This window comes from Nyctibius grandis, chromosome W (assembly GCF_013368605.1).
Source record: "Nyctibius grandis isolate bNycGra1 chromosome W, bNycGra1.pri, whole genome shotgun sequence".
Classification (NCBI taxonomy): domain Eukaryota; kingdom Metazoa; phylum Chordata; class Aves; order Nyctibiiformes; family Nyctibiidae; genus Nyctibius; species Nyctibius grandis.
In genome coordinates, this window is record NC_090694.1 from 7,867,801 (window position 1) to 7,939,889 (window position 72,089).

The 72,089-nt window shown below is 43.6% G+C and overlaps 1 protein-coding gene across 1 annotated transcript; it reads right to left on the reverse strand.

The window, feature by feature from the left end:
* Positions 1–16,498: 16,498 nt before the first annotated feature.
* Positions 16,499–43,159, reverse strand: LOC137675744 (disabled homolog 2-like). The gene is made up of 15 exons (XM_068421943.1): positions 43,050–43,159; positions 28,791–28,910; positions 27,503–27,642; positions 26,664–26,762; positions 26,228–26,359; positions 24,167–24,250; positions 23,898–23,921; positions 23,184–23,231; positions 22,940–23,002; positions 21,217–21,852; positions 20,235–20,388; positions 19,106–19,636; positions 18,467–18,558; positions 17,774–17,820; positions 16,499–17,048 (listed from the first exon to the last, which is right to left on the reverse strand). The coding sequence occupies exons 2-14, from the start codon at positions 28,882–28,884 to the stop codon at positions 17,779–17,781; spliced, it is 2,139 nt and encodes a 712-aa protein (XP_068278044.1). The 5' UTR covers positions 28,885–28,910; positions 43,050–43,159; the 3' UTR covers positions 16,499–17,048; positions 17,774–17,778.
* Between the last annotated feature and the right edge of the window lie 28,930 nt (positions 43,160–72,089).

Genomic DNA, 72,089 nt, shown 5'->3' on the forward strand with positions numbered 1-72,089 from the left:
ATGTTAAAAATGTGCTCTACACCGCAGCTGGGGACAATGGTCCTACCTGGAGCCTCTGGCAGAAAGTACCAGGGGAGACTCGAGGTCGACCCCTAGGATTTTGGAGTCGAGGATACAAGGGTTCCGAGGCCAATTACACCCCAACTGAAAAAGAGATACTGGCAGCATATGAAGGAGTTAGAGCTGCTTCAGAGGTAATTGGTACTGAAGCACAACTTCTCCTGGCACCTCGATTACCAGTACTAGGCTGGATGTTCAAGGGTAAGGTTCCTACTACTCATCATGCAGCTGATGCTACATGGAGTAAATGGATTGCATTAATTACACAGAGGGCTCGAATAGGAAACCCTAATCGCCCAGGAATCTTAGAAGTGATCATGGACTGGCCACAAGGCAAAGACTTTGGAATGCCACCAGAAAAGGAGGTGACACGTGCTGAAGAAGCCCCACCATATAATGAACTACCAGAGGATGAAAAGCAGTATGCCCTGTTCACCGATGGATCCTGCCGTCTTGTAGGAAAGCATCGGAAGTGGAAAGCTGCTGTATGGAGTCCCATACGACGAGTCACAGAAGCCACAGAAGGACAAGGTGAATCGAGTCAATTCGCAGAGGTAAAAGCCATCCAGCTGGCTCTAGACATTGCTGAACGAGAAAAGTGGCCAAGGCTGTATCTTTATACTGACTCATGGATGGTGGCAAATGCCTTGTGGGGGTGGTTAAAGCAGTGGAAGCGAAGCAACTGGCAGCGTAAAGGTTAAACCTATTTGGGCTGCTGAACTGTGGCAAGATATTGCTGCTCGGCTAGAGAAACTAGTCGTGAAGGTACGTCATGTAGATGCTCACGTACCTAAAAGTCGGGCAACTGAGGAACATCGAAACAACCAACAAGCAGATCAGGCTGCTAAAGTGTTCCAAATAGATTTGGACTGGGAACATAAAGGTGAACTATTTTTAGCTCGGTGGGCTCATGACACTTCAGGTCATCAAGGGAGAGATGCAACATACAGATGGGCTCGTGACCGAGGGGTGGACTTAACCATGGACTCTATTGCACAGGTTATCCATGATTGTGAAACATGCGCCGCAATTAAGCAAGCCAAACGGTTAAAACCTTTGTGGTATGGGGGGCGGTGGTTGAAATATAAATATGGGGAGGCCTGGCAAATTGACTATATCACACTCCCTCAAACCCGCCAGGGTAAATGCTATGTGCTTACCATGGTGGAGGCGACCACCGGATGGCTGGAAACATACTCTGTGCCCCATGCCACTGCCCGGAACACTATTCTGGGCCTTGAAAAGCAAATCTTGTGGCGACATGGCACACCAGAGAGAATTGAGTCAGACAATGGGACTCATTTCAAAAATAGTCTCATAGACAACTGGGCCAAAGAGCATGGCATCGAATGGGTATATCACATCCCCTATCATGCACCAGCATCTGGGAAAATTGAACGGTATAATGGGCTGTTAAAAACTACCCTAAAAGCAATGGGGGGTGGAACCTTTAAAAACTGGGATAAGCATTTGGCATAAGCTACCTGGCTAGTTAACACCAGGGGATCTATCAACCGAGCTGGCCCTGCTCAGTCAGATCTTTTACATACAGTAGAAGGGGATAAAGTCCCTGTGGTGCATGAAAGGAATCTGATGGGAAAAACTGTCTGGGTTCTTCCTGCTACGGGCAAAGGTAAACCCGTTCATGGGATTGCTTTTGCTCAAGGACCTGGATGTACTTGGTGGGTGATGCTGCAGGATGGTGGAGTCCGATGTGTCCCTGAAGGTGATCTGATCTTGGGTGAGAATACTTAATTCTGAACTGCATGATGTTAATTGCTGCATAATACTAACAGTGTTCATAAGTGTCTTTCAGGTTGAAGCAGTGGTGATGGGAATAGAGCTAGCTGCAAGTGGTGTCCAGTAACCTCCTCGAGACTGACATCTTTAACCTGCAACCCGTGGGCATGAACTGTGACAAAACTCATACCATGTCTCCTGCCCTGAGAGACTCCTAGCCAGATGGAAACCCACAATCCTGAACTAAATGAACTTGATGAACTTTTTTTTTCTGTATAGAGATGAATCATAAACTAATGTTATCTGTATATATTTGAAAATGAAAAGGTAGTGGTGATCTGAGTATGACGTGAATGGTATGGAATAAGGGGTGGAATGTCTTGGTTTGGCCTAAACCAGGCCGATTTTCCTTTCAGTGATTTTTACTTTCAGCTAGGTCTCCTCTAAGTAACTGCACTTTCTGAAACTAACTACATGTTTTGCAGACAGTGTCTGCTTCCAGGACTGATAACGCTCGAAGTTTGTAGTTATCACTGAGGCACCAGTAGGGATGTTGTGCAGTAAGGCTCTTGCTGTACTTTTTTCTTAGAGAAACCAAGGTCACCGCTGAATTCCTCACTGCTTACAAGTGAAAAGCCAAAGGGGGGTCGCAGCTGCAGGGGGGAGCAGACAGGGCAGGTGACCCAAAATTGACCAACGAGGGTATTCCATCCCATACACGTCATTCTCAGTATAAAGCAGGGGGATCACGAGGGTCTCGCTCTTGCTCGCCTCTTGCTCCTCTTGCTCTTTTCTGCTATGGCCGGTGTCCAAGGAGGACTCCGTCTGTTTTCCTGCTGCCCCCGATCCCGATCTGTGCATCCCTGAATCCAGCTCTCGACCGTCGCTAGGCCCAGCCTGGGCCTTCCCGGAGCCTGCCCTGCAGTGCCGGTGGTGACGTTGCCGACATCGGGGGAGCTCGATCTTGGTTTTGTATATATATTTGTATATATTTGATTATTCCAATATTATTATTATACTCTTTTTCGTTATTATAGGTTTATTAAAACTGTTTTAACTTTCCAACCTGTAAGTCTCTCTCCCTTTTCCTTTTCCCTTTCCCTTCGGGTGGGGGGGGGGAGGGTTAACAGAGAGCGTCTGCTGCAGGTTTAATCGCCAGCCCAGCTTTAAACCGTGACACTATGGTGCACAGTGTATGCTGGTGCCATCAGGGTATAGGGGCACAGAACCCATCTGGATCTCTGGAGTGACAGGGGGATGCCAAGTATTGTCTGTATTGGAGGCTGAGGTGAGCTTAACAGGGGACAAGTGGCAAAAGCAACCCATTGTGACTGACCCAGAGGCCCCTTGTATCCTTGGCATAGACTACCTCAGGAGAGGGTACTTCAAGGACACAAAGGGGTACAGATGGGCTTTTGGTGTAGCCAGTGTGAACACAGAGAAGATCAAACAGCTATCTACCCTACCTGGCCTCTCACAAGATCTCTTCATTGTGGGATTGCTGTGAGTTGAAGAACAGCAGGTGCCAATTGCTACCAGGATGGTGCACTGTCAGCAATTTTGCACAAACTGAGACTCCCTGGCTCCCATCTGTGAGCTGATGCATTGATTGGAGAGCCAAGGAGTGATCATCAAGACTCAGTCACCTTTTAATAGTCCCATAGGGCCAGTGCAAAAGTCTGACAGAGGGTGGAGGTTAACAGTAGACTATTGTGGCCTGAACAAAGTCATGCCACTGCTGAATGCTGCTGTACCGGACATGCTAGAGCTCCAATATGAACTGGAGTCAAAGACATCCAATTGGTATGCTACAATTGACATTGCCAATGTGTTGTTTTCATTGCCTTTGGCAGCAGAATGCAGGCCACAGTTTAGCAGGATGCAGGTTAGCAAATGTGACGCCTATCTACAAGAAGGGCAGGAAGGAGGAGCCAGGGAGCTACAGGCCTGTCAGTCTGACCTCAGTGCTGGGGAAGGTTATGGAGCAAATCACGCGGGACGTACAGGACAACCAGGTGATCAGTCCCAGTCAGCAGGGGTTTACGAAACGCAGGTCCTGCTTGACGAACCTGATCTCCTTCTATGACAAGATGACCCACTTACTGGATGAGGGAAAGACTGTGGATGTTGTCTACCTGGACTTTAGTAAAGCCTTTGATGCCATTTCCCACAGCATTCTCCTGGAGAAACTGACTGCTCATGGCTTGGACAGGCATACCCTTCACTGGGTAAAAAAACTGGCTGGAGGGCCGGGCCCAAAGAGTTGTCATGAATGAAAATAAATCCAGTTGGCATCTGGTCACAAGTGGTGTTCCCCAGTGTTGGGGCCAGTTCTCTTTAATATCTTTATCAATGATCTGGATGAAGGGGATCGAGTGCAGCCTCAGGAAGTCCAAAGACGACACCAAGTTGGGTGGGAGTGTTGATCTGCTTGAGGGTAGGAAGGCTCTGGAGAGGGATCGGGACAGGCTGGATCGATGGGCTGAGGCCAACTGTATGAGGTTCAACAAGGCTAAGTGTTGGGTCCTGCACTTGGGTCACAACAACCCCATGCCACACTACAGGCTCAGGGAAGAGTGGCTAGAAAGCTGCCCAATGGAAAAGGACCTGGGGGTGTTGATCAACAGGCAACTGAATATGAGCCCAGGTGGCCAAGAAGGCCAACAGCATCCTGGCTTGTATCAGAAAGAGTGTGGCCAGCAGGGCAAGGAAAGTGATTGTCCCCCTGTAGTTGGCACTGGTGAGGCCGCACCTCCAATACTGTGTTCTGTTTTGGGCCCCTCACTACAAGAAAGACATTGAGATGCTGGAGTGAGTCTAAAGAAGGGCAACGAAGCTGGTGAAGGGTCTGGAGAACAAGTCTTATGAGGAGTGGCTGAGGGAACTGGGGTTGTTTAGTCTGGAGAAAAGGAGGCTGAGGGGAGACCTTATCATTCTCTACAACTACCTGAAAGGAGGTTGTAGCGAGGCAGGTGTTAGTCTCTTCTCCCAAGTAACAAGTGATAGAACGAGAGGAAATGGCCTTAAGGTGCACCATGGGAGGTTTAGATTGGATATCAGGAAGAATTTCTTCACCAACAGGGTCATGAAGCATTGGAACAGGCTGCCCAGGGAAGTGGTTGAGTCACCATCCCTGGAGGTATTTAAAAGACGAGTAGACGTGGTGCTTAGGGACATGGTTTAGTGGTGGACTTGGCAGTACTAGGTTAATGGTTGGACTTGATGATCATAAAGGTCCTGTCCAACCAAAACTATTCTATGAATACTTTGCCAGTTAGGCCTCTCTTTTCTCGAGTTACTCTTCATTTTGGTGTCAAGTTTTAAATACCATGAAACTCCTGGCTCTCAGAAAGTGAAAGGCTATCACAATAGCCTTTTGATAGATCAACTTTTTGTAAGCACCCACTGTTAGACATTAAAAACATGCACTGTACGATGACTTGTTAATTTTTAAAACCAAGGCAAATAGTTTACTGTTGACCTTATCTTCACAGGTGACAGTGCTGCAAAGTAGAGGAACGGAGGAGCATTGAAGTCTAACTTGCCTGGTTTGCTCTCTCTAATTTATTCTGATTTGGCCTTACATGCTGAGTATGCATTCAGTGTGAGGTAATTGTCTCTCGTCCACCTCTCCAGGTTAATGCTGCTGCCTCTGCTCTACAAATGGGACCTTCTTTGCTGAGCCCAGCCAGTTGGCAGATCTGCAGCTCCCGCAGCATAATGTATGGGCTTTTGATGCAGGCAGGGTCTTGCCCTCAACTCTTTGACCCCCTTCCCTTGTACGAATACGCCAGGAGACCAAATGAATGTAACCCAATTCCACAAAACTGAGAAATCTGCAGTTTGGACAAGGAAGGCATACTACTCAGTTCAGCTTTCTGGTGCCATTTATTGTATATTTACGTTACACACATAGTAAGTTGTTATTGAGACACTAGATCAACCTATGTCTCTTTCCAGCTATTGAATCTTAAACAGCTTGGGGATCACAGGGTTGTTGTGCAACTCTTTATACACTCAGCTGACCCTGACTGGCTCTGATACCTCAGACTTTCCACTGTCACACACACCAACAGTAAACACACCACAGCTGCTGCTGGAACTATCATCTGTATCATGCACTCCCACTGTCTTGCCTGCTGCTCCTGAATAACTCTCTTTCCAGAAGTCTCCTGACCTCAAGCTAGGGCCTGCAGTAAATGGATCCTTGGCTGAGGATGTTGCTTTTAACAGGTGAGATTCTAAAAAAAGGAAACAGCAAAAAGCACAAATATGCCTGATGTCTATGGGCAGTAGAAATGAGATAATTAAGAATTCTCTCCATACAGTGGGGACCTCTGAAACTCTTAGCTGATAGGGAAGTGTGAAGCTTTGCTATGTGCCTGGCACCAGGAATTGGGGTACCCAGTACAGGATGCAGATCCAACCTTGTGAAAATTCCATTTTACACAGAATTCTCTTTCACCAATTTTGTGCTGGACTCTCAGCATCTAAATCAATTACTCACTAGTTGTTGGCTGCTGAAAGGGCTGGGAATTTGGGAGATGGCATTGAATACCTGCCTGGTTTTTACACTTCTCCCTGAGCAGCCTCTAATGGTCACTATCAGGAATAGGCTAATGGATCAGCTGTCTCTTTGCTCTGACCAAGAAAGACTGTGGTTAGATTCATCATGGTATTCTTAATCTGAGCCCTTTCTTCTACTTTCATACACCCACTTAGTGGCTAGCTTTCTTCCTCCAGTGCTGTTGAGGTTTACAGATCCCACAATACTCTGCAAGGTGTGTGAATTTTAAATATTGACTAAGCATGCATGCTTACATACATCAGAATGACACTTCAGCCTAGGGAACCAATACAGATTTTTGAAATTATAATTCCACCTGAAGTTGTGCTTCAGTCACACTTATCCTGTGTTATATTAAGATTTATAACTCAAAAATAAGAAAAGATAGAAAAAGGAAGTAGTATACCACATCTCTTAGAAACTTCTACAGAAAAGTAATTATATAGAAGATGGAGGCAACATGCAGAAGTTGCTTCAGGGGAACTGCCATCTGAATATTTAAAAAAAAAAATCTTCACCATGAGAACAATTAAACATTGGAATAGGTTACCCAGGGAAACAGTAGTGTCCCTCATTGGAAAAATTCAAGACTGCTTGACAGGACCTCTGATTAACCTAATCTAAGGCTCTGATTTCAACAGACCATTGTACCAGATCTCCAGCAGTCCCTTCCAACCTAGACTCACTCATGATTCTACAGTTCTATGAAATTCTGGAAAGTTGCAATATATTTGAGGTTGGATGTAGCCCAGCTGCCCTCCAGCCTCTCCAAAAACAATTCCTTCACCTGTAATTAGATCATCTTAGAAATACTTCAGCAATACAATTTACTGTAACTTCACAATAAGCAGACAACACTTTGAGAAGTTGCTGTACAGTATTCTATTAAATAGTTTTTCCACAACTCAGCATGACAGTAACATCAACAGAGGCAAATGGATGAGAATCAGCTTCTTCCCTCCTGTATCTGCATATACAATGACTGCATATATGACTTTTCTATCTCCTTACTGATGTAGGACTAAGCCTCTGAGTAACAACATCTCTTCTGGCATCTTGGGTTGAAGACTGACAGGTTGTCCTTAAAGATAGTGGGAACTCTCAGACCCTAGACCTTAAAGATACATCAAGACACATAATAGGATTTCTAAAGCCAGATGGATATCTTATTCCTAGCAATTATCAGGTATATTAGATACTGTAGAAGTTTACATTGAAATGCATGTCTGAATTTTTAAATTATTACCTTAAAAATGCAGCCAAAACCCCTTGCAGACTGTAAGAATGGACAATGAAGAGCAGTGTCTATGAGGAGAGCCTGAAGGAGGAATCAGACTCAAGCTAATACAGATCCTAAAGATTCTCCCAAAGGTTCCTATAAGCCATTGAGTCTAAAATAAAAATCCCAGGCAGGAAAAGCCAAGTTGAACTTTTCAATGCAAATGGAAGTCTTGGCAACAACTGTCTGCAAACCAGAGGTGATGGTAGTCTTTGAGCTGACTTTCAGACTGCCTCAGCATAGGTCCCCCGCAGGGTCACAAGTCCTGCCAGTAAACCTGCTTCAGCATGGGCTCCTCTTTCCACAGGGCCACATGTCCTGCCAGGAGCCTGGCTCCAGCACAGGCTCTCCATGGGGTCATAGCCTTCTTCAGGCACATCCACCTGCTCCAGCATGGGGTCTTCCATGGGTGGCACATGGATATCTGCTCCACCGTTAACCTCCATGAGCTGCAGGGGGACAGCCTGCCTCACCATGGTCTTCACCACAGGCTGCAGGGGAATCTCTGCTCTGGTGCCTGGAGCACTTCCTCACTCCCCTTCTTCACTGATCTGCATAGTTGTTTCTCTCACATATTCTCACTCCTCTCTCCCAGCTGCTGTTGCATAGCAGGTTTTTTTTCCCCCTTCTTAAATATGTTATCACAGAGGCACTACCACTGTCACTGATTGGCTCAGCCTTGGCCAGTGGCAGATCCGTCTTGGAGCCAGCTGACATTGGCTCTATTGGACATGGGGGAAGCTTCTGGCATCTTCTCACAGAAGCCACCCCTGTAGCCCCCCTGCTACTAAAACCTTGCTATGCAAACAGAATCACAGAACCCCTGGTTCCCCTCCAGGTTGGGGCACAAGGTTCACATGATTTGCTGCAGATCCAGCTTTAAGGTTTTGTATTTAGCTTTAGGTTAGAGGAGAAAAAAAAAAATAAAATGATAAAAAGCTCATTGCAAATATGTCTCAAACTCTAAACCACCAACACTGCATCCACTATCCAGACTCATCTAGAAATTCAAAGGGACACACAACACTAGAAAAAACAAAGATATTAGGAATATTGACAGGCTTGTCACCTCCACATTAAACCCAGGGAGAAAGGGTTACTGAAAAATCATGCTGAAACAGGAAATGTTAAGTCACACAATTTAAATAGGAGAGGAGGTGAAAGCAGTTCAGCTACTGAAGAATGTCACTGAAGGTGGCAATTGGTAGCAAGAACTTCAGAGACAAGTGTAGAAATCGAAATACCTTCTCTGCTATCCATTATTGGGGAGGTTTGAGAGATGGAAGAGTGCTCCTTGGAAAGGAAAAGCCGTTTCACAATCAGTACACAGAATTGCTTGCACTTTGTCTTGAATTGCACAATACACTCCGAACACCTTCAGGCCACTCTGCTTCAGTGATTCGTTGTTGATCCATACTTCAAAATACAGAGCTGTTCAGTCCATCAGTTATAAAACTGATGACTCAAAAAAAAGGCTTGGTTTGACAATTAGCACTGACAAAGAGAGAAGTCATAGCTCTCTTGCATTTGGAGATATGATAGCATCACATGAGGGCATAATTTTGCCAACTGTAGTTGCTAGCACCATCATGCAGCTGCATAGTCTTTAGTATGATGTAAAGTCAAGCAGCTGGCCCACGTTGCCTAATATGGACTCTCTGTAATAATCATATATTCAGTTAGCAGTAATCCAGACAGAAGATATCAAACCTGTGCTGTAGTTGGATCTGAACACCAAAATAATAATAATAACAATAATAATAATAATCATTAAAATAGAGAGAGAGAAGCAGTAATCCTCATAGTTTTGAAGGCTCTTCAAAGTCTGTTCAGGTATTTCAAGCAGTAATAGCAGCAGCCACCCTCAGGCCTAGACACATGTGCAAGAGGCAACACTGGGTTGTTCAGACAGTATTCACATGTCTTCACAAAATGCTTTGCATACTGTCACATGTGAATTAAGAGAAGTCATCGTTGTGGGGTTAACTAAAAGGGGTTTATTAATGATTAAAAGATGATCAAATGATAATTGATTATTGAATGATAAATGGTAATCAAATGGTGATTAAGCAATAGTTGAATGGTAATTAAACAGCGATTTGACAATGATTTAAATGATCATTTAAATGATAATTTAGACTATGATTAGACAGCAGTCAAACACTCCACTAACTACACTTCTAATAATTAAGCTATAGCTGGAGATTTTTATATTTTATATATATATGTCCCTAGCATACAATATACCTTTAGGCCTAATGTAAAATGTCACTTTCCTTGTTATAGATATCAGCTGCCGGGTAAGGGGGGGTCTCAACCTCAAGGAGTAACCTTGAGAGGCATCCCTGATCAAGGGGGAGATCACCACTGTGCAGCCTGCTGCCATACAGGAGAGCTCAAGGGGGGGGGGGCTACAGGTATTTATAGCATAAAGTGATTGACTCGTAGTCAAACCCCCCCTTTGGTGTATGTGCAGCTGTAGCAGTTTTAGTTTTGTCTAGTCCCAGCTCAGGCTGGTACTTTTAGCTCCTGATAAGACATGGTCTAGACTCTTTGGCTCCCGAGAAGATATAGCCTAGCACAATTCTGAAGGTTTGCACAGCAAGGCTGATTTCAGTCAGGCCTACTTGTCAGTGATGTCTGAACCAAAGTACTGTTCACTCAGAGTGGGTGCATCCATCACACATACTGCAATTTAAGTCTTAAAGCAGATGGATCCCAATTTATTCTTAGTGTACATATATCTATTATGATACTCACATTCTTACACCACTTAGTACTGACTGAGCTCCACCTTCCTGCAAGAACATGGCTTCAACTGCTATCACTCACCTTTATTGTGCCACATACGTGCAAAGTCAATGAAGTAGATAAACCATTTCTATTTAACTCCTTGAAATACAGCAAGAAGTAGTTTCCTTTTTCATTGGATATCTGAGCAAGCTATCATTGGAATTGTCTGCATTGGAGGTTTATGTTCTGTGTTGGAAAAACAAAACAGTATAGACATCTGCAGAATACCAAGGATACGTACCTTCTGCTTTCCCCCAAAAGTGAGGCAGACACCTCTAAACTGCATAGTATGGATATAAGCTTCAGGATAACATGCATGCTTCTCATTTTGTAGCTGAATAGAGAAGAATTACCATAACTGAATTTGTAATTTCTTTTTGTTCCTTTTTTTATTTATTACCAAGAGAACAACCAAAAAGCAGTACTTACTGAAGAATACTAATTACTGGCCAAAACCGACTTATGGTAAGCACTCTCAAGTCCACTTTTCAGAAAATTCTACTTTTTCCTGCACGGAGACTGGAAAATAGTGTAAAATAGTTTCAAGACTGAAAACAAACCATTTTTGTTTACTAGCACCTTTTAAACATGGGAAAGACATTTTCTATTTAATTAGAGAGCAGTTAACTGCCTAGTAAAAGCTGTCATAGCAGTGACTTATGTAAGGAACAAATAGTTCCTAAAGCAGAGCTGTTTACAAGAGCAAATTCAGCATCTAACATCTTCGGAATCCTCATTTAGAATATTGGAGGAATAAAGACCCAATATTCCTTTTTCTTCCTCTCTTCTCCCTACCAATATAAGAACACCACATTTTTTTGCAGTTTTGAAGGAGCCTAAAACTCCTCTAGCTTTCACTCTGTCACTAAAACCCAAGCCACAAGCTAGCTCTTTAGAAGTGCATTCTTATTCAGCAGTTTGCTGTAATCCAGATTTAAGGCATCATGTGTTGGACACAGTCACAAGACAGAAGTAGCTCATAAATAGCCTACTGTTTAGCAGTTAAGAATTTAAGTATCTGGACTCAAGCTTAAAATAATCATCTAGTATAAGGATATTCTACGTTACCATGGGCAAATAAAGAAACTGACTTTTAATTTTTTTCTGTTCCCCCCCTTTTTGTATGTGTGTGTGGGAAAATGTGGAATATGGCAGGCAATTTTCCCCATTCAATCCTTAATTTGGGATAACTTCACTTAGAGGAATTTAAATCTGATGCAGACTCAATCCAGCTTGATGAGTCCAGTTGCACTACTCATTTGTTGAGCAAGAATGCAAGACAGATGCTTGTAATATTGTACTGTTTCATCATACCTACTTCAATTGATGCTATATACACCACTACAGTTCATGGTTCTTTAAGACAGAGACTAAATCAGGGTAAACAGCTGTCCTGGTTTCCTGGGGATAAAATTATAGAATCAATTTTCTGTTACATTTTGTTTCAGTTTGTGGCCAGCCATGGTATGGTGATCAAGGCTATTAGCAGTAAGCCAGGGCAGCTGACCCAGGCTGGCCCACAAGTGTATTCTAAAACATTAACATCAGCTTCATTATAAATTGGAAAGCTTGGGGGGGAGAGGGGGCTTTTTGCTCTGTTCTTCTCTTCTTCTTTCTCCTCAACAGTTACTCTCCCTGGAGGGACTTGCTACCACTCTATGGGCTAAGTATAATTTTGTGTCTTTTGTGTTAGTATTGATATTGGTTTCCTTATTTTATTAAATCTGTTTCAATTTCAACCCATGAGTCTCCCTCCTTTTCCCAATTCCCTCTCTTGGTTGGGGAGGGGACATTGGGTGATAGAACAACTGGTTATTGTTTAGCCCTGGGTGTGGGCTAAACAGAGACAACAGCTATTCTAACTAAGCTAGCAGACCAGCAAGCATCTTTGACCAGCCTGTAAGAGGTCCTACTAACCAGCTCTTAGCGATCATCCTGACACCTATTGCAAAACTCCAACACAGTAGGACTGTTAATTTTAGCTTGACCAGCAAATGGTCATTTAGATACTTAGCTCAAATGCTGGTAAACATATCCCTTCTCTCAAGCACTGAAATGTTTTGTTGTGGTTTTTTTTGTTGTTTTTGTTTTTTTTTTTTGTTTTTTTTTGTTTTTTTTTTAGTTTTAGATTAGATGGTATCTTGGAGTACTAAATTACATGTTGCCATGCAGCCAAAAAAAATTTAAATCAGTGATTCTCTGAAGCACTGTAAAACCTATATTTCAAGCTAGATATCAACTCCCTTTCAAAGAGAGTTATTTTCCCTCCCTTAACCATCCCAATCAAATGGTACTGGAAAAAAGTAAGCAAGCATCCATTCTATTTATTCAGTGATATATCAGGCTAATAGTTACAGGTCTGTCTTCAGTACTAAAGGCTAGTCTAAAAAAAAAAAAAAAAAATTAAACTTTCCAATCAATTTATTCTTGTTAGCCATCTACGTTAATAGAATTGTAAAATTTGTTTTGAGCATGAGTTAAATGTTTTCCCCATTCTAATTTAATTTTCCCAGCATCAGTTTAGACCTTTTGCAGAGTTGGAATAGGTAAGATGAACGAAACTTCTGAATGCGATGCAATTTAGGCACCCAACTTCCATGGTCCTGCAGAAGGAAGCAAGAAAGCATCTCTAGCAGTAGCGAACTCAGGCTGAGCAGCTAACGGAATGAGCCTCTAGTAAGATTTTACTAAGGCAGCTGGAAATTTTATATTTTGCTGTGGGGTAGCTCATGTTGAACAGCCCTGATGCAAGAAGCTACAGAAAGACTTAAGACCATGCTATCAGACAGCTATGGTAAGAACCTGTGAGACACAATTTTTAGCAGGCTCTGAACTTCTCATGTCAGCTAGACCATGAGATTGAGTTATGGAGGACAGAATCAACAGCCACACCGATGTTAGCTTGCTATGAAGAGTTGCTTCTTTTTAATGTCATTAAGAGGGTCGGTGGCAGTCTTGGGAATAGCGACCACGAAATGTTAGAGTTTTCGATAGTGGGGGAAGTAAGGAGGGGCAAGAGCAGAACTTCTGCTTTAGATTTCCGGCAGGCTGACTTTAGCCTGTTTAGGAGGTTGGTGGACCGAGTCCCTTGGGAGTCGGTCCTGAAGAGCAAAAGGAGTCCAGGAAGGCTGGACATGCTTTAAAAAGGAATTGCTAAATATTCAGGAGCAGGCTGTCCCAGTCTGTAGGAAGACAAGCCGTCGGGGAAGAAGACCAGCCTGGTTAAACAGAGAACTTAGGCTAGAACTTAAGGAAAAAAAGAGAGCCTATTTGCTCTGGAAGAAGGGTCGGGTAACTTGGGAGGTCTATAGGGACGTGGCCAGGTCGTGTAGGGAGAAGATTAGAAGGGCCAAAGCTCAATTAGAGCTTGATTTGGCTGCTATGGTTAAAGATAATAAAAAAAGTTTCTACAAATACATTAACAGCAAAAGGAGGGTCAAGGAGAGCCTCCACCACTTGCTGAATGAGGAGGGTAGTGTAGTGTCAGGGGATGAGGAAAAGGCAGAGGTGCTCAATGCCTTCTTTGCCTCTGTCTTTAATGTCAGGACCAGTTGCCCTCAGGAGACTCGGCCCCTAGAGCCTGAAGTTAGGGATGGGGGGCTGTGTGAACCTCCCGTAATCCAGGAGGAGACGGTTAGTGACCTGCTGTGCCAGTTGGACACCCACAAGGCTATGGGCCCGGATGGGATTCACCCCAGAGTAATGAAGGAACTGGCAGATGAACTTGCCAAACCGCTGTCTATTATCTACCGGCAGTCCTGGTTAACTGGAGAAGTTCCAGCTGACTGGAAATTAGCAAATGTAATGCTCATCTACAAGAAGGGCCGGAAGGATGATCCAGGGAACTATAGGCCTGTCAGCCTGACCTCGGTGCCAGGCAAGGTGATGGAACAGATCATCCAGAGTGCCATTACACAGCACATGCAGGACAATTGGGGCATCGGGGCCAGCCAACATGGATTCATGAAAGGCAGGTCCTGCTTGACCAACCTGGTCTCCTTCTATGACCAAGTGACCCGCTTAGTAGATGAGGGCAGGGCTGTGGATGTAGTCTATCTAGACTTCAGTAAGGCATTCGACACTGTCTCCCACAGCATCTTCCTAGACAAACTGGCTGCCCAGGGCTTGGATGGGTGGACTCTTCGATGGGTTAAAAACTGGCTGGATGGCCGAGCCCAGAGAGTGGTGGTGAATGGGGCAAAGTCCAACTGGCGGCCGGTCACTAGTAGTGTTCCCCAGGGCTCAGTTCTGGGGCCGGTGCTGTTCAATATCTTTATAGATGATCTAGACGTAGGGATTGAGTGCACCCTCAGCAAATTTGCAGATGACACCAAGCTGGGTGGGAGTGTCGATCTGCTGGAGGGTAGGAAGGCCCTACAGAGGGATCTGGACAGGTTAGATAGATGGGCCAAGACCAACGGCATGAGGTTCAACAAGAACAAGTGCTGGGTCTTACACTTCTGCCACAACAACCCCATGCAGGGCTACAGGCTGGGGGAAGAGTGGTTAGAAAGCGGCCCGGCAGAAAGAGACCTGGGGGTGCTGATTGACAGCCGGCTAAACATGAGCCAGCAGTGTGCCCAGGTGGCCAAGAAGGCCAATGGCATCCTGGCCTCTATTAGGAATAGTGTAGCCAGCCGGTCTAGGGAAGTGATTGTCCCTCTGTACTCAGCACTGGTGAGGCAACACCTTGAATCCTGTGTCCAGTTCTGGGCCCCGTACTTCAAGAAAGATGTTGAGGTGTTGGAGCGAGTCCAGAGGAGGGCGACCAAGCTGGGGAAGGGTCTGGAGGGTATGACCTATAATGAGGAACAGCTGAGGGAGCTGGGGTTGTTTAGCCTGGAGAAGAGGAGGCTCAGAGGTGACCTTATTGCAGTCTACAACTACCTGAAGGGAGGTTGTAGTGAAGTGGGAGTCAGCCTCTTCTCCCAGGCAACTAGCGATAGGACAAGAGGACATAGCCTCAACCTTTGCCAGGGGAGGTTCAGGTTGGACATTAGGAAGCCTTTCTTCTTAGAAAGGGTCATTAGACATTGGAACAGGCTGCCCAGGGAGGTGGTGGAGTCACCATCTCTGGATGTGTTTAAGAAAAGACTGGACATGGCACTTAGTGCCATAGTCTAGTTGACATGGTAGTGTCAGGGCAATGGTTGGACTCAATGATCCCGGAGGTCTCTTCCAACCTGATCGATTCTGTGATTAGGTAACATCACTTGAGATACTACAGTTTTATAAAACAGTCTAACATCCATAAGTTTCTACTTTTCCAGTTTGAGACAAATACTTAAATTCATAGCTTTTTTTTGTATTATAGGAAGTGCAAGAGAAGTTTATATACAAGACTAATTGCATGGCTGGCTGAATTTGGTACTAAGGCTGTCTTGAAGTTGACTTTTTAGCTCTCCAGTTCAGCAACTGCTTAGGTATTTGATTTAACGATACTATTTCAAGTTTATAGTTAGCATTTACAGAAAAACCTCTGACACATCAGCCATCACCACTAGCCAAGAATGTAGCTGTTACATTCAGTTATAACCAACTGATTTGGAGATCTGTTAGTAAAGAGGTTCTTTAGAAAATGCACTGTTTTCAAGAGATTGAGGACTACCTCACATTAATGGCACAGAGGTGGTACATCTGTTCACAAGGAATCTAGGCGTGGAGTAAAGCCATGATTGTCTTTCCGCTAACATACTGGAAATGTGCCATATTACACCATGTGACAACTCAAACTGAGCAACATCAGGGACATTCACTGATATACACATGCAAGAAGCCTATCTACTTGTTCCATTTGTCTGCCAAGCCACCTTAATAAAAAAAGCAATCCTAGTAGATTTCCCTCCCTGAAAAGGGCCAGATTAGCACCAAGACAACAGTTAGTGTCCATGACTACCTCAACATTCTGCAAGAAGTGTTTCAGCTTATCTGACCCTACAGTATAGGCCTCTAGTACTCAGGACCCCAGCAGTTCTGCTACAGACCCCACGGTTAGTCCCTTTATTACACATTTATGGCAGAGTGCTACTTTTACCATTAGTTAAACAGACAAGTATTGGATTCCCACACACCACCACCATACAGTTTACATCTTTGTGGCTCAGAGACCAAGTCATATGTCCAGTCACCAATTAGGAGTAGTGTCCACTTAACTTTACAACTGGCTGCTGTTGTGATAATATGCAACTGACCTAGTTGTTTAAGGCGTGGAGTTTTTGCTACTAATTCAATTCCCTTACGTGAAGGCAGCATTTCTTCCCCAGGTACATTCAGTTCCTATATTTTAGGACAGTAAGTGACCGTATTTACAAGACACAACTTTTAGTGTTGCTAAGCTCTTCCATGGAAGATTGCAAAGAACTAGATTAAAGTTAACATCCACCAATTTTGGGGTCTTCAGCATGAGTCCCAACTTTCCATTTGCTTTGCCCTGAATTATCATCTTCACAGCATGTTCTTTGAGGGCTCATGTTGCAATCCACCTGGACATGTTTTAGATTACAGACATCATGGAACAGCAGCAAGAGAGGCAGACAGCAAAATGAAACAAGTAGAAAAGTCATGTTGAGAAGAGGTCCAGTTATTCCATCTGTCCTTTTCTAATTATGCCTAGCATGATGAAAAGGACTTAAGGTTAGGATGGCTATAAGTTATAGTTTTATTGCTTAAACTAGCTTAGAGCCACTAAGAGAACAAAAACCTAAAGCAATAAATAGCAACACTTGTCTTCTGTTAGAAGCTAGACAGTATTTCAGGAGAAGACTTAGAGGTGTGGCAGAAGGATAGATTTGCTAGTTTGACAGTTCATGTTCTCTAGTCAATGGTAAAAAAGTTTGAGTTACATTTGTTTCTAGTGACAAAAGCTCTAATAGCCCTTATCCTGTTTTTACTGTAATTCACCCAGAGTACAAACCCACAATATTTAGAGGATTAAACTTCAGAAAGCTGTATAGGGCACTGTGTGCTAACACTCTCCTTAAGAGATATCAGAAATATTTTAGTCAGCCCCTCTGAGTTTTTCAGCATGTTTACTCATTAACTTTCCTCAAGGAAGGGAAATCTAGATCTGTTGTGGCCTTGAGATTTAAGTCCATAGAATAGTAAAATCTTTATTTCTAAGAAAGTGAAGCCAGTTAAGGCTTAGCCAGAATGCAGCTATATACAATTCTGAATAGAGGTACTCTAGCAGAAGTGTTCTTTTAGGGACTGTTTGCCATAGTTCAGAGGAGCATTAAAGTTAAGCCAGTGTGGTTTTTTTAGCCAGCTCTTTGCCAAAGATTTTCCAAATCAATTTCAGAGAATGAAGTAGGTTGTCTTATTAGTGGAAGACTTACCTGATCTATGCAAATGGGGTACCAGAAGGTGGTTTCTGAGATTCCTTCTAAGAAAGAGAGATCATAGGCTGTTAGTGGATTTCCAGGTTTCATCAGGTTTATTCTGCATGTTTGTATCAGATAGTTCCTGTTCCATGGAAAAAGAATACTGCAGAGTGCCTGTTAAATACACATTAACTGTACTGCTTTAAGAAGAGAAAAGGGCTCTAAATCCATGTTAGTAATTATCCTAGTCTGAGGCAAGGTATCTTTCAGAAAAGCCATGTGTGCTTAATAAACACTCATTTGGAGCTGAGCCAATATAGTCATGATGAGGTCTGTTTTAGCCAAATGCTAGATGTCTTAAGTCAGCATTCCAGAACTGATCCAGAGTTTCCACCAAGGGCTTCAAGTGCTGTGTCCCAAATGGAGTGATGTGTTAAAGCCACTTCCCCAGGGGGTACTGAACATGGGAGCCTCCCATTTGTTCAGCTAGAGAGCTGCACAGTCCACACTCAGTCTACTCTGCAGAGAGGTAAGCATAGCCAAAGTGGAAGACTTCTGCAGCTACATTATTTTACAGTCTTTTGTAGAAGCTCTCAATACAGGGCTGAAGAACTTCATGGTAGGGCTTGCAGCTTGGGGAACTGGTTACAGACTCCCCAAAAGGGGTGGGTGGGTGGGTGGTGGCGTTTGGTTTTTTTTACTACTTACAGATGAGGCACTGAAAAGGTCTGGTTTAGCTTGACTTTCAAACAAGCCATCAGCTGGCATCACAGTTTGTCGTGGAACAGGCTTTGGTGGTTCTAGGGAAGAGACACACATACTGCTATATCACTAAACAGCTTTAACAAGTACTTGGCTCTGTCTGTATAGCAACACCAAAGCTCATCTATTTAGGTGCACAAAAACCCCCACAGAAGTTGCTTTGAGTGGCCTCACAATTTTATCTCCTGCTTGTCCCTCAGTACACTTAAGCTAGATGGAACTTCTAACACTGTACAGACCTAGTTTACCTCAGTCTAGTCAAGTAGTTTAGGCACTAGGTATCAGTGACTGGCCACTGACATTGGTCAATTCTTTAACATTGTTAGGGGAGACAGTCCTTCAACCCTGTTTCAGTAACCATTAAATCAAATTTTTAGTTCTATCAGAAAAGAATAGTGATTGGCCATCCCACTGCCTGAGCAGCTATCCAAGCAGGGAAAAAAAAAAAAAAAAAAAAAAAAAAAAAAAAAGACTTTTCAGTCATTTTGGCAGACAGCTTGCTAGCTTCCATGTCATCATGATCTGTACTATCTTGAGGAATGCCTACTTTACTACTAAAATAATTGCCAAAAGATCCAGAAGCACCTGAAAGGCTTTGCTGATCTCCTCTCCTTGCTGGCACTGCAGGTGGCTTTGTCAGCTGGAAGTCTTTGAACATTTCCTTGACATCCTTCATCTCTCTATCATCACCAAGTAGATCTAGAGCAATAAAAGCATCACTCTCTCTCTTGGATAGCTCCTTCTGAGGTGCAGTTCTAGGTGGTAGCTGAGGTGGGCTAGTTGTTGTTGACATGGAGGGCAGTACAGATGAGGTCTGAGCAGGTAGTGTTGAAGATGGGAACACACTACTCTGGAAGGGATTTACAGCACTGGATGGCTGTGCCCATGAAGTAGATAGAACTTGTGCTGGCTGTGCCCAGAGACCAGAGGTCTGGAAGGCTGCTGGACCAAGAGATGCAGGCTGACTCCAGCTTGGCACTGCTTGAGTACCAAAGGCAAGTGGTTGAGTAAATCCTGTAGGCTGAGCAGGCATCATAGACACAGGAAAGACACATGCAGCCTGAGTGAAGGCAGATGTCTCTGCACTCCATGGTGATGGAGTTACTGGCAAGCCACCTGGGGGGAGATTGTTGTTACACAGCACTTCAGTGATCTGAAGACCTCAAGTAGGAGTGTATCAATTCCACCAAAGGTACCAGCAAAACATTTTTCATGTGCTGTTTGCAAAAGACTGTTGATTTACACTTAAAATGAAGTCATTGGAGGGGGGAGAAGGGGGTTAACATTTTTTACTTGGCTCCATTTTGGTCCTGGAAGAACACAATTGAGGTTGATAGAACAGGAGTAGGCACATACATGTATCACTTCTGTGCTGGGACTAAGTATTTACTATATAGTTACTTCTGTGTAAATGATTACTAAGACTCTGCAGCAGTGCTACCCTGGCCTCCCAAGTTGTGCTTGGCACACTTGAACCTTGTGTACCTGAAGCAGCAAGCTGCTGTCAAAGTTTAAGCAAAAAATCCTGTTCCACTTAAGGATGCAAAGTTTAGCACTCTATTCACAGAATTTAATAGTTTAGGGCAGACAGCACATGGGTTAAAGGGCAGGGCAGGGCAGGGCACTGCATATGAAGTAAAGGACAACTAGAACCCCTGTGTTGGTGTTAACAGATATCTTAGACTAGAGCAAGAGCTTCACTTTGTGAACTAACCTAGACTAGCCAATGGAGGTGCTGTGGTAGGACTTGTTTTGAAGAGGTCCAGTGGATTAGTTGGCACAGGTCCTGTCTGTGCCACTGAGGTCAAGCTGAGGCTCTCTGTAGTTGGCACAAACAAGTCTGAGCTAAATAAGTCACTCGATGCAGTCTAGAAAGAAAAAAGCTGTTGTAAGATAGCATGACAGAACACATGCTAGCTTGATCAAGACCCACCAGTTCAGAGCTACAAGCTTTTATTTCAGCTACAGCAGAGAACTTTGATGCATCCTTTAAAGACCAAGTATAAAAGTTTCAAACCTCACCATTTTGTTCACATCTACCAAGATGCATTGCATTAAGTAGGTACAATATACAGTAGTTACAAGTCAACAACAGAAGAATAAGACTTAAAGTGACTGAATTATTTGCTAGCATAATGAGCTCTCCCCCTCCACCCCAATATTCCTGCTCAGTCTGCAGTGACCCCTGCAGTTGTGGCAAGGTCAGCAACTGAGTTTTGCATCATTTCAGTGCAAGACAAATACAGCTGACCCAGAGCCACCCTGTGTCTAATCAGGCAAGTCATTGAGATTGCCCTCAGTAGGCAAGTACTGCAAAACTACATAGGTTTCTGTAAGCTAGCACTTAGTACCTCATTGTTATGAAACCACAGGCTGATGAGCATACAACTATCATAACAGGTTCTGACATTATATCAAGTGTCAATATACATAGCAGTATACTTACCAGACCTTTACAGAAGTATGGCAGCGTTAAGGAAGAAAGCATATAATTTAGTGATCATAGCTACTATGAAGCATTCATGAATGTTAGGATGTACCATGGCTACAGAGAGGTTAGAGTAAGCATGGCAGGTAAAAGAAGATGTGCTGTGAAGCTGTTTAGCCAGTTACACAGTATGAAGAAAGAAGAGCTTCCTTCACCCAGCTTCTTTAACAGCATGCATATCACCATTAATTAGTTGAACATTGTTCACCTTGACAGACCTCCTTCCTCTTCCTGGCTTGGTACTTTGTGGTGGTGGGCTAATTGCTATAGACTCATGTGACATGAGCTGGATATTGCTTTCAGAATCCAGCTTTACTCCATTCTGCAGAGATACTCCATTGGAAGGACCTTCCACAAACAGGTTTGGTGGGGCTTTAAGAAAGCCATTCTGTTCTCTCTCTGGTACCCCATTTGGAATTCTTGCTGCAGGCAACTTACTCTCAAATGGCCACTGGTTTGTTAGTGCTGCTTGTTTGCCAGTTCTATTAAGAATCTGGCCAAACTGTTTACCAAAGTAGTCAATATCACCATTTGAAGCACCATTACCCACCATTGTCAAGGTACTCGGGCTTTCCTTCTTTTGATCAGCAGATTTTAGAGAATCAAATAAAGGCAGTGCAGGTTGGTCTGGCTGTGCAAAAGGATCATCACTGAAAGGGTCTGGATTAGGTGTGGGAAAGAAGCTGAGATTGGTAGAGAAAGAACTCTCAGGCAAGAAGGGTGTCTGTGGCTTTGGTTGTGGAAGAGAGGTTGTGATGCCATTCAAGAAGAGATCCTCTTTTACAAAAGTCTGTTTGGTCTCAATTTCAGAGTTTAGATCCACTAACAGAATCTCTTTAGTTTCCTATTTGTTCAAAAGAAAAAAAAAAAAGTTAGCTTTATGTATTACTTGTTGCATAGTACACAAGCTCAAGGAAAATAGCTGCAAAAGGAGCGATCCTGATATCCAACACAGCATACTAATAAGTAGTCAATGTCATGGTGAAGTTACACTAAAGCTTCATCTTATAAGCCATTAAGGCAAGCACCACAAGCTGTGGTCAAGTCACAGCTACTTAGTGTCAGAAGCTCAATGTTAAAAGCACCTGGTTTAAGATCCCTTAGTTAAATATCAGATGCTTGTTCTACAGTCTAGAGACTGTAGTCATTAAGCACTAATTATACCTAGGCTTTCACTTGAGTCAAGAAGCCCTGGTTGAATTCTAGTCCTTTGTTTTGACAAGGTGTGAAATCACACTGCTTTAGTGTAACTTCAAGTTGCAGTCTCAGATTTGGAGTAAGATTAGAGAGCTATTTGCAGGTGGAAGAGGTGAACATGACATCTCTCCACCAAGCTGGCAGTAGAAGGGTAAGACTTGGTCACTACCTGGACTGACATCTATTGCAGCACCAATTGTATCATGGCTGATGGTGGCTTATACTGCTAGAAGAAACCAGTAGGATTTTTGGGGTCATACTGAGCTATGACAAGCTAAATGCATACTTTTGTGGAGTTAGGCCACATCTTGAGCTAGGGCCACCCATCTAGAATGGCCAGGAGTCCACTCTGAGGGACTGACTTAAGTATTTGCTTGTCCATAAAATGAGCTTCAGCTTTAAGGGTCTTTAGTTAAGTTTCTGTAATAGCTCTCATAACAGCAGAGGCATGCATTGCTAGTACATATTTCTAAAGGAATCTAAAAATACAGGATTATCTCTGTCAGGCAGTCTCAAGTGAACTCTGCTGGATAAGAATAACATTAGCTACTCTAGTTAGTAAGTAGATACTATTATAGCCCTAAGACACTTGTACACTGATGATACCTAAACAGATGTCTCAGTGAAATCAGAAACCAGGACTAACAAAGTAAAAAAACAAAACCAGATCTATCACTAGGACAAAGTTTGCTCTCAAAGAAAGAACCAAGACAGCTAAGCTAGATTCTACTTACTGTGGGACTGCTCACATCAGGAGGTGTTGACATATCCCCAAACAAGTCCATCTGGTCAACTCCCTTGAAGTCAGAAATATTGAAAGAATCAGTATTTGTTACAGTTCTTGCAAGAGCAAGAATCAAGCATTATGTAGATCTATTGTGAACACATCTATAAATACTGCATTTCCCACACAACGTGGAGACAGTCAGTTATGAACTTCTTGATGGCATCAGCATAAAGCTCTAAAATTTAACCTACCAGTTTCAGTTTGTCAGCTTGATCAGCAGGTAGTGCTTCACTACCATTCTGTAATAGATGGACAACAGTGTCAATGATAACTGGAATATCAAAACTTGCCTTAAGCAAGGGACTTAAGCAAGGGACTTCTGGGGTTGTTTAGCCTGGAGAAGAGGAGGCTCAGAGGTGACCTTATTGCAGTCTACAACTACCTGAAGGGAGGTTGTAGTGAAGTGGGAGTCGGCCTCTTCTCCCGGGCAACTAGCGATAGAACAAGAGGACACAGCCTCAAGCTTCACCAGGGGAGGTTCAGGTTGGACATTAGGAAGAATTTCTTTTCAGAAAGGGTTATTAGAAATTGGAATGGGATGCCCAGGGAGGTGGTGGAGTCACCATCTCTGGATGTGTTTAAGAAAAGACTGGACATGGCACTTAGTGCCATGGTCTAGTTGACAGGGTGGTGTCAGGGCAACGGTTGGACTCGATGATCCCAGAGGTCTCTTCCAACCTGGTTGATTCTGTGATTCTGTGACTTGCAGGCTTGAAAAAGCAAGTAATGGAAAGAGGAAGTATGAGGGAGATCACTACTTCATATTAGTTCTGGAGACCCCTTTTACTCCCATTTCCAGTGCAATTGGGCATCTGATGTTGCCTCCATAATGCTAGCAGAAAGTCAAAGCTAGTTGTATTGCAGTAGCATACCTAATCAAGCGAGGCTGAGTTGGAGTGACTTACCTCAGTCTTACTTGCTTCTTTACTCTAAAGAGGAGAAGGCTTTTAGTACCTAGATATCACGTAGAATATCCAAAGCCTCTTGCTTTGGAGAGCTTACCAGATCTAGGAGGTAATCAAACTGATGGCACAACTACCAACCAATAGCCTCAAATGATCCTGGCTTTAGACAGACCTCAGTGTCAAGTCTCACAAGAGCCCAAAAACCAAGCCAAAGCTGAAACAAGCTTTATTTCTATGCAGACTAATGCAGTTTCTATAATTTTACTTGCCTTTTTCTTGTCTTCCTCTTCCTTCTTCTTCATATTATATATTAGCTGGAAGAGGTCCTTAAGATCAACAACTAGAGGCTCAGCCTGAAAAAGAACATAGATTAAGGCATGTACTACTTCACATCTTGCTTCAGTAGAAGTCCAGGGAGCAACAAGCCAAACTTTCCTAAATGGTGCAACAGTAAGGTCGAGATAAACAGGAAAAGCAAGAGTTTAAATGACTGTCTAATCTCTGTATAAGAGAGCTTATGCAGAATCTAAGGGTAATGGGGCACAACCAGCTTAGAACTGTTGTTAACTCCCTAGCGCTTTTTTTTTTTTTTTTGCTAAAAGCATGTAGTGCAAGATTTCATAAGTACATGGCAAGTCCTAATCATATTTCCTCAAAAGTGCAAAGGGTATCCAAACCCTCTGGTAGTCTCATGAGAAAAGCAATTTGCTTCCCTGTTTTCTACCAACTCCAACACTGAACCTGGAGAAAGCTTCTATAGCTAGTACTACATTTATTTTAAACACTATGTAAATGGTAAATCAATGATGCAAGCATAAGGTAAGATTATCATCACCTCAAATGTGTGGAGCAGACACTAGCTTTAAGTGATATCTGTATCAGGATAGAAATTTAGTGTTAATTAGAAAGGCACTGCATTCCCTGCACACCCATTAGTGAGAATGTTTTGAGTAGTTGCTGAGATGGTGGCAGGTTCAGCTACGCTGATTTGGATCTTTTCCTTGAGGCACATAGCAGCTGTGTCAGTATCTAAGAGTAGGACAAGTCCTCCTGTTCAGGCACTACCTTTAGCTCAAGCAGAGAATCTATTGAACAGATCTCACTGTTCACATGTGAGCATCATCCCCTCCTAATCAAGGGTTTTAGACATGCAACTGCAGAAAGAGCCATTTCAAGAGTTATCACCTCTAACAAACAGTACAGCTGCAGCAGTCTAGAGCTGCAGAAGTCCTTACTTATCAGCTAGACAAGTTTGTGTTAAAAACAACTAGCAGCAAGTCAAGAGCTTTCTACAGCTTGGCTAAGCTTATAGGCTGGCAAGCAGCACCCCATGGTGAAAAGCTCAGAGAACAAACTCCACTCCAGAGCACACACAGAAGGCTTTTGTACTTGATCTACAATTCCAGTGAAGCCAGTACAACACAGGACTCTGATAAACTAATAAAACAGGCTTAGGAGAGGGTGTTACAGCTATTACTAAAATAATAACATGCTCCAACAAGGAACCCTTCAGTTTCACCTGTAGTGGGTCTGAAGCTGCCAACTTCTCCAGGAGGGCAGGCAGGGATGTGTATGAGGAAATTACTAGCTTTGAAGCCTTGGCTCTTCAAGTCATTTTAATGACTATTATAATGACAAGCTAATAAATTATAAATATTCAACTTAAAAGTTCATGTCATTTAAGAAGCTGCATAATACTCAGCAGTAATTCCAAGTACTTGTTTCCAGTACTTATGAAGCTTATGCACAGCTTCTGTTCATAGAGACAGACCCTGCATATGGGTTTACCCCATGCAGAAATCCTGCAACAGAAAGATCAGAATCCCTCCCAGAAGTAACTCTAGGAGGACCAGACCTGCCATTCGTTGGCCCCAGAAACTCTGTTGCACAAGACAAAGCATTGTGAGAACTAGACTAGTGCAGTTCTAACATCTTTCCTGCTAATTCTGAGTGAAGCTCTGGATATCTGACTCAAGAATTAGCATTCTCACTGACAGCAACAGGCCACTGTACAGGAAAGCCCATTATAATGGCTCCATTCATCCCACTAATGACTTCCACGGTGCTTGGACATATTAAACAAGATTAATCATAGTAAGCAAGGCTACTTGAGTGTTTTTATTCTGGACTACAGAGAAGCTGAACAAGATAAAAGCCACTTGTGATACAGTCAATTCCTACTGCCCTTCTCTAGAAGAACCAATCCATCTGTGCTGATGTTCCTCTACACCTCATAGGGCTACTAGCAAAATGCTACACCCTTATCAGATATTAAGTGTTTACACAATAGCATTACTCATAGCAAGTGAAAAAGGACCTCTGATCCATACCTGTTGTGCTGTTTTTATTGCAAAAAATTGGTGCTGGCCTTCTCCTCCGCAAATATAGCCAAAGGCACGATTATCTGTTACATCCTGAGCAATAAAGGAGACTTTGTTTACTTGATGCTCATGCTCTATGACCTAGAATGGGGGGAAATATTAGTTTAAATTGTAGGAGACATAATAGCTGCTCTTCTCTATAGTTAGAATTAAGATTGTTAGAAGGCTCCAGTTCAAGACTCAGATTTATCAGGCTTTGACCAACCACAATAAGATGTAGCTACCTTTCTGGCAGGAGGCTTCAGCTTTACAACCCATTCCACAAGCCGATTCTTATATGTAGAAGGGGACATGATGCTATTAATGAATCTAGTTCAGATTAGCCTAACTTCCAAGCGCCTCACTTGCTTTAAGAATCACATTAAGAGAATGAGTCATATCTTACCCCAGTTTTCTCATCTATTATCTTGATACCAGAGAGGGAGATGTTCACCCAGATTTTCTGTTTGTGTTGACCTTGGGAGCGGGCTGCCACTGCCATTCCCTGAAGAGGATGAATATCAAAGTATTGATGAGACTTCTGTTAGTTTGAGCTTTAACTTGTTTTCTTACATTTCTCATGAGCCCATGACTGTGACTGTACTAGTGCTAATCTAGTTATTCCTATGCAACTGTACAATTAGAGCAGCATTCTTCTTGCAACATATGCCTGACTAGGTTAGAAGTGATACAGAGGAAACACAATTTAGTTCTGAGGTAAATGTTTAGGAGCTTTAAAGCTTCCTATCTTAGTTCACAAAACTGCTGCAGTAGCAGCATCCTTACCAGCTTTTGTGGCCCAATTGAAGCTATGGGAGGGTTCTGCTCTCTAGAAGTAATCATCTTGGTTGCTGCAGGGTCTCATTTATTCTTTGGCTTATCTATATCTCTTGGTGTCACCATTGCCATAGGATGCCAACTTGTGCTTTGAGTTCTTATGTTAAGTTGCACAAAGTTCCCCTCTCCCCACTCAAAACCCAAGCTCACTATTTGTGATCAAGTTCATGCTATTAGCATCCATACTGAATGCCAACAAGAGAACCAAAGGAGTATTCCCAAGCCATTAGAGAAACACTGTCCTTTGAGCAAGGGGTTACAGCTTTAAAAGTAATGTCCATCTAGGATGTTGCTGTTATTACTATGTTACCATTAAGCTCTATTTTAAGTTAGGCCAAAGTGACCATTTGATCAGCTTTCTGAAGGCTACCCAGAAGCTATTCCTTACATACCAGCTCAAGCTTTTACCTTCAGCTTCATCATTGAATCCTGACTCATTTTGTCACCTCTTGCCCCTGGGACATCATCAGTGCCAATGAGTTTAGCTTTGTATCTTACACCATTGCCTTTGAATCTGGCCAAGAGAGATTCATCTGTCTTTTCTGGCCCTGGAGACAGAGAAAGGTTTGTTTTTGGAGAGAAATGTCTATGCTGTGGCTTTGAGAGCTTTTTTTTTAATATAAAAAAGTAAATCATATTAGTACATATTAAAACTGTCCCTTGAGTATAACTGAATAATAACAACTTTAGTCCTTCCAGTAGTGCATGCACTGCAAGGTAGTTACTCCTTTAAGGTTACAGTGTTCTTACAGAATCTGGCCTCAGTTCAAAGAGTGGAGCCCAATGCTTAATATTTAGGGACTTCAAGAACAGTTGTTTGGCACATAAAAGACTAAAATATTTATAGGCAACAGCCAAGTAGATATAAGTACTAAGCAACAACACCAAACAAAGTGGTACTTCCCATGGCCATACAGGATGTTCAATAAGTCTTTCAGATGTTAGCCTCTAGTTCGGGCATAGTCAGATCTCTTCTTGGCATGCAAGAATCACCTAGTCCCTGTGCTAGAACTTTCTATCAGCACCATCATTTCTACAAGTCCTGGTACCCCCATCCCTGTAATCACTTGATATTTTAGCTATATTTGCTATTTCCACTGTTTCCACTACTTCTCAGAACTGCTTGGTTTTCTTCTCTGCATGCTCAACGTACTCTGAGTGTGTGCCTAGGTATGTACCTCTGTTTGAGGTAATTACATTTACATAACCTAATCTATCAAAAAAAACAAACCACCCCACTATTATCTGATCTACAATAATTCTCATTAAATGAGTTTTCTAGCTTCTCTGGACTAGAATCTGTATCTATGTCCAGCACATCACTCCCTCTATAGAGGGAGGGGAGGAAGTGAGTTCAGGTTCAGACTGACAGCTACCCAGATGGTCCTGGGTCTGGTCACCTGCTCAGTAGGCTTTCATTTCTCCAGGCTTTTAGTGACTTGTTAAATGACTCATTTGCTGAGCCTGACAAATGGAACAGAGAGCTTCAGAACTTAAAGCTGGGAAAAAACCTTTCAAGCTAAAAGTCTACTTTCTGGTTAGATTTATTTTACTAGCTTATTTATTCACTCTTTCAGTCAGCTTGAAACCTCAGAATTATTTCAGCTATGGCGTGAGAGTGATCTTAGTTTTAGGCAAGTGCAAAAGATTAAGGAGACTGACTAGAGGAAGTGTTCAAGAGGTAAGTATTCCTTACCTTTCTTTTTTTCCTTCTTTGAAGGTTGTGCTTTCAGTGGAGCCTGTTGCTCAGGCTGGCTGTTGATAGTAGTAGTTTCAGCTTCAGTAGACATGATGAGATGGTGGTCAGCTATGCTTGCTGTAGTTTTTAAAAATCCAAATAACAATCAGTAGGCAGGCATAATATTTTACCTTGAAGAATAAATATTCTCATTAGACCTGTTAGTCCATTTTTTTGTGCTGAACACTGAAGCCCACTAATGCCTGAAGACATGCTCTCTAGGAGCTGAGCTTTAGGATATTCTGCCCACCTCCATGCTGGAAAGAAGAAACGACAACCTCAAGGCACTGAGTCCTGCCTGTCAGTGATCCTGCTTCCCCAGTTTAGTTGGCAGAGCTACACCCAGCTCTGGTATTATACAGCTACAGTTAAGTATCTGATTCTGAAGTAAAGTTAAGGGGCAAAACCAAATAACCTAGGAAGGAGCAAGTATACACAAGCAAGACCTCACTTTGGCAACTGTAAAGTGGTAGAACTCCAGATGGACAGTTATCATCTTTACACTCTAGTCATCCCTCCATTATTGCCTTTTGCCTCCATCCCATGGAGGCCAGACCACTTATTTGCATAGACCCAGATAGCCACAAAACCCCAAGGTGGAAGAAAATGGTGTGATGGGTTCACCTTGGCTGGATGCCAGGTGCCTACCAAGATGCTCTATCACTCCTCCTCCTCATCAGGATGCAGAGAGGGAGAATAATACAACAAAAGGCTCATAGGTCAAGATAAGGACAGGGAGAAATCACTCACTAATTACCATCACAGGCAAAACAGACTCGACTTGGGGAAATTAATTTAATTTATTGCCAATCAAAATCGGAGTAGGATAGTGAGAAATAAAACCAAATCTTAAAACACCTTCCCCCCATCCCTCCTTTCTTCCCGGGCTCAACTTCACTCCCAATTTCTCTACCTCCTCCCCCTGAGCAGTGCAGGGGGATGGGGAATGGGATACACACAAGTCTGAGCTTCTCCACAGTAAGACAGGGGTATTTGGAAGGGTTCAGACATTCTCAGTGTTAACAATTCAGTTTGAGAAGGTTAATGACAGCTTTCTGGCCAGTTTACAGGACAAACTCTCCTATCTGAGGTCTGGCACAGCTCATCTCACCTGGTGAAAGCTCACAGTACATGACAGTTATTTATCATACCTTTGGAGAACTCATTATCTTTGAGAATCATATCTCTGGAGTAAGAGAATTAGCTGCTAAGCTAAGAATGCAAGGATAGATTAAGGCTACCTTAATACAAGTTCATATTTAAAATAACTACTTCTTGACATCTTAGTTAAGCCACTAGACTAGCACAAAATCCCCTCGGGCTTTACTTTAAAATTTCACTGGGGCAGGGAGCAACATTATGTTGCAGTAATCTAGTCTGCTTGGGGTACAAGAGTCTCAGCCACAACTAAATTTGGATTCTATGCTTTAGACCCAAGTTAAAGCTGTGCTACAGTGCAAAGTATTTGTCACAGTTAAGTTTGGCTTTTCTTAATGGAAAGTGCTGGTGTGGTCTACATGCAAGTAACTAAAGCAAAGTTAAAATCTTCTGTTTGCAGTTCTTGCTCTTTCTTAGAGGCTTCCTTTTGCAGTACTCAGTCCCTTAGTCTTCCCTTAGTCAGACTGCAGGAGTAAAGCAACAAGAGACTAGAACTGTTCTATTACACTTGAATTCTGTGTTCATCTGAAAAGAGCCAGCCAGCAGCGTGGCATGGTTAGAGATGCATGTGCTTTCATGCAGGGACAATCATGCCTTCAGTTATACTGGCATAGTGAAGAGCAAGATCATTCCCACAGCAACTGTCAGCAGACTGTTAAGTGATGTCTTCTAAATCTTCTCCATGTAGATAAGTCCATTGCTATCACCACAGCTTAATTACTTGCTATGCAATTGTATGGCCCATTTTAACTCCTATGCTAAATGCACTATTTCATAATTCTTAGACTACAGATTTTTGGATGTTGCTACCCTGGGAGAAGTGCCCCAAACTCTTGCCTGTATCAGTAGCATCAGAGGCTTTCACAACTATCCCTTATTTGAGCAAGGGGTGGCAACATGGTAGCTACCCTTAATGATTAGATTTTTTGTAGAGGGGTTTTTGGAGGAGAATGGTCATGTAATGAGCCAGAAGTATGAGAGCATGGAGTGAGGGCCTAGCTGCGTGACAAGATTCATGTAGCTACTGTCAACAAGCCAACCTTGGAGAGAAGAGATGAGGAAAAACAGCAGCTGAGCAAACAAGAATTGAGGGAGTAGCCGGTGGGAGTCGAACACGGAGGAGAAGAAACAAGAACTGATGGAGCCAATTAAGAAAGGACCAGTGGCAGAGCAGTGACCAATCAACACATCAAAGAAGAGTATGTTTAGTAATACTAACCAATAGCAATGCACATGCTTACAGCCAGGGAAAGTACAAAATGTATAAAAGGGACAGCTTATGTTTAATAAACGTCTTCACTTTGATTCACATTGGATTGTGTGGAGGCGTGTTTCTTCTCCTCAATTTTTGTCCTGTGCACATGGAAGTAGTCTGTCACTGGATTTAAAGACTGGACAATAATCTTCACCCAACAGACAGGCTTTTTCCCCTCAGCAAAGATAATTGCCTTAATGTTGATGAAAGGCTGTCTGAAAAGACATTAGGGACACTGAAAAAAGTCAGAGGCAAGACAGAAACTAAACATCTGCTCAGCACTCAGCAGGACAAAAATACTTTGTCCTTTTTACAGCCCATGCTCCTCCTTTGTCCCTTGATACTGCAAGTACATGATTCAGCTTAAAGAGTGATTGCATGTAGATATTAACCTCAAATTAGAATCTGAGAGGCCAGGAGAGGACAAGGGAAGCTTTTACTGCCAAGTGCAATATAGCCTGTTAGGATGAAGTAGTAACCAGAAGCACAGCAAGAGTTCAAGTGTTGAACATGCTTCCAAGGCAGGTTGTTCCCCCCCTTCTTGAATAGTTAGTCAGGTTCTTCTGGTTAGAAGGTTGTATCAGGACCCGCACAATGTATTCTTAGAAATATCTCTAGCCATCAAGTTCTTGACAGAAGAGCTGTTTTCAGAAGGCTGGTAGACAAGCTGTCCACTTGAGTGAATTCAAGACTTCAGTTTTGCAGGCTGAAGAAATAGACTAAAGGCTAACAGCAATACATGCAATAAGTAGCAAGAGTCAAGGTTGTAAAGCCAGATACATTTACTAATGATGGACAATCTTGACTAGTGGGATTCTACCCACATTAGAAGTATAATAGTGCATCTGTGTGAGCCCCTGTATGACTGACTGACATTTGCATCTAACAAATCCCTATGTGCATAAATGGCTATCACATTTTCTGCCTAGTTCCTGCTGCAATGATAGTGCCCCAAGTAGCCTTGAGAAGCACTAGGCATGCATTAATGAGTCAGAAACATGAATGTGCTATTCAGACTTTTATCTTTTAAACGGGGTCATTCATGCTGAGGCATCAAATAAAATATCATAAGTGTTGTTTCATTACTGGAACACCCATTGTTCTAGCATCTGACAGTGTCAGAGTTCAAGTTAAATAAACCTCCTATAACATGACACAAGATTACTATGATTTAGATGGAAACTTCCAGCTGCTTGCTCTGATGCAAGTACTACCATTAGCTTGTCTCCTCTATGAAAGTAATCAAATTAGTCTGTTAAGAACTAGCATAGTCAGTAGCCTTACCTACGGGTAGGGTTATACCTGATATATATTGTTCATACTAATACATAACAAGTACCTGCTTGACAACAAGTGGTGGAAGAGTTCATAGACAGCTTGGGAATTGTTCCCCTCCATTTATGCCATGTCTGGCATGCAAGAACAGCATCACTTGCTAGAAAGTTGACTAAATACAGGCTCTTATTCTGCCAAGTCTAATCCAAGCCCCTGTGGTTAGTCTTGTGAGATAACTGAAAAGGATGTTGACCTACTTTACCTGACAAGTGAAGCTATCTATCATTTCCCTCAATCAGTAAGGTCTAGATTAATGATGCCCCCACCACTCAGTTTCTCCTGTGATTCCTTGATAACAGGGAAACCAAGATCAGTGTTTCTAACCCAAGTTAAAAAAAAACCTATTCATCTGTCCTGTTTAGGCCATAGGTAGTTAGAAACACAATTTGTGGTTAAGATCATTTGCTTGGTATCACAGCCTTGGTTAAGCCACTTGGCCTGTTGGCCAGAGTATTTCCAGATTAACAGGATTTTACTTTAGGGAGCTGCCCCTACGTCTTTCATGCAACTTCCTTTAAGCCCTGTTTTATGTCCTCTCACCTAGGAGAGTATGGATCAATATTTTGCAGAGGTATTAAGGCAGCCTTATGCCAAGGGCTTCCTCTACCAACAGGAATACTCTTTTGGAATAAGCTACAGCTGTATTTACATATTGGAGACTAGGGCATACAGTCCAGCTGTCTTGATCATATACAGGCAGTAACGAGAAACAGGGAAGGGTTACATTCATCTGCTTCACAGGATAGAAGTGTGGTAATAGACACCTCAGGGAATACCTCCTTCATGCTGCTCCCTTCCCCCTAGTACCTACTGTGAAGTATAATTAAAGTAATAAAATCTCTATAGTCATGTCAGCTACATGTTGTTGGCATGTACCATTGCTGGTACAGAATCATGCCTGTGAACCACTACCCAGACATCTTACCATTTCAGTCTATTTGCCAACTGCTATTATTTCATCAGTTGAACAGAACAGTGTTCTCATCAGTCTCCTCTGAGCTGTTTGTTTTTTAGCAAAAACATAGAAATTTAAACTAAGTTCCCAAAAGTGCTTTCTGCACACTTGAATCACTGAAATTACAGCCAAGTGAACATCACTAAGTTAACAGCTGGAATTGAACAGATCACTCAGTTCAAGTGGTACAATTGGACTGGTACTTTTTACCATTGTACTATGCTTTTGAGCACATCATTACTGATGAGATGATTAGTTACTTCTCAACCCAGCTATCACAGTAGCTCTATTTTGGACACCCCCCACACACACTTGTCATGGGAATCAATACAGCTGTTGCAGGACTATTAGAACAGAAGTCTCAAGAGAAGTCATGACTAGTTTAGACAAGCTGATATGATATAAATAACTTTGTATGATAGAAATTATCAACTATTGCCCTCTGCTTACTTTTAAGGAAGAAAGGGAAATGCTCTTCATGTGCTATTGCTATCTGGTTCCCTGAAGACTTCATATCAAGCTGAAGTGAACTAGCACTGTCATAGTCTGTTTGATAGACAAGAGTTACTCTTCAACCAGGTACTCCAGTGTCCAAATGTAGTGTCCAGACACCTAGCTAGTATATCTCAATTTATGATTTGTTCCAGGAATAATGCAGCATCTTGCAACAAGTCTTGGCAGTATTCTTTCCAACCTCTGTGTTCAGCATACCAACCTATTAGTTCATTTCTCAGGTTAAGAAACCCATTTACTCTTTGCACCAGCAATACCAGCATCTTAACTCCAGATTCTTCTTTTACAGAGAGATTGATAGATATCCCAGTATGCTCTTTCTTGTTAGAGAGCTATTCAGTTGGTAACACAGGCTTATGCTTAGATTATATAGTTAGATTATCCACTAGAAGTTTCTACATATCAGTCTTCTAGAAAGAAAGCATGCTTTGCAACTTGCTAAGGGGCCACTCCTCTATACCACTCACTCCAGTCTCCAGTGCTGAAGCCCTATAAGTCAGTGGCTCCTGAGCCAGAGTTCAGTTGTCTGTTGTAGCTATTGCTCAGAAAAGTATCACCTGCTTACTCACAGGATGAGGAATCTCAGGCCATGTGCCTGCAGTGCCTACCACTCAGTCTTCTGTCAATACTACTTGTTGAGACTCACTGGATATACTAAGCAACCTGGAAGCAAAGCAGTTGTTAATCAAGGCAGCTAGTGTTTACTCAGATGCAAACTAGAGTTTGAACTAGATAACAGCTCAAACACTTCACTTCCAACTGTATTCTTAACTCCCACCCAGAAGGACTGTTTCTGATCTTCTTACTAGTTATTACAGCAAAGGACTCTGGCCAATAGCCATGATTTTTACCCCCCTTCCTCATAGCAGGAACTTGACACATATTGAAGCTGTTATCATAGGTTATTTCAGCTGCATGCTGTCCAGTGCTGGCAGAGTTATCCCTCTTTGTAGTTTGGGTGTGTGCAAGCTGTACTAAGAGAGATTGATTGCATGTGTTCTGCATAGCCTATGCTGAACTAAGTGTTCTGTACCTGTTCACAAATGTATCTGCATAAAAAACAGGATTTTGCTGTATTCTTTGAGTTCACCTGACTTAAAACCATATAGTTGTGAGAAGTGAAATATGACTTGTGTCAGAATAAAAGGGAAAAAGTAGAGACTTCTTGGCAATGTATAATTAAGTGACCACAAAATACTAAGCCGCTATGATGAGGAGAAACTGACACTTAAGGGTTAATAACAGAACCATCAGGATCATTGTTTAGCTTAAGCTATATATCTATAATCTTAGCCCCTAAATAGGAACTAACTACTAACCACAGGAAAAACATAAGATAAGATAGAGTAGAATGTATACAAGGAAGGGACTCGTCAAGGAAATCACATAACTGCTGTCAAAAGAAAGCTGGTCTCAGCAGGTTTTGCAGTTGGGGTAAAAAGTGCACAGCGAGGAAGACATACGGCCTTCACCCCTGAGATCCCGGCCCACGACCACCAGGAGAAACTGCGCGTGCGCAACCAGGAGGAATTAAAGGCGGAGACTATGGAAATGATTTCTCGGGGCTCATTATAATAAAGACCGCCTTTTCGGGGACAGTCATGAATATGTATAGGCGTCCTTAAAATTATGATGAATATGTAACACTTTCACAATAATTCATTTTGTATTTATGTGGTAAAGGCACGCACGATTTTGGTGGGATTACCCCCCGTGCTGCCCAACGCTGTTTTGCCTTTGCTTTGCAACAAACTGAAATTATGATTGGCGTTTCAGACTGAGGCTCATTTCTCACATAGTCATTACCACAGTGTCAAGGTAGTGCAGTTTGCTTATCCAGAAGGTGCTTACCCAGCCTGATGATACCATGAGCAGCCAGAAATCTGTCCTTAAAACATTTGTTTCAGCAGTATTTGAAGAACCCTCTACCTAGCCTCCAGCTACTTGCTAGCCTCTGGTTACATAAGCTGTTATAGCAGTCATGAGTCACTCCTTACTGTCTCTTTTAACAGATGCAAGTTATGTTCCTGATGTGTTATTAGAAGGCTGATGATTCTGTTGGCACCTTATGAAGACAGGTTCTTCTAGAGCAGTTTCAATCCTGTTAGGTAGTATCAAGCATACTGCTTAACACAAGGATTACCCTTGCCTTCAAGATTAGTCATGACCAAGGGCCCCAGCTCTCCTTTGTATATGCATCAAGAAAGGCAATGAATAACTAAACAAGAGGGAAATCTAAAAAGGAGATACAGAAATACCTATACTAGAGGTAAAGAATCTAACTATGATTTTCAGAGCTCCACTGCAGCTTCTTCAGTAGCTACCCTACTGAACAGCTAGACAAGTTTCACAGATGACTCTTCTGCAGTAAGTTTCCCTATAGGTAGCTACACATTTGTGATGTACATTAGAAGAAGTTTACATTATTGCTCCTAAATCCAGACTCTGAAGTAATCCTGACCAGGCTCCCTCTAAGTTTCCATCTCTATAATGGTCTTGATATCAGATTATGCAGATATCCCCATCCATCAGAAGCATGCAAGGACAACTGTCAGCCTTCCATCCTGCTCTAGAGTTTACCTTCCATCAGCCAGGCTAGCAACTGTTTGCAGCCAGATCTGCTATTCAAGCTACTGGAAAACTACTTCTTACTCATATAGTGACCCGTGTGCCCTCCTTTAAAGCACAAATAACCCTGTTTTGAGGGAGCACAGAAGATAGTCTGTAAGGTAGAAATGCAGGTTGCAATATTAACACTACATCCTTAGTGTTCCCAACTTGTCCTGTCCCTTTCTAGGAAGGAAGTCTCATCCCCAAGTGTTTTAGCCATAGGGCAGGTGTATTAGAGTTCTCAGAGGAGGAGACTTGCAGTTGTGCAGCATATCAGCACTAAGAGTATACTTTGCTATAGGAGCTAGTTCCTAGCTGATATGGTCATGAAGCCTCCTAAATGCCAAGGTAAAGGTCTATTATCCTATCTCTAACCTACTTGTTCTCTTCAAGAGATGATAGTCCTCATCAAGCATTTCACTTATCTTATTGCTTAAGGATGCAACATGAACTGACAGAGCAGCAGGAAATTCAGCTCCAAAGCCAATAGTCTGTCTTAACTAGCCCTGTAATGTCTGAGCTTTGAGCTTTAAGGTGACGTGCACCAGCTATGAAGCTTTATTAGAAGCTTTTAAAAACCCCACAGACAGTTGGGAGTAAAGGTCTGCAGGGCATTTCAGCTGAGACACTTCATAGCATATGCAAGGCACATCCTTTCAGAAGATGGGAAACTGGAATGGTCTATATCCCCATCAGCCAGAGCTGACATGAGTTGTGGAAGACCATCAGCCTGCAAACAGCTGTGCTTTACTTGAAGAGCAGAGGATTCGCTTGGGAACACTGCATTGAGAATAGTTCTTGCTTGCTTTTAAGATAAAGGAGCCGTGACCAGTTCACAGGGCCCTTTGAGGCATGAAAGAAGTAAACATGTGTTGAAGGTCAGTTCTGAACACAGAGCTGAAAACAAGGAATGGTTGTTGATGTTTTGAGCCCAGAACACTGTGGCTCTTCCCAGAATGGGTGATGAGTGATTAGCGTGTGAATGTTGATGTTATCTTGAACTCCATAGTCCAGCTCCTGCATTGTAGCATTTAAATAGGGTAGTAGAATAACAATAAAGGTACCTTAGGCCTTTTGGCTTTTGGTCCTTGCCTCCTTGATCGCAGAGTCTGTGCCTTCTTTTCCGCAGCAATGAGTTAGGTGGAAGATGCTTTGTTCAGCACTCAGCTGCCCAGCTTGTATAAACAAGCTAATCCTGTTCAAACTTGTACCTCTTGTTTATTGACTAGGCCTACCACTATACTCCATCCAGCTGATTTATAACACTGAGACCCCTGAACCCAGATACAGCCTCAAAACCAAGTTCCTAAAGTCACTTTGTTTTGTCAGTTATGGTACTTCGACACCTTATTCTATTTGATCCTTCTAATATAACACCAAGTTGTATTTCTGTGGGGTCCATGCTGATGCAGGGGAGTAGTGGCTTAATCTTGGTTGTGTTTCACAGCAGAAGCTTATTAAGACCTCTTAGCATTCCTACTTGGAAATTTCCCATGGATGGAGGGGGGTGGGGGTGGGTGTTGGGGGGGTGGGGGTGTCGGTCTTGATTCTACTAATAATCCCTTGGTCTACATGCAAGAACTAGGGTTTTTCTCCAAAATCCTTGCAGATTACAAGGTACCTTCAAGCTCTTTCTTCATAATTTCTTTTGACAGAATCTAGCCAGCAAGCAGGATTTGTACCATCAGTACTGTTTCCAGAGGAAGATGGCTTTCTCTGGATATGGAATTCATTGCTTCATTGTCCAAGCAACTTCTTGCTTCTGAAGTGCTCACATATTGCTAGCCTTGCTGAATAAAGTCCACAAGCATTCCCAAGAATTGGGTTAACCCAACAGGCCACAAAAACATCTTAGCAGTGTAAAGGTCACCAGTAGAGAAGAGCATCAATAGGAGATAAAAAAACTGTATGTTTGGCAACAATACTCAGTGACTACAGCATATTATGTGCTTTTATTTACTTCCTATCTCAAACTGTCATTTTTATCCTAAACATCTTGTCCAGACACCAGCCCTTGACTCCCCTGTCCTTCACACTAAGTACATTTATTTGCTCTTGCATAAAGACAAAAATCTAAGAGCTCTTTTTGCCACCCTTTACATATATTGACCTGTTTAGAGTGCTGAAGCGGTTGGGCTCCCAAGAGCAAGGGGGATGTTGTAAATACCTTAATTACTCAACTATCCTGGGTGCTCAACTAAACAAAGGGAAGCCCTTACAATTTGGAGAGTGGTAATGGCTGTAAGATAAGGAGGCTCCAGGATGGTCTCACTTCAGATGGCTGGGCTTTGGGATGAGCATATGCACAGGAACAGAGATAAGGGAATTGCAACAGCTACCTCAAAGGACGTGGCCTACGTGATCCCCGGACTGAGTTTGCCCAGAAGCAGGGGTCAGTCAGCGAACACAGCGAGGAAGACTACTGGCCTTCATCTGAAGACCCCTGTCGACCACCAGGGAAAACAACTGCGCATGCGGAATGGACATTTGCATATCTCGTGGCTATGTAAATGAGTTCTCAGAAATCCTATGACTATGTATAACTTTATGGTATATATTCTCTGAAAATTTGCCAAACCAGCGGAGCACTCATGGTGGATAATCCCCAGTGCTGCCCAGCGCTGCAATAAAGAATGCCTGCTTAATAACACACTCTGGTGTTACTGAGTTTTCTTTCGGACTCCTTACCCAGCCGCACCTAGCTTCCCACTTAGGTGAGGAAAGTTAGAAAGCAAGGGGGTTTGGAGATCTCCGATTTTTGTATCGGTGCTTCTTTCCATATGTGCTCATGAAGTAAAGGCCTTAAGCAAGAAGTATATCCATAGCTGCTACTGGTCTGTCGTGCCCAATAATAGGGTCATGCAGACACTTTGACAAGTAATACGCTTCTCAGTGAGAAAGTGGGTTGTGTACTGCATTATATATAGAGACACTTAGAAACACAGCAGAAGGCACACATTAGAATGGATAACCATTTCTACCTTCACAAGAAGCAGCTGATGCCAGATTTTTGGCATTTGGCCCATCCTTCCAACTGATAGTGCTGAGCACAACTGCTGGTGCTCAGCCAATAGCTTTGTTTGAAGTAAAAAGCACAATAGATGAGAAGTATCATAAGTCACAGGACTATCAGAGTAGTGTTCATCATTCTCCCAGTCTCCTGTCTGCAGTGAGAAGCACAAAAGACCCTGTTAGATTCCCCTCAGCAGAACCATCTCTTTATTTAAGACTTGGAGCACCTGGCATTCACTCCACTTTACCCTGAGCCTTCCTAAACTAGCAAGCTTCATGACTTGGAGCAAAGCCTCTGTTTTCATGGTTCACCTGACATTCATTTAGCACTCACATACTCCTTACTATTTCTACCACTTGGTTCTCCTGCTCCAAATGCAAACTCTAGTAAGTTACTATTAATAGAAATTTCTGCTTTAGACTTGACCACATCCTCAGACCATTCAGGGAATTTTGAAAACCCAATTATGCCTCAAAAGCAATTGTGTTGGATGTGACTGCAGTGATTCTTTAAACATACATGGTGGATTACTCCCTCAGACAATCCCCTTTTCAGCTGAAAATATTTCCTTTGGTATCCGATTCTCCCCCCTGATTAGCCACCTACTGCCTCACCCACCTCTTGGAAGGTCCTATAATAACCTAATGGAAAGTGATCTGAAGACCTACTAGCATTATAACTGCCAACAGGTCACTATCAGACACCAGGACATATTTTCAATTTACCAGTGCCTGATAATTCTTCACAGCCAGCTAGAATACATGGCTTCATAATTACTTTTTCTCTAATTGAATCTGCATCTCTATTTTGCCTATCTACACAGGAGGTCCCACTCCTAAGCGTACCTGTGCCCATTCCTTAGCATACAGTGGGCAAGTCTAAGCCTACATGCTCTCAGATTTGGTCCATTTGGACAGTCTCATTTATGTAAGTTACAGAAACTTGATTAAGATGGAAACAATTCTTTCCCCCTCCTCCCTCCAAAGTTAATCCTACCTTACCAATGGATTTACATGCTTCCCTAGTAAGTGCTCAAGTAACCAGCCTCAGGTTATCCAAGGAGTAGAAACTCTGCTGCTGAGAAGTCTAGCTGTATTAGCAACAACTGCGTTTATCTTATAGCTCAGAGCACAGGCACTACCCCAATGTAAGTGTTATCATATGATGATCATTAGACTTGAAGTCTCACCAAATAAGTTAGTTTTTCTGACAAGATAGAAGACTCATTTCTGTTAATCCTGGACATCTTTAACTATACTTATTTACTACAGACACAAGTAGCATCCCAAGATTCACCAGCAGATAGAGGGGTTCTCAGCAAGGATGCTCCATCCAAAACAAAACCAAAAACCCACCCCTGCTTCACAGCATCCTAACCCTTTCCTCCTCTCTGCTACTAGAGAGATTCTTTCATCTCAGTTATTTATGTGAAATTTTGTGCTTCGATACATATTTTTTTCATGTACTAATCCCCTCCTCTCCACACACGCACAAGTGAAAATACACATTTAATTTTATAGAATCATAGAATGGTTTGGGTAGGAAGGGACCTTAAAGATCACCTAGTTCCAACCCCCCTGCCACAGGCATGGACACCTTTCCACTAGACCAGGTTACTCAGAGCCTCATCCAACCTGGCCTTAAACACTGCCAGGGAAGGGGCATCCACAACTTCTCTGGGCAACCTATTCCAGTGTCTCACCACCCTCACAGTAAAGAATTTCTTCCTAATATCTAATCTAAATCTAGCCTCTTTCAGTTTAAAACCATTACTCCTCGTCCTATCACTACATGCCCTTGTAAAAAGTCCCTCTCCCGCTTTCCTGTAGGCCCCTTTCAGGTACTGGAAGGCTGCTATAAGGTCTCCCCAGATCCCTCTCTTCTCCAGGCTGAACAGCCCCAACTCTCTCAGCCTCTCTTCATAGGAGAGGTGCTCCAGCCCTCTGATCATCTTCGTGGCCCTCCTCTGGACTCCCTCCAACAGCTCCATGTCCTTCTTATGTTGGGGGCCTCAGAGCTGGACACAGTATTCCAGCTGGGGTCTCATGAGAGTGGAGTAGAGGGGCAGAATCCCCTCCCTCAACCTGCTGGCCATGCTTCTTTTGATGCAGCCCAGGATACAGTTGGCTTTCTGGGCTGCAAGCGCACATTGCCAGCTCATGGTGAGCTTCTCGTCAACCATCACTCCCAAGTTCTTCTCCTCAGGGATGCTCTCAATCCATTTCTCCGCCCAGCCTGTATTTGTGCTTGGGATTGCCCCAACCCATGTGCAGGACCTTGCACTTGGCCTTGTTGAACTTCATGCAGTTCGCACAGGCCCAGCTCTCAAGGTCCCTCTGGATGGCATCCCTTCCCTCCAGTGTGTGGACCACACCACATAGCTTGGTGTTGTCAGCAAACTTGCTGAGGGCACACTCAATCCCACTGTCCATGTCACCAACAAAGATGTTAAACAGCACCAGTCCCAATACCAACCCCTGAGGAACACCACTCATCACTAGTCTCCACTTGAACATCGAGCCATTGACCGCAACTCTGAGTGTGACCATCCAGCCAATTCCTTATCCACCAAGTGGTCCATGTCTCTCCAATTCAGAGAGAAGGATATCATGCAGGACAGCATCAAATGCTTTGCACAAGTCCAGGTAGATGACATCAGTCACTCTTCCCTTATCCACCAACACTATAACCCCATCGTAGAAGGTCACCAAATTTGTCAGGCACGATTTGCCCTTAGTGAAGCCCTATTGGCTATCACCAATCACCTCCTTGTTTTCCATGTGCCTTAGCATAGTTTCCAGGAGGATCTGCTCCATGATCTTGCCGGGCACAGAGGTGAGACTGACTAGCCTATAGTTCCACAATTTGCTTTGCACTTAAGCTTCCTCAGGGCACCGACGCTGCTAGAGCCCAGAGCAGGATGCAGGCAGCTTCCACCCCGTCCCAGCCAGGACATGCTCCCTCGCAGCCCGACTCGAGCAGTGCCGAGCTTCCCCACCCCCGCATGCTGCGGCGCAGCCAAGCTCAAGCGCTTCCGGCACCCTCCCCCCACCCCTCTGCGCTGCCAGCACCGCAATCTCACCGGTTTTCGGTGGAAAAGCGCAGCCCTACCGGCACCTTTTGCCCTGGGCTGCGGTAAGATGCGAGTAGGCGAGAGGCTGAGCCTCGGCCCGGCCTCGACTGGAGCCTCCCCCGGCGCCCCCTCTTTGTTAGCGCCCACCACCCGCGACCCGGCCGCTGCAGGGAGCCAGTGGCCCAGGCAGCCCCGCCACAAGCACCGACTTTCATGTCCTTGGAGGAAAAAAGCTCTCCCTTTTCCCTCTGTGACAGCCCCCGCATACTTTGCGGGAGCTGAACCCTGCTCGTAAAGCTACTTACAGGCTGGATCTGTGCTGCTCCGTGCATGATCCGACAACTACAACTGGTAGCCTAACTGGGACCGGGAGCCCAGTTAAATATTCAGTTGTACTCTCGCCTTCAGATTAGTTAGCCACTCACAGCGGCAGATATGGTTTTAATCAGATGCTGGCAGTTGAGGACTACCCAGGAATGTGCTATGATGTTTTTGCTGCTTGGTCTTGGCTACTCCCCCTCAACGTGTCGGTGCTCGTAAGCTTAACCCCTTGCGAGCCGCCGCTTCGGCCTCTGCTGTGGGTGGGAGGGAGCTGGGTCCCGGGACAGCCCCCTCCCAGGAGGACACGCCGGGAGGGGAGTGGGGTGGGAGACCGAGGAACCCTGCGGGGGCACAGAAACATGTGGTGCCCACAGTTTGCAGGACACAGGTATTTATGCTTCTTAGGCAGCAATGGGCCCTAAACACTCTTCTAGAAAATGGGTCCCCTCGTGTCTGTATAAACGTGGGTGCGGTGATAGTGTTAAAAAGTCCAAGTTTAAACCAAAAGCTTTTTTTTTTTTTTTTTTTTTGCAAAAACACCAAAACCAAAATACCACCCTCTCCCCTCCAAATCTGTGGCTAGCTGAACCAAAATATTGGGTCAGTGCAATTCAGTTTCTGTGTCACATCCAGACCTGACCTTTTTACTTCCCACTCATCTTTATTAAAACATCTGTCATGTTTTGTTTTCCAGTGCAGCAGTGCAGTACAGCTGTTTTCCAACTTGTATGAAAGAGCCTCCAATAAAAAAAATCACATTTTTGTCCTTGTAGCAGAGCTTATTTTTTTTTCAAGGCTGCAAACTTAGCCTAACATTTATTTATTCAAAACAGTGCAAAATATTTCTGTTCAAAACTGTGATATTGCCCTCTACAGCAATACCCAATTTAAAAAGAGAAAAAAGAGCAATATTTTCCCTGCAGTTTTAATACATTTGTTTGATATTTCTAAGTGTTTTGGAAGAAGGAAATATTTAATACAAAATTATTTGACTACTGGGGAGTTCAGGGCTCAAAACTGGTGGATGCATTTGGTCATCATCCACATACAAAGCTACCAAATGATATAATACTTTCCTTGATATGGTGTGGTACTCTTTTTTTTATGACCAACCACTCAGGCTTGGAATAGCAAAAGTGGTAGGACCCCTGTGTCTGAGGTGACTAAAAGCTAGTAGTTGCGTCCCACTTGCCTGTATCTGTCTTTCATTTCAGAAGTGCTAATTTTAACCAAAAAGGACTCATGAGGGACATGTTTTCATACACTAGCCTAGTGTTCACAGAAGGAAGTGCATGCTACATAAGTAGAGAGGCATTTGCTACGATTAACAGGTTGCTGGCTACCTACATGTGGATATTTGCAGGATTAGATCTGAATTCTTTGGGACACTCTTGTATTCATGTTTAACAATGTTGATTTTGTACAGCTTGCACTGCATGGTACATTGTTTTGAACACCTTGTGCTTAGAGACCTACCAGCAGGACTGGAGCTTCTTGGTGCTGGGGCAGTATATAGAATCATAGAATCATTTTGGTTGGAAAGGACCTTTAAGATTATCAAGTCCAACCGTTAACCTAGCACTGCCAAGTCCACATTTTAAAGAATAATACTTTGCTCAGCATGCTTTGTGGAAGTGAGTTACACAGACTGCCTAACATGAAGGATGAGATTGTCCCTAGTTTAAACATAGTGCAGTAGCAAAGCAATTCTATAAAGCAGCCCAGCCTGGTGCTGGCATTAGCAGGATTAACATTTGTGCTTTGCCTAACACAAAACCTAGGCACATTTCACTGAAATACCTTGACTAGTTGCACTAATGGTTACAAATATGATTTATACTTTTTGTTGTTAAATTTGGAAGAGATGAAAATGCTTTTCATTTGCCGATAGAGAGCAGTTTAAGAGCCGTTTTGAGGAGCAATGAAATTACATCTACTACAGAAATGCCAAGAGGTCCTTCACTATCTACCAGCACTTGGGACATCACTAATAATCTCATGGAAAAACTTTTTTACTGATAAATGGTTAATAACTAATTATTCTCTATTCTTAGAGAATAAAATGTCTCAAGACTTGAAGGACTGCACTATCTATTTTTGTAATTCAACTTAGAACAGCTCCCCTGATGTCCCACATTGTTGAGCTAAATGCTAAAATTCAGAACTGTTACATTAAACGTGTAATAGGGTTGCCTTCTGAATGTGGGAGGAATCCAGGCAGAAAGCTCCACAGGAATTCAGTTATTTCATCTATACTGCACTGCAGGACTTAAAGGGCATGCTTTACACTTTATGAAAAGTAAAAGGATGTAAAAACAAAATCAAATAGACAATGGCTGTTATGACTTTAAGCCTGACTATTAAAAGATTATAGCAGAGAGAGTGCTATGTTTTCCAGGATTATGACTTTTTTTTCTCATATTTGTTGTGTCTGATCTTACTATTGCTAGCATAGGTTCAGTGCCCTACCCAAGGTTTTTTTTAAGTTAACTGCTTATTACACAGAACAGTATCAATCTCAGCACTTCCCAAACAAGCCATTTTTCAGCAGGTCTAAAATTATCTTGAAGTCGCAGCTGGAAACCTTCACCTCAGTGAGTTTTTCTATTGTTTTTCCAGATGTTAGCTTTGTCCAAACCACAGTATGTCATTAGGATCACTGGGATTCCAGTCTGGGTGGAAACTGGGGTAGCAGCATGAAATAAAAACACCAAAGTTCAGAGACCTTCGTAAGACATCAACTTTAACTTTAGAAACATGAATGCCTTGAAAGCGGTATCAATAACAGTTTGTGAAAAATCTGCTTGCAGCAAAGCAATGTGGTAGCTAATCCTGTGATGGCTTGCTCAAGAATGCATGGTTTATTATTAAAGTAATCTTTTAAGATTTTATTGGAATGTGCTTCCACAGCGGTGTCACTGCCTTTGTGGGCTTTACTATGTGTATGTCATCTTGTCCATAATTAAACTTTTCACTGACAGACACGGGACTTTTTTTTGTTAAAAAATTTTGAATGCTGGAATTTCATTTGAACTTTAAATACTGCCTTGGAATTTGCCATAAGGTAAACTGTCTGCTCCTGGAAGCTTCCCTGCACTGCTACAGATGTTGTAGACAGACACACAATAAGTGACTGAATGTAAGAGGACTTGCAAAATTGTGTCTTAGTGTTAAAAAAAGGCTGACAGGAATGAAGTAGTTGTTCAGATGCTCAGGTTGTCCCTAGAGAATTCTCACTTTGGAATATATGGGAATGAAAATTAATGGAAAACTCGCCTAGAAAGTACATTTTCAGTGAAGCTTCACTGCTGTCAACTGAGAGAAGGTGAAATATGTCAAAGGAAACATGAAGGAAGAATTTGTACTTCAGCCTTTGGACTTCTCGGCCAAGTTTCTCATGTGACTTGGACTTGCTGACCACTTCTTTTTATACATTTAGTTAAAGTCCACTGAATATCTGAAGCAAAAAGCATCCTTGCTATTTTAAAAATCTTAAATTACAATCTATAGTTCATTTTAGTATAGCTCTAGGCATATCTCTGGGAAATGCAGTCCACAGGTAACAGCCTTGGTACCCAAATGCTGGATCATCAACAGACCTCAAACCTATCTTGAAAATAGTTTCTCCTAGAATCAGGAATAGACTTGAATAATTATTTAATCCAAGGCATGTTTGTTGAGGCCCAAGTTTGGGCATCTCAGGCTTAGACTGCCACAGGGATTTAAATTGGTAATATGTTCAGCCATTTAGAAGTGATTGAGTAGAAGTGTAAGAGCTATTGCCCCTCAGACAAGGTACAACAGCTCGCTCAGTCTGTGCCTTAACCAGCTGCAATGCAAGGTAAAACCAAATATTTTAAATTGCCTTCAGTGGTATTTGCTAACAATTTAAGCTAACCTCTCTCAGCTGATGACTGCTAATATTTGGCTGAGAAAGGATGACTTCCCATAATACTTTACCCTCTGTCATGCTTCAGGCAGGGATATTTCAGGAGGAGATGGTGAATTTTAGGACTGGAAGCTCATGCATTGCCATTATAGCTCTGTGGCTCTCCAGCCCTGAGGTTCTACCTGTCTGATGTGGTCACCAGCACAATGCAGGCTTCCAAAACAAGAGAGACATTGTGGGGCTGTTCAGCATTTTTTCATATCTCTCATCTGCAGCCATAGTTTGCCTCAGGCCTGTCTGTGGATGTGTGCCAGCATGCTCTTATGTCACACAACGTGGTCACGGTGTGCAGCTTACACAGTGCTTCTGTTCCTAGCATGGCTGTGCTCTGCTCAATGGTCAGCAGATTTTAGCTGAAGCAGCAGTGACATTTCCGTCACTGAAACCCAGTGCTTGGTCACTGGTATGGTCAATCAGGATCATGAATTTGTCTGAGCAAAAAATATGCTGGTAGGCAATATCATCTCATTTGAAAAAGTACACTGCCCCCACTCATGTTAAATAAATAAACATAGTATTTTGTTTGGCAGCCCTCAAGATGAAGAAAGGCCAATATCCAAGCCATGTTCTCTGACTGTGAGGCTACTCTGTAAAAGGTGGGAGGTGACCACTCTCTGTCTTGAAGGAAGAGTGGTCAGTATCTGCGGCCTAGATGACAGTGCATGTGCACATAGGAAGGGATTTTGGCCGTGGTGCAATTCTTCCCTGGAGAGGTGATATGTCCAGAAGAGAGGGAGAATTTCAGATGCATCCCTCTTGCCAGTGTTTCATGTTGGCTGGCTGTAGCTCCCTCTGTGCGCATTTGTATTGGGTCTGACTGGGATGGAGTTAATTTTCCTCATAGCAGCCCCCATAGTGCTGTGCTTTGTATTGGTAGCTAGAAAGGTGTTGGTAACACACCGGTGTTTTTGGCTACTGCTGAGCAGTGCTGGCACAACATCAAGGCTATCTCTCCAACATTCCCCCCCTCACCCCCAAAGGCCAGTAGGCTGGAGGTGGGCAAGATCTTGGGAGGGGATACAGCCAGGACAGCTGACCCAAACTGACCAAAGGGATATTCCATACCATATGATGTCTGCTCAGCAATAAAAGCTAAGAGAAAGGAGGAGGAAGGGGGGACATTCGTTATTACGACATTTTTCTTCTGGAGCAACCACTATGTGTACTGAAGCCCTACTTCCCAGGAAGTGGCTGGACATCACCTGCTGATGGGAAGTAGTGAATAAATCTTTTGTTTTACCTTTGCTTCTGCATGCGCCTTTGCTTTTACTAAACTGCCTTTATCTTGACCCAAGAGTTCTTTTCCATCTTATTTTCTCCCCCCCGTCCTGCTGAGGAGGGGAGTGATAGAGTGGCTTGGTGGACACCTGGCATCCAGCCAAGGTCAACCCACCAGAGTGTTATATGTTCTGGCTCTGTTTTTTGAGTCCACAGCTGGTGCCTGACTTTTGGGCTTCGTAATATTTAGCATCCAAACATGTGAGTCTCTTCTGGGGTCTGGCCCATCATTCCTAACCTGTACAGACTGTTAACTGGAGTTTGACAGTTGACCTGCTTAGCCGTGTTCGCAAATTCTGCTAAAAATGCCTTGATGTTTTAGGCATTTATAAACCTGGTCTTACTCCTTTTTTGCAATGATTATGATTTGACAAATCTGAGAATACTCAAATTTGATTGCCTCTCCCCGGCTGTAGCATTCCAGCAGCCTGGAAGATAAGAACACACTGTTGTTATTAGGAGACAAATGGTTTGTAAAATGGATTCAGAATTTTCCTAGTAAATGCAAGTTACTAGACTACTGCTTTATGAAATAAATTTGTATTTCTGATAAACAGTGTAAAGTAGTAGAGAAACATGGAACAAATTCATCTACATAAATCTGACTATAAAAATGTACGAGGTTTAATACAATTTGCTTGTGCTTGGGAAAATGGTTACCACATATACTGTAGCTCATGCCGAAGAAGTGACGCTATAGACCATAAACTACTATATCAATGATCTCTCTACAGTGCATGGCACTAAATACTCAGAGGACAGCTTTTTTTTTGTATAACTTGGCCTAGAAGTAAATACAAAGATCATGGTAGACTTATTTTCTGTACTAATAGCCACAGAATTCCTCACAAAAAAAAAGTTTGCTGGCAAGAAGCCTCACTTTCCTTAACCCCCTTCCCATACTTGCTTCAATTTGAGCTGACAGAAGTTATATTTTTTAAGAGGGGGCATCTATCCAAGTTCTGTCACATCCCATCATGCAGCAGAATATAAAACTAATTTGCTAGTATGAGAGGCCCTCTTTTTCTCTAGGGTGCCTTTGTTTAAAATATAAATTACTGAAATAGCCCAGGAACAATCCCTGTGTTACAAGTGCTTGGTAAAAATGTGTCTTCATTTTATTTTAGTTTTCTGTTAGGAATGTTCCTTTAAGGGTTACTATAGCAACGCAAGCTGCTATTGAGACTGTAAACATTAATGATGACTTGGAAGTTGACACCCTACAAAAACATTTCAGTCATTCTAAGTAAGACTTCCAACAGCACTGCCATAATATGCAACTCCTACTGAGAACAGCAGGATTAAGAGTTTTTTAAGAAAATAGTCTATATACTAGACAGCAAAAATGCAACGAAGGGAAAATAATATACTCTAAATTTGCAACAAACCAAAATTCCCATTTCAGCATATTCTGATGCCATATTCATTATATTTTGGGAGGTCTGTCAGGACACTTTTAAAGCAACATTTGCCTGCCAAGTCCAAATTGGCTCTACATCTCTCTGGAATCAAACTTTTGTTGTTGTTGTTGTTGTTGCCTTTCTTTTGCAAATGCAATAAAAATATGTGCTAGGTTACATGTGACCATGGATATAATTTATCATGTAGGAAGCACAGAAACAAACCAACCACCAACCCAACCAGATGCTCATAGGATATTTTGAGAGGGCAAAATCCAAATTTGGGCTTCACTCCAAATTTGGGAGATTTAAAATAGAAAAGGAAAATCACAGGTTTGTGTCTTAAACACATTTTCTGATAGGTTTTCACAAATACACTTTGTAAGATAGGCTGAAGAATGCTGTCTTCAGTTGCTACTTACAGGGAAAGACACTTTAGTATAATATCAATACCTATATCTGTATTTAATGTTCGCTAATGCATAGCTCCTTTGGGAAGCAACAGAATAGTAGTTAAAAAGCTGAGACAAAAGGCTAATAATTTTAGGGACTCATGGCTATTTAATTTTTTCTTCCTAAGGAAATATAATATTTGGGCTTATTTTGCAGCTTATTTTAGGTATCTAGCACAAGTTGAAATGTATTTAACTAACAATTGTCAAATAAAAAAGGCACAGCCCAAGACAAATTCACAAAATTTTCATCTCCCAGGAGCATTGCTTTTGCAGAAGCCAAAGATACTGGTGGTGAGTTGGATCTTTCCTGCCCTCTTCCTGTGGCACACTGGAGTCTTTCACACCATAGTTCGTAGGCTTGTTGCAGAGTGTTGGGAAGTATTTTGTGGTTTGTGGGGACCCTTCTGGGCTAATGAACTCTTTTACATTGTTGTCTGTGACTGTAGGAGCCTGGACTTATGGTCCTCTCCAGTACTGTGATTCTGGAAACTATTTTCATTTGCAACAGAGTTAATCTCAAGGGTGGATTGTGTTTCCCTGCTAAGGTTGCTATGTGTAAACTCTTGTAAATACAGCAGCCATTAATTTTCCGACTTTCTCTGGTGTTGCACTGCCCTTTCACAAGACTCACATAGGGGCTGTGCTGGGGAAGATCTATATCTTGATCTATAAGTCTTGAGAATGAGCTAACTCATGGCATGGCCATTTCAGCTTTTGAGAATCTCCAAATCTGGAAGGTACAAACTGTTTAGCCTTGGTTATGGGATAAAAAATTGCACAATTTCAGATTTTTAAATAACTCTATTTTTTAACCCCTTTTCAGGGACAAAATTATAAAATTTAAAAATCCAAATTCCAAAAGTAAAGAAATATAAAACTTTGAAAATAACAAATAAATGTTTGTCTTCCATTGGTTTCTTACACCGAGCTGTCATCCGACATCAGGCCATCTGTACTGAGACATGTACAAATAGCCATGGTCCCTACTCTCAAGATCTCACAAAGCCAATAGCCTAGTGGACCAGAGCACAGGAGATGACCAAGGGCACAAAGAGTCTGCTGCAACAGTGTCCCATGCAGAACTCACATTGTTTTAGTGACAGGACAGACTAAGCTGCTTCCATCTGCTCATTTTTAAGCATGTCCATCTTCTACAAGGATGGAATTTCTCCATAATTTGGAGAAACCTGATAATCAGAATTTGAAAACACACAGGAAGGTAACTTGGAATCTACTGATATAGCTCCTATAAGGTATGTTGTTTAAGTATGCGGGCTGATACAGTGGTGATGATGCACATTAATGTTTCTAATGGTTGTTAGAAGTGCCACAGTAGGAATGGCTCTGTTACCTGACTGAGATATGAACTATGTCTTCAGCTGATCCTACTAGTCCCCATTTTGAACCTATATAGTCTGTGCTGGAGGGAGATCTTGCCCCCCATTGCCCATACAGACCTTGTTGTGTACTGCTCCAAAGCAGGCAGCAATTGTATACCATAGTGCCCTGTCTTCACCTCTCCCATGTTTCTTCCTCCTCTTTTCAACCTTCTCTAAGTATGTCCTTAAATGTTTCACAATACATTCCAACAATCTGGATACAGGATAGCACTAGCTCTTAGAAGCTACTTACCACTTAAATCATTAGAGACTATACTGACCACATGGTCTGTTTTGAGCTTAGATAATACCTTCCATGTCTTAGCTTCCATCCTCCTCTCATAAGTGTCACAGGCTTCACGTATTATCCTTAACAAAAAGCACCAGTAGAAAAAGATGTTTTGAAACACAAATTTTAGTATTGCTATGCTTTTTAATTTTTGGTGTTGGTCGAGAGCTCTTCTTCTGTTGTTGACTGGAAAATTAATTTTAATTTCTACAGGAAAAAAGTGGCCAGATAATAGTAAACTAGTAATATAAATTATGGGGAATGCGTGCATCTATTTCCTTCTAGGAATGGAGTACTCTCTGAAAGACACCTGCCAAAAGCTATCAGGTCTCTCTAGCACAGTTGGGCATTGGTATGTTAGACATTTTTCTGTAGATTTTCAGCATATTGAAGATATAGTTTTGTATTCAGTGGGGACATTGTATGGAAATACCCTCTGTACCTATTCACATTTCTATCTATTTACCAGTGATAGGTGCTGTGCTGGTGATGTTTCAATTCCAAACTTCTGTGACATCAAACAAATGCAAAACTATTGCAGCCTGGCCAGACTCCGGGGTCTAGTCCTGTGTTCCTGTTGGTATCACCCTGCATGGTCCAGGTCAGCTGCAGAGTGTGGGGACCAATAATGAAAAAGAGAAAGCCCTCGGCAATAGCTGCCAGAAACCTGCCAGGGTGCTGAGCGCACCAACCGGCGCTGTAAATTCTTCCTCCCATCCTAGGAGCTGTGTTCAAGATCAGCTTTGATATGGCACAGCCATGTAACCTTGGATCAAGCTACTGTGAAAACAGTTGATTGTCAGAAGTCTTATCGGGGGGGCCCCTGTGTTCAGGATCAGGTCCTTGCTCTTGGTCCTATCCTGAGCTATGCTGCAGGTGTGCTGGGCCTGCCCTTGTGCTCTCCTGATTCTCACCTTGCCTCACCAGTCTGACTTTTTGGCTTGACCTCAGACCTGCCTCATACCTACAGACATGTCCAGCAGTCAGTGGGCTGCCACTAGACCTGCTCTGTTCATCTTGTTTGGCCACTGTGGGAATGGGCCCCTGCTGTGAGGCCATGCTTCTGCCTGCCTTGCCATTCCCTCGACTCCCAGCTTGCCCTGCCATGCAGAGCAGCCCCACTATTGTATCTCTCTGACAAAACAGTAGGGATATTTAATAGTGTTATGAATGATATTTGGATTCGCATATGTGTATCATGATTTTTTTACATTAGTTTCACTAACAATTCAAAATATGGCTCCCATAGCAACTCCCTAGCTACCTACTTACCGTTTTATTTTACTAGGGACTAGACAGTTGAGCAAGGATTGAGAACTCTTGTAGGTAGGATAAAATGTTTCAAAAAGCCGTCATCTACTGCCATCCATCATCAGCAAAGTACCTCAGTATCCTGACAACAGGTCCTTAACAGTACAGCTAAGCGTGAGCAAATCCAAGAGTAGGGCTCCAACATCTCAGTATGGTACACGAATGTTGTTCAGATAGGAAAGAAAAATTTCAGTTAGTATAAGGCCAACAGTAGAGGGAAAAAAGAATTAGGAGGTACAGAGAAGGTGAAAATCCGCAATACTTATGATGAGATTTGAAAAGCCGTGGAAATGTGATGGCAGAGGACAATACAGGAGACGGGTTGTCAGAGCTGTTGTTAAATCACAGAATCACAGAATCAGCCAGGTTGGAAGAGACCTCTGGGATCGAGTCCAACCATTGCCCTGACACCACCATGTCAACTAGACCATGGCACTAAGTGCCATGTCCAGTCTTTTCTTAAACACATCCAGAGATGGTGACTCAACCGCCTCCCTGGGCAGCCCGTTCCAATGTCTAATAACCCTTTCTGAGAAGAAATTCTTCCTAATGTCCAACCTGAACCTCCCCTGGCGAAGCTTGAGGCTATGTCCTCTTGTCCTATCGCTAGTTGCCCGGGAGAAGAGGCCGACTCCCACTTCACTACAACCTCCCTTCAGGTAGTTGTAGACTGCAATAAGGTCACCTCTGAGCCTCCTCTTCTCCAGGCTAAACAACCCCAGCTCCCTCAGCCGTTCCTCATAGGTCAGACCCTCCAGACCCTTCCCCAGCTTGGTCGCCCTCCTCTGGACTCGCTCCAACACCTCACAGAATCACACAGAATCACAGAATCAACCAGGTTGGAAGAGACCTCAACATCTTCCTTGAAGTGCGGGGCCCAGAACTGGACACAGTACTCAAGATGCGGCCTCACCAGTGCAGAGTACAGAGGGACGATCACTTCCCTAGACCGGCTGGCTACACTATTCCTAATAGAGGCCAGGATGCCATTGGCATTCTTGGCCACCTGGGCACACTGCTGGCTCATGTTTAGCCGGCTGTCAATCAGCACCCCCAGGTCTCTTTCTGCCGGGCCGCTTTCTAACCACTCTTCCCCCAGCCTGTAGCCCTGCATGGAGTTGTTGTGGCTGAAGTGTAAGACCCAGCACTTGTTCTTGTTGAACCTCATGCCGTTGGTCTCGGCCCATCTATCTAACCTGTCCAGATCCCTCTGTAGGGCCTTCCTACCCTCCAGCAGATCGACACTCCCACCCAGCTTGGTGTCATCTGCAAATTTGCTGAGGGTGCACTCAATCCCTACGTCTAGATCATCTATAAAGATATTGAACAGCACCGGCCCCAGAACTGAGCCCTGGGGAACACTACTAGTGACCGGCCGCCAGTTGGACTTTGCCCCATTCACCACCACTCTCTGGGCTCGGCCATCCAACCAGTTTTTAACCCATCGAAGAGTCCACCCATCCAAGCCCCAGGCAGCCAGTTTGTCTAGGAGGATGCTGTGGGAGACAGTGTCGAATGCCTTACTGAAGTCTAGATAGACTACATCCACAGCCCTGCCCTCATCTACTAAGCGGGTCACTTGGTCATAGAAGGAGACCAGGTTGGTCAAGCAGGACCTGCCTTTCATGAATCCATGTTGGCTGGCCCCGATTGTCCTGCATGTGCCGTGTAATGGCACTCAGGATGATCTGTTCCATCACCTTGCCTGGCACCGAGGTCAGGCTGACAGGCCTATAGTTCCCTGGATCATCCTTCCAACCCTTCTTGTAGATGGGTGTTACATTTGCTAATTTCCAGTCAGCTAGAACTTCTCCAGTTAGCCAGGACTGCCGGTAGATAATAGAGAGTGGTTTGGCAAGTTCATCTGCCAGTTCCTTCATTACTCTGGGGTGAATCCCATCCGGGCCCATAGCCTTGTGGGTGTCCAACTGGCACAGTAGGTCACTAACCGTCTCCTCCTGGATTACGGGGGGTTCACACACCCCCCTGTCCCTAACTTCAGGCTCTGGGGGCCGAGTCTCCTGAGGACAACCAGTCCTGACATTAAAGACCGAGGCAAAGGCGGCATTGAGCACCTCTGCCTTTTCCTCATCCCCTGACACTACACTACCCTCCTCATTCAGCAAGTGGTGGAGGCTCTCCTTGACCCTCCTTTTGCTGTTAATGTATTTGTAGAAGCTTTTTTTGTTATCTTTGACTGTAGCAGCCAAATCAAGCTCTAATTGAGCTTTGGCCCTTCTAATCTTCTCCCTACACGACCTGGCAACATCCCTATAGACCTCCCAAGTTACCCAACCCTTCTTCCAGAGCAAATAGGCTCTCTTTTTTTTCCTTAAGTTCTAGTCTAAGTTCTCTGTTTAACCAGGCCGGTCTTCTTCCCCGACGGCTTGTCTTCCTACACACCGGGACAGCCTGCTCCTGAATATTTAGCAATTCCCTTTTGAAGCATGTCCAGCCTTCCTGGACTCCTTTGCCCTTCAGGACCGACTCCCAAGGGACTCGGTCCACCAACCTCTTAAACAGGCTAAAGTCTGCCCGCCGGAAATCTAAAGCAGAAGTTCTGCTCTTGCCCCTCCTTACTTCCCCCACTATCGAAAACTGTAACATTTCATGGTCACTATTCCCAAGACGGCCACCAACCCTCACATCTCCCACTAGTCCTTCTCTGTTCACAAACAACAGGTCAAGCAGGGCCCTTCCTCTAGTGGGCTCATTTACCACTTGGTAATGTACCAAATAGTACAATAACCTAATTGTACCCCTGCAAACTAGAGTGATATAAACTGCATCCATGTCACAGGATAGATAAATGAGCTCAAAACAGACCTGCAACTGAATTTGCCTGACATTCAAATTCAACAAAAGTTTCAGCTTGCATGCATATTTCCATCTGGAAGGTTTGTGGTGGCCAAAGATGTTGGGGCAAACTGAACACTGAACCTGAGCTGCACTGCAGGTATGCTGGGCCAAACCAGGACACTGGGCCAGCACACTGAGTCAGCTGGTGAAAGATCCTTCTTGAAATCTGCAGTTGCTGCCTGTCAGCTGTGTAGTCTGCATGTCAAATACTGTGACTGGTCTCAGTCTAACTCCTAGTAGATACTCCCAAAATTTCTATCATCAGAGTTATTGCTAGTGAGTTGTAGTTCCAGAAGAGACAACACCACAGAAGGACCATGATGACAGCATAGCTCTCCCTGGCAAGGGGTAATGTACACTTGCAGGTTGTGCTAAAGGAGCTGAATGTATCTGCTCTGTAGATAATGTACTCTTTGCTGTTATCATCTTGGCACTTGCAGAATCATAAAGTCCAAGAAAAAAAAAATTGTTTCAAAGAGTATTGGAAGACTTTATTTTATTTACCACCTTCTTGCATGAAGTGACAAAACTGCACCAGTTCCCTTCCATCTTTCTGAAAGGAACATCCAAGTTCAGTGCATATCCACATTTAGCCTGCACCCAGGGCTAAACAACAAAGAGTTTTTCTATCACCCGATGTCCCTTCCCCAAATGAGAAAGGGAATTGGGAAAAGGAGGGAGACTTGTAGGTTGAAGTTAACCAGATTTAATGAAATAAAGAAATCAATAAAAATGACAACACAAAAGATACAAAACTACACTTCTCCACAAAGCACAGACAAGTTGCTGGAAAAAGGAAAAACCTCACCTCTGCCCAGCAAGCCCTCTCCTTTATAGTGAACTTGATTGTCAATGATATAGAATACACCTGTGGGCCAGCCAGGGTCAGCTGCCCTGGATTTAACTGCTAAGCGCCTTGATCACCATGGCTGGCCACAAAATGAAACCAAATCCCAATAAAACCAGGACAGTGCAGTAAAAATATCCTGGAACCCAATCATCAACCTCTGAAAACAGGAGTTTGTAACTGAAATGGGGAACTGGGAACAGAAGTTGATAGGGGCTCTTCTGTTTTATATATACAGCACAAAGTCCAGAAGTATAAACAGAGAGTAAGAAACGGAAGTGTGTTATCTATATAGATTGCAATTTTACACAGTGGATCTGCCTCAGGAACAACCCATCTCTTGCTCCCCTGTTTACCCTTCACTTGGTTATCAGGATGGAAAAGCAGGGTCCTTCACTACATGGGGTAGGTGATCTCGCAGCTGCTGTAGCCCATGTCGGAAGTAAAGGGAAAAGAGGAACGGGGAGTAAAGTGTCCTCCCATTTACTACCTCTACCTATTTCTTTCCAGTCTACTGACTTGAGAGAAGCATTTACACTCCTCCACTGCTGTCCAAGTCTCTAATAATCAATTCAGCCAAGAGTACAAGACAAACTCTGGGGCCCCATGGCTTGTCTGCATGGAGAAGTGAAAGTCAAGTAAGACTGTACATTGATTTTCTGCTAAATCAGTACATAGTCATGATGAGTGATATACTTGAATTCTTTTCAAAACCAACACCAAAAAAGTATTGCAATACCACAAAGTATTGTGAAACCATTAAACTAGCTATAGTTGGGGTGAGGTGAGGCTGTGGGGCAAGAAGGCTTTTTTCCATTATTTCACTTATTCCACATTATTTCCATGTTCTCAAATAATCCGATTTTGTTGTGGGACCAGAATTTGCCCTGTGGGACTCCACTATCTGTTTCTCTGGTTTCTGGGGCCCCCACACAGAACTCCTCAGCATACCTCCTTCCTTTTCCTACCCCTTCTTCTGGGGGCCATGGATGGTACATGTGTGGCAGAACTTCTCTGTTGGGGAGCTGGAGGACCTCTGCCAGATAAGGTAAAAGAGATGCGTTACCTCCTGCTAGACCTTTCCTACCACATTGCTAGAGTGGAGGAGCCACATTCAAGGTCCCCCTTGAATATCCCCCTGCCCCAGTGAGGACAGACCTCAGAATTCAGTCCAAGCCAGTTAGATCCCACTCTTACATGTGCAACTTTATGAATGTTACTGACCCTGGGAAGTGCAGAGTGACTCACACACCACTTCCAGGAATGAGACTAAATTTGGTTAATGGAGAAGTGAACACAGAGTAAGATAACTATGACACGGGGATATTTGTTTCTTAACAGTTCAGCATTACAGCTGTGGCAATATGGGGAACTGAGTGTTCCGAATGTCTGAATTATCTTGCTCATGAATATTTTTCTTTTCTTTCCAGGAGAGTTGACTTAGACAATATTGATTGTAGACTGGCTGTTTTCAGTGTGTTGCAACTTCTGTGCACTGCTGCTTTTCTGCATGGCACAAGGTGCATTACTAACAGGAAAAAGGGTCCAAAGAATGTAACTGTATACTTGGAAACTCATATTACTTGAAGTGACATGATTAAGTGCGAGTATGCATGTACTAGAGTGCACCTGCACATATAATGAAGAAAAATTAGTATAGATATACAAGGAAGATGTATTTGATAGTTAGTAGAATTTAAATGAGGACCAGTGATCTCAAATGGAAACTTAATAGGAAAGCAATTCTTCTAATGTATATAATTAGTGACTGAAATTCAATAGCTAATGAGATGAAGTAGATTAATTTTTTTTGTAATAAACCGAGATAAATTATAATTAGTGTGTTTCATTTAATTGCATCAGTAGCTGTAGTTATGACTTTTAATTTGGTATTTTATGCTAATTTGTTAATTAGGTTATTCATCTTATGCATTGTCTATTAGGGTGATCTTTCATTTGTATGGCAATGAAGATCTAATCTGCATTCAGTTAATAACACATACAGAGAAGTAATAGACATTCTGCAAGGAAATCCTGCTATAATCTGATGTAATTGGAAAACAACACAGAAGTTGCATAAATGGAACTCATAAAAATGAATCAGCATATGCTATGGCACCTAAGGAAAAAAACCCTACAGGTTAAAAGTGAATGCAGTTTGGACAGATGTGGTTATTAATTTGTGACTAACTATGGTAGCTATGGTAGTTGTCAGGGCAAAAATAATCTCCACTTCTTTGCCAGCATGCTGGTGATCCTCAATGTGTAAGCACAAGTTATACTTACAGATGAGTCCTGCGCCAAAGCTTCTGTTGTTCAGAGACATGGTTTAACTGTCTCCCTACAAAATCTTTGCAATTAAAGATCAAAGAAAAATTGGCACACGTTGGAAAAGGAAGGGTTAAAGCCATCCGCAGCCTGGGAAGAAGAGGGGGACTTATTGCATTTTGTGGCAGGTCTGACTCTGCTGGAGGGTGTGCCTAAATGAGCTGTATTCCCTAGAGTAAGGGTGGACCAGTTTATCCATCATAAGTGCAGTAAAACAGCATTAGCACATTACCTACTTACCTGTGGCTAGTTCTGGGCTCTGCATGCCTGTGGGAGCTGCTGGAACCTTCTGCACAGCTTGTGGAGCTTTGCAATAGGTGTTGCTATGATAGCAAGGCTGCAAATCTTTGGGTTTTCTTGGAAAGTTGGAGATCTTTTGGAGATTTCCTCTTTTCTCTCTGTATAAGCTGATAAATCCATCTGCTTAGACTAGATATTGCAGCAAATCCATCTGCTTTTGCAGAGGGAGCTCTGTGGATACAATATAATGGGCCTCTGTCTTGGGCAGCAGAGCTGTAGGGATATTGCTGCCTCATGGGCTTCAGTTTGCAACATTTAGTCTTAATCTCGCCGTGGCAGGAAACTCTGTGGCTGTGTCAGCGCCCACGCAGCACCCCTCTGTGGGCAATGACAGGTAGGAAAATGTCTTATGTAACAGCAGCACAGCAGGTACCTGCAGCTGCACCCTGTCCTATGTGTCTCTGTTGATGTCAGGCCTACGTTGAAAAAGACAGTAATTAATATTTTTAAGATTGTCATCATCTCTGCTGTATAAGGAGGCAGGTATCACATGGCACAGACAGCATTCTTATTGCTGGCATCTCTGAAGTACTATTAAAGAATTATTTGCAAGTACCATGCAGCCAGGGTGGTGCCAGATTCTGTACGGGAGATCCTATTCCGTCAATTTGACAGGGAAGGCAGAACAGATGCATACTACAGGAGAAAAGGTGTTAATTGAACATCTCTTGTCTCTAAATGAAGTGTTGAATTCCTTACTATACCATGATCAAGAAGGTGCCCCCAGGACTGTGGACATCAACTCCCAAGGGACCATTGAAACTAACTTTGAAAGGAATAAATGAATTGTACTTGGGCAGACATTGAATCATTTATTCATTTAGAGTGTAATTAAGGAATTCTTATTTTTTGTATTGTAATAGTCACAGGAGGAATAATTACAATAATCAAGATACATAAAATTTTCAAAATTGGCCAAAGTAAACACCATGGAGCTGAAAATACTGTTATGTTTGTTAATACTCCTGGTGAACAAGACTAAATTTCAAGATGTGCTACCAAAATGGGATAGGAATCAAAATATTTGGGAACTATTAGCCCAAGAGGTGACAAATACCTCCTCTTTCTGCATAGCAGCAGAAAATTCAATAGGGGAAATTTATAGTTCATGTTTAGTAGGGATTCCCACCCCTTTAGAATTAATTTGGAATTCATCTGAATTTACAGAAAGGGAAGGATTGGATTTTTCCTGGTTGCTCTTGTAGCTCTCTGTCCGCTTTTTGGACAACAAAAGGAATGGGTCTGAAGTGAGAAATGTGTCATTGCCTTAACACAGATGTTTATTGCACATGTGCAGAAATGGAGGGGGTGGGAATGGAAGGGAAAGAAATTGCTGAACTAATCCAAGAATAGCTTGCCCAATATCAGAGGAAGATGATAACACGAGACAGATTTCTCACATTTTCTTATTTGCCATTGTGCAAAAATAACGAAGTGTGATATTGCCTTTGTACTGACCTCACAGAGAAATTCCTTGAAAAGAATTTCCATTCACTCTCCATTCCACATAGTGCTTGGAAAATAGATATTGTTTGGATCTGACATCTCTGGGTTGTGTTCAAAAGCCTTAGGCTTTTACTTAATTGATGTTGTTTTCCAAGGAAGTGAGGTCCTGTGCGGGTAATTAGGCCATGGAATAGATATGTGAAAGGTAAAAACATTCTATTGAAAATCAAATTTAGCTCCACAATGTAAATCATACAAAGCAAATGAGTTTAGCTGAGGGCAACATTTCTTTATATACCCATGGACCAAATTCTTTGCTAAATCATAGCGCAACATGCCATACAAGGGCAGGGGGCAGGACAATCATTTAAAAGCACAAGCATGCAGACAGAAGGATATCATGGGCAGGTGGTGGGGAAGGGGCTTCACGTTTTGAATGCCTCTGCAATAATATTGATCCCTTCCAGACCTTTTTTCTCATCTGAACTCCTCACATACCTCCTGTCCCTCCATGCCCACTCTCCCTTATCACCTGGATGTGTCTTGCTGCTGCAGCAAAATTAAAAACTGTCACCACTGGGATAAAGACACATTGTGAGTAGTTCAGGCTCACCCAAATTTGGGTACTGTGATTGACTGTGACCCTTAAGTGGGGCAAGGAAGTATGACATTGCACTTGAAACTGGATTGAGCGCAGTGGCTGCATCCTATGGAAATCAAAGACTCTAGGGTGAGGTTTGCATGACTGCATGAGGATGAACCTTTCTAACCTGCCTCCTATGCAGGTGGGATTTCAGCCCAGTGCCTGGAGGGACATGGCTCTCCTTTCTGTCACGCTATGAAGTTCTGGGTCTCCAGGCAGATGTACAACCAGCAATCAGCCTCCCCTCCTGGGTCTGCCAGCTTGTCTGCTATCTGGGCCCCTTCAGCCACAGGTCCTCCTGCCTCAAGCCCCCTCCAGCAAGGCTTGTTAGTGTGCTCCTGGTTCTCTGCACTTCAAAATGATCTCCCATTTCAAATCATCACGTGACAATGTAAGGTACTGGTAGCTGCATGAGGTGTATGTAACTCCATTGTTGCCGCTTGTCTGCAGCAAGCTCCGTTCGGTTGCTGGCTGGCCTGAGGCTATCCGCACCCCAGGGCCATTGAGCACTGACACCAATGTGAGGATGCAACAAATGGCGTTTATTTAACTGCGCAACAGCCTTATATAGTTGTCTTGTCCCGTACGAACTCGCACGATACTTGCACATCCTGCTCCTTTTGCCACGCCTACCTTCCGTTACAGCCCGAGATTTTCCGGTCGCCGTACCCTAATCTACCTACATTTCCCCCTCCCCATGCTTCAAGTCATGCGAAGTAAAGCATATCGCTGATTCTGGAGCCTTGCGTCAAAGCGTAAGCGTAGCTGGCGGATACAACATCCCGAGCCCAGGTTCTCCAGTAAGATTCCTCTGCAACTCCTGAGATGAGGGGAGAGGAGGGGGGGGGGAGAGGAGGGGGGGGGGAGAGGAGGGGGGGGGGGAGAGGAGGGGGGGGGGGAGAGGAGGGGGGGGGGAGAGGAGGGGGGGGGGAGAGGAGGGGGGGGGGAGAGGAGGGGGGGGGAGAGGAGGGGGGGGGGGAGAGGAGGGGGGGGGAGAGGAGGGGGGGGGAGAGGAGGGGGGGGGGAGAGGAGGGGGGGGGGGAGAGGAGGGGGGGGGGAGAGGAGGGGGGGGGGAGAGGAGGGGGGGGGGGAGAGGAGGGGGGGGGGAGAGGAGGGGGGGGGGAGAGGAGGGGGGGGGAGAGGAGGGGGGGGGAGAGGAGGGGGGGGGAGAGGAGGGGGGGGGAGAGGAGGGGGGGGGGAGAGGAGGGGGGGGGAGAGGAGGGGGGGGGAGAGGAGGGGGGGGAGAGGAGGGGGGGGGAGAGGAGGGGGGGGAGAGGAGGGGGGGGGGAGAGGAGGGGGGGGGAGAGGAGGGGGGGGAGAGGGGGGGGGAGAGGAGGGGGGGGGAGAGGAGGGGGAGAGGGGGGGGGGAGAGGAGGGGGGGGGGAGAGGAGGGGGGGGGGAGAGGAGGGGGGGGGGAGAGGAGGGGGGGGGAGAGGAGGGGGGGGAAGAGGAGGGGGGGAAGAGGAGGGGGGGAAGAGGAGGGGGGAAGAGGAGGGGGGAAGAGGAGGGGGGGGAAGAGGAGGGGGGGGAAGAGGAGGGGGGGGGAAGAGGAGGGGGGGGAGAAGGGGGGGGGGAAGAAGGGGGGGGAGGGGGGAGAGTAGAGCAAAAAGAGGCCCATCTCTCCCCTGCAAACCCTCCCTTTTATAGTGAAGTTGATGTCAATGATATAGAATACACCTGTGGGCCAGCCTGGGTCAGCTGCCCTGGGTTTAGCTGCTAATGGCTCTGATCACCATGGCTGGCCACAAACTGAAACAAAATCCCAAAGAAACCAGGACAGGATTCCACCTCTTTTTCTATATCATTCACATCAAGTCACTACTATTTTCCCCATCCCTCACCATACATACCCATCCACATATACACACAGATATTCTCTCAATTCCATGGGCCATCTTTCCAAGAAGTCCACTGAATCAATTCAGTCCAAATCCATGGGTTCCATTTCCCATCATAGTCTCTCAAGGCAGGAAAAACATTGGTGTGGGATTCACTCAGTTGGCAGATCGGGACCAGGCCTCCATATAGTGCCCAACTTCACCAGTCCGTGACACAGCAGGATTATGTGTTGTGGAAGACCCTCAGCCTGCAAACAGCTGTGCTTTAATTGGGGAGCAGAAGATTTGCTTGGGAACACTGCATTGAGAATAGTTTTTGCTTGCTTCTAAGATAAAGGAGCCGAGACCAGTTCACAGGGCCTTTTGAGGCATGAAAGAAGTAAACATGTGTTGAGGGTCAGTTCTGAGCACAGAGCTGAAAACAGGGAATGGTTGTTGATTTTTTGAGCCCAGGACACTGTGGCTCTTCCCAGAATGGGTGATGAGTGCTTAGCTTGTGAATGTTGATGTTACCTTGAACTGCCTAGTCCGGCTCCTGCATTGTAGCAGTTAAATAGGGTAGTAGAATAACAATAAAAAAGGCCTTAGGCCTTTCAGCTTCAGGCCCTTGCATCCTGGATCTCAGAGTCTGTGCCTTCCTTGCCGCCCGCCGCAATGTGTTGCATCTGTAGCTTGCAGCTGGTGTATCTGGTGCAGCCCACGTTCACAGTCTGGGGTGATTCTTACTGTGATAAATGACACTTAGCATCATACAGTTCAAGTTATTGGCTATTCTCACCCAGAATCAAATCTCCTTTGGGTACACATTTAACTTCCCCATCCTCCTGCATCATCCACCAGGTGCACCCAGGTCCTTGAGCAAAAGCAACTCCACAAGTGGGTTTGCCTTTGCTCGAGGCAGGAGTAATCCAAACTGGTTTCCCCAACATTTCTCTTGCATGAACCATGGGGACTTTATTCCCCTCTACAGTGAGCAACAGTTCTGATTGAGCAGGACCAGCCCGACTGGCAGATCCCCTGGTATTAACTAACCAGGTGGCCTTTGCTAAGTGTTCATCCCAATTTTTGAATGTCCCATTGCTTTCAGTGTCTTCTTGACCAGTCCATTACATCGTTCCACTTTCCCAGCAGCTGGTGCATGGCAGGGGATGTGATATATCCATTCAATACCATGCTCTTTAGCCCAGATGTCTATGAGGCTATTTCGGAAATGAGTCCCCTTGTCTGACTCTATTCTTTCCGGAGTACCGTGTCGCCACAAAATTTGCTTTTCAAGGCCCACAATAGTGTTACAGGCAGTGACGTGAGGCACAGGGTATGTTTCCAACCAGCCGGTACTTGCTTCCACCATTGTGAGCACATAGCGCTGGCCTTGGCGGGTTCGTGGACGTGAGATGTAATCAATCTGCCAGGCCTCTCCATACTGATACTTCAGCCATTGTCCTCCATACCACAGTGGTTTTAGTCATTTGGCTTGTTTAATTGCAGCACAAGTTTCACATTCATGGATGACCTGTGAGATGGTGTCCATAGTCAAATCAAACCCTCGGTCATGGGCCCATCTGTATGTAGCATCTCTGCCTTGGTGACCCGATGTATTATGGGCCCACCGAGCTAAGAATAATTCACATTTATGCTGCCAGTCCAGGTCTACTTGGGACACTTGAATCTTAGCAGCTTGATCCACCTGCTGGTTGTTTTGCTGTTCCTCAGTGGCTCAGCTCTTGGGTACGTGGGCATCTACATGACATACCTTCACAACCAGCTTCTCTAATCGGGTAGCAATATCCTGCCATAATGCAGCTGCCCAGATGGGTTTGCCCCTGCGCTGCCAGTTGTTTTTCTTCCATTGCTTCAGCCATCCCCACAGGGCATTTGCTACCAACCACGAGTCAGTATACAGGTAGACTACTGGCCATTTTTCTCGCTCAGCAATATCTAGAGCCAGCTGGATGGCTTTTACATCTGCAAACTGACTCAACTCACCTTCTCCCTCAGCTGATCACACCTTGGTTCTCCAGTTGACGGATCAGCTCATGGATGGGGATCAGTGAGTCTCTGTTAGTACGATATTGCCATCAGTGGAGCATTGTAGTAGCAATATGCACATTTTGGTCCTCGACCCTCAGCAGCCCCACAACAGAAGGGTCCTCTGATAGACCGGGCAGAGTAGACAGCTGTTTAATTTCTTCCGTCTCCACAGCCACTACACCAAACGCCCACCGGTACCCCTCGGGTCCTTGAAATACCCTCTCCTCAGGTATTCTATGCCATGAATGCGTGGGGCATCTGGGCAAGTCACAGTAGGGTGCATCTGCCGCTCAGTCCCAGTCAGACTCACTTCAGCTTCCAATACAGTCAGCTCTTAGGAGGCCCCTGTCACACCAGAGACAGAAATCGATTCTGTCCCTTTATAGTTTGATGGCATTATGGTGCCTTGTGCACCAGTGTCCACTAGAGCCTTATATTGCTGTATTTATGATGTGCCAGGCCATCAAACCCACACAGTCCAAAAACCACAGTTGTCCTTATCCTCCACCTGGCTGGAGGCAAAGCCCCTCTAGTCCTGAACATAGTGTTTGTTATCAGCATCTTGGTGGAGGTTACAGAATCTAAGATGGTGTTCTTATAATGAACCAGTGAGGAGAAATGTGAGCCGAATGATCATGAAATGGGAATGTGAAAAAAACCAATCAGACTACACAAGGAAAAGGTGCTGTTTGGGATTCAGTTTGGTCTATGACTATATTATCCCAATTTCAATACATGGCCAAAACTCCTTGGTGTTTTATTTGGGATGGATCAGTTTTTACAAATTGGCCATCGGTAAACGATAAAGGAAGCTCATCACGAGAAAAGGAATGTTTAGTGTCTTGGTGGAAATATGAAAAGATCTATGATTGTAGTACAATAAATAGGGCAATTCAGGAGATTCCCCCTTTAGCCACAGCCTTAAAATATGGATGTTTTGGTCGAGGACTTAAGAATGATCTTCAATTAACTGAGCAATATAAACCTGAAAGAGGAACAATATTCAGTTGTAAAAGGTCTACAATCCAGAGTCCATGACACTTAGTTTGAGCAATGAGTGATGGATCATGGACAACTCACTTGTCTCTAGATGGAAAGGTGAAACAAATTACTTTAGGCATGCCCACATTGTGTCCGATATGGAAAAGAGCTCCTTTTAGAGGAACTTTGGAAAATCTAGAATTAGAACAAATAAAAAGATCAGAAATAAATGAAGAGTGGAATGAACCATCATCAGGAGTAGAAATTGGTTGGGCTTTGGAATCCTCATTGACTCCTTTAGCAACATATAGGAAAAGAGACTGGATATATCAGCCAACAGGACAGGTAGAAAAGCTGGCAAATGTAACCAAGAAGGGATTTAAGGACTTAAATTTACAGTTACAAGCAACTTCAAAGATGACTTTACAAAATAGAATGGCTTTAGATATGCTCTTAAAGAGCATGGGGTTTAGCAGATACCTGAAGGATAGAATTGACCATTGTTGCATACACATTCTGAATGTGACTCAAGATGTGGAACATTCTACCATTATTTGAAAAAAACAAATAAATAACAAGACTTCCTTTAATTGGATGATTATTCAAGCAGTGGCTAGACAACAGGATGAAAAGGAATCGATTCCAAGGCTCCCACCAACATAGGATGCCTAGAAGGTATAACATAAATATGAGTAGAAAATCAAAAGATAAAATAAGATTTGCAAAGTATAAAATTAGAGCAAAACTTAAAGGAGCTACTTTAAATACTAATAGCAATTTTGATTTAAGAAGTATAATTAAGGTTTTGATTGTTATATGTATACTAATCATAATATATCTAATCCATAATGGGTGAAAGTATTGAAATGATTTTCAAAACTTTCAAAGGGGGGAAAATGTTGCAAATACTCTGATAAAATAATCAAGATTTGATCATGTAGAAGAGTCAGATCTGAAACAGGTAACTATAGGCATTGTTAGGTTTGAGATAGGTAACCATAGGCACTGTTAAGTTTAAAATAGGTAACTGTTAGGTTTGAAATAGGTAACCAGAGAAACCTCACCAGGGAAATACTGGAGTTTTCTATGGTTTGTTTAAGAAACTAAGGAGACCGTCACGGACACCAGTTATGCTGCTTAGAAACCCCCTTACCCTTCCCATCCTGATTTGAATATCAGGGATAGTTTCCAATCAAGAAACCCAGAAAATGGGTCTCAGCCCTGAGACATTGTAATGGCTGGGGAACAGAGAGTAAGGAGGAGAGTGTAACATCTCTGCCTTCAGTCACAGCCCCCTGGAAACCTCACTGACCCTCGTCCAACAAGCTTAATATGATACTTGTCAATATCATGAGGTTTTATTTGTTATCATTACTACCAGGAATTCAAATGGCAGTGCCTCTATCTACTCTGAAGAAATGCTGTATTGTTTTGTTATGCAAAGGTCCTTGAAATAAGCTGCGGCATCCAGCAGAAACTTTCCTTTTTACTTTATTCCCTGTATTTGGAAGAGACTCCCGGGATAGAAAAGTTTCCTGGGAACTGGACACTGCTGTACGAGTGGAAACATTTGAAAAAGGAAATTGCCTGTAATGGGTTTGTGGTTGCCTCCATTACCGGGCTGCAGTGAATGAGTAAATCAAGTTAAACTGCAGATATATTCCCAGACCCCTTTGTCACTGATTTTTCCCACCAGAGGGAAATCAGTCTGCCACATTCAAGAGCTGAATTTTCACATGGCAGGGCCACAGTTCTGGAAGCAGGGCAATATTTTTGCCTGTAGTGCAAGCAAGAAAGAAATTAGCCTCAAAACTGCCTGGATAGAAACTTCAGAAGTGCTGTGCTTTGGCCTTCTGCCACTCCTTTTGAAGTAAGGGACTTCTCCCATTGTGTTAGATTTTAACAAAGTCAGAACAATGTTGAACTCCTTTATAAAATCCCACCCACTATTTTCAGTGCACAGTTTTATCAAGCCAGAAGATTTTGGTGCTGGAAAGCATTGTGGGATTTTGTAATGCCCAGAGGGGGACTCCCTGGTTCCTTCATGTTAGCCCTATCCCTTCAGGGTGTCTTTGATTCTCTTCCTGACACTGTAATAGTGCTGTGGCTGACATTCTGGTATTTCCTGCTTCTCAACCCACCATGGCAAAATGTGGAGAGGGACATGTGAAAGAAAGGCAGGAGCAGCATTACCCCCAGCAACAGCACTGGCTGTAGGTCTACCACGATGAGTGGCAGCGGGTCATGTAAGATTGTCCCTTCCTTTGTGCCATCTTCCTTCTCTTTTCTGATGTGTAGCGCCATAGTTCCCAGCTGCTCATGGTCCTGTGCATGAGCTTTTCCAGGAAGGTTAGTCATGTATTACTGGCTTCTGTCCTCACGACTAGGTTTTTAAGAACCAAGTGGCTCCGTTTGCTCCTCCTCACTGTGTGGCGGAGTACAGCATCTGGCCTTAGTTCATTGCCTTATGGATGGGTTTTCTTTTGTTACAGTAAATACGGGTTCGTGTTCAAGAGATTCGGCTATAACATCTCCAGTTAAAGTTTCTTATCAAGCATTACGAAGCCTTTAAACCGAATTGTGTTTTTTGAAGTCTCACTGGTTTACTACTCAAAGTTCAGACCTGGAGTAAGTAAATAAATGAAACGTTTGATATTGAGATCCATCTGTGTTCAGCTCTCTGTTGTGACTGATATCTATTGAGCCATTAAGCTTTGTTCTGCTCAAGTTATTTTATTTATATAATTTTAATTTATTTCACTTTAGTATTCTACAGCTACTTCCTAAGCAATTTGTGCCTGGAAAAATTAGAAGAATGAGCCATGTAAATCCATGAGAGAGGTTATAAAATAAACATTATAGCATGTGTGGGGGTAACTTTTTATTGCAAGTGGCTGCTCTCACTTTCTGGCATTTATACACACAGCCATCTGTTTGAAGGCTGAAGTGGTTGTATTCCAGCATTTATGTAACTTGCCTGTAGAAAAAAAATGACATCACTTAGTTTCCTGAAGAAAATTACCAATGCCAGAAATGAGGAAATAAAATCTACAATAAAGAGAATATGTATTTTTTTAAACCTTCTTCCCTTTTACAGTAGGCCATGTCACGGTCAGACCCTCTGCCACTATCTACCATTTCAAGGAATAAGGTTCTGAGTCCGAGGTACAAAGTGAGGTTTATTGGGATAATCATAGAATCATAGAATGGTTTGAGTTGGAAGGGACCTTAAAGATCATCTAGTTCCAACCGCCCTGCCATGGGCAGGGAAACCTTCCACTAGACCAGGTTGCTCAGAGCCCCATCCAACCTGGCCTTGAACACTGCCAGGGAGGGGGCATCCACAACATCTCTGGGCAACCAGAGATGCTGCAGTGTCTCACCACCCTTGCAGCAAAGAATTTCTTCCTAATATCTAATCTAAATCTACCCTCTTTCAGTTTAAAACCATTACCCTTCCTCCTATCACTACATGCCCTTGTAAAAAGTCCCTCTCTATCGTTCTTGTAGGCCCCCTTCAGATATTAGAAGGCTGCTATAAGGTCTCCCCAGAGCCTTCTCTTCTCCAGGCTGAACAGCCCCAACTCTCTCAGCCTGTCTTCATAGGAGAGGTGCTCCAGCCCTCTGATCATCTTCGTGGTCCTCCTCTGTACTCGCTCCAACAGCTCCATGTCCTTCTTATGTTGGGGGCCCCAGAGCTGGACACAGTACTCCAGGTGGGGTCTCACGAGAGAGAGGGGGAGAATCACCTCCCTCGACCTGCTGGCCACACTGCTTTTGATGCAGCCCAGGATACAGTTGGCTTTCTGGGCTGCAAGCGCACATTGCCGGCTCATGTTGAGCTTCTCATCGACTATCACCCCCAAGTCCTTCTCCTCAGGGCTGCTCTCAATCCATTCTCCGCCCAGCCTGTATTTGTGCTTGGGATTGCCCCAACCCACATGCAGGACCTTGCACTTGGCCTTGTTGAACTTCATGCAGTTCGCACAGGCCCACCTCTCAAGCCTGTCAAGGTCCCTCTGGATGGCATCCCTTCCCTCCAGCACGTCGACCACACCACACAGCTTGGTGTTAGCAAACTTGCTGAGAGTGCATTCAGTCCCACTGTCCATGTATCAGACAAAGATGTTAAACAGCACCGGTCCCAATACCAACCCCCGTGGAATGCCAGTCATCACTGGTCTCCACTTGGACATCAAGCTGTTGACCGCAGCTCTTTGAGTGTGACCATCCAGCCAATTCCTTATACACCGAATGGTCCATCAGTCAAGCTCATGTCTCTCCAATTTAGAGACATGGATTTTGTGTGGGACAGTATCAAATGCTTTGCACAAGTCCAGGTAGATGACAGGAATTTGTCAGGCACTATTTGCCCTTAGTGAAGCCATGTTGGCTGTCACCAACCACCTCTTTCTTTTCCATGTGCCTCAGTATAGTTTCCAGGAGGATCTGCTCCACGATCTTGGCAGACACAGAGGTGAGACTGACCGGCCTGTAGTTCCCCGGGTCTTCCTTTTTTCCCTTTTTAAAAATGGGAATTATGTTTCCCCTTTTCCAGTCATTTATTGTAAATGGTGATCTCTTCAGAAATGATTGGAAATTATGTTCTCTTCAGAAAGGAAATTTCTGAGTTTTATAATTATGGAAAAATGTAAACATTTTTTTTTTTTTTTTTTTTTCCCCTAAAGAATCCAGGAACAATTGGTGTCCCTCAAATCTCTCACTGCTTTGGAATACTGGCTGAGTAAGCCAGAGCTGAAGCAGAACCTTCTAACATGATGATAGTTCAAATTTAATTTTGAAATCTTATGATTTTCTAGGTTACCAGCTAAGGGTTGGAAAGTCTCAAAACCCTAGGATCCCTATGTCCTGGTTTGGCCAAAACCAGGCCGATTTTCCTTTCAGTGATTTTTGCTTTCAGCTAAGTCTCCTCTAAGTAACTGCACTTTCTGAAACTAACTGCATGTTTGCAGACAGTGTCTGCCTCCAGGACTGATAACGCCCGAAGTTTGTAGTTATCGCTGAGGTACCGGTAGGGAAGTTGTGCAGTAAGGCTCTTGCTGTACTTATTCTTAGAGAAACCAAGGTCACTGCTGAATTCCTCACTGCTTACAAGTGAAGAGCCGAAGGGGGGTTGCAGCTGCAGCGGGGAGCAGACAGGGCAGGTGACCCAAAATTGACCAACGAGGGTATTCCATCCCATACACGTCATTCTCAGTATAAAGCGGGGGGATCACGAGGGTCTCGCTCTCTTTCTGCTATGGCCGGTGTCCAAGGAGGACTCCGTCTGTTTTCCTGCTGCCCCCGATCCCGATCCGTGCATCCCTGACTCCAGCTCTCAACCGTCGCTAGGCCCAGCCTGGGCCTTCCCGGAGCCTGCCCTGCAGTGCCGGTGGTGACGTGGCTGACTTCAGGGGAGCTCAATCTTGGTTTTGTATATATATATTTGTATATATTTGATTATTTCTATTATTATTATTATACTCTTTTTCATTATTATAGTTTATTAAAACTGTTTTAACTTTCCAACCCGGAAGTCTCTCTCCCTTTTCCCTTTCCCTTTCCCTCTGGGGGGAGGGGGGGGGATAACAGAGGGCATCTGCCACAGGTTTAATAGCTAGCCCAGCTTTAAACCGTGACAGATTTATTGGCGCCCAACGTGGGGCTCGAAAGAAGCTCCGACAGGTTGC

What these genes read in the sequence shown, in the direction of transcription:
- LOC137675744 (XM_068421943.1), bottom strand. Translation starts at nt 28,884, where the DNA reads ATGTCTACTGAAGCTGAAACTACTACTATCAACAGCCAGCCTGAGCAA. An exon ending in AAAGAAGGAAAAAAAGAAAG is followed by an intron (nt 27,643 to 28,790) that starts GTAAGGAATACT and finishes CTCTGTCTCCAG; the next exon opens with GGCCAGAAAAGACAGATGAA. An exon ending in ATTCAATGATGAAGCTGAAG is followed by an intron (nt 26,763 to 27,502) that starts GTAAAAGCTTGA and finishes CATCCTCTTCAG; the next exon opens with GGAATGGCAGTGGCAGCCCG.